The sequence below is a fragment of the Taudactylus pleione genome, unplaced genomic scaffold, assembly GCF_031769625.1.
Source record: "Taudactylus pleione unplaced genomic scaffold, aTauple2 ptg000762l, whole genome shotgun sequence".
Taxonomy (NCBI): Eukaryota; Metazoa; Chordata; class Amphibia; order Anura; family Myobatrachidae; genus Taudactylus; species Taudactylus pleione.
The window spans coordinates 68,156-133,146 of NW_028285164.1; the positions used below are offsets into that span (position 1 = coordinate 68,156).

The 64,991-nt window shown below is 47.1% G+C and overlaps 1 protein-coding gene across 1 annotated transcript; it reads left to right on the forward strand.

Annotated features, from left to right (window-relative positions):
- Positions 1-1,456: 1,456 nt before the first annotated feature.
- On the forward strand, positions 1,457-35,577 carry LOC148476865 (sulfotransferase 1C1-like). Its single transcript, XM_088457505.1, has 8 exons — positions 1,457-1,652; positions 15,717-15,886; positions 24,200-24,325; positions 25,485-25,582; positions 28,771-28,897; positions 29,557-29,651; positions 29,743-29,923; positions 32,347-35,577. The coding sequence occupies exons 2-8, from the start codon at positions 15,718-15,720 to the stop codon at positions 32,466-32,468; spliced, it is 918 nt and encodes a 305-aa protein (XP_088313631.1). The 5' UTR covers positions 1,457-1,652; position 15,717; the 3' UTR covers positions 32,469-35,577.
- The last annotated feature ends 29,414 nt before the right edge of the window (positions 35,578-64,991 follow it).

The following is a 64,991-nucleotide window of genomic DNA, read 5'->3' on the forward strand; positions in this document are numbered from 1 at the left end:
AGTGGTTTGTGTGTCATAATTCCAGCATATACAGGACCAGTGATCACAGTAACCCATTATATGTGTTATACATAGTGTATTGTGTGTCATAATTCCAGCATATACAGGACCAGCGATCACAGTAACCCATTATATGCGTCATACATAGTGTATTGTGTGTAATAATTCCAGCATATACAGGACCAGTGATCACAGTAACCCATTATATGTGTCATACATAGTGTATTGTGTGTCATAATTCCAGCATATACAGGACCAGTGATCACAGTAACCCATTATATGTGTCATACATAGTGTATTGTGTGTCATAATTCCAGCATATACAGGACCAGTGATCACAGTAACCCATTATATGTGTCATACATAGTGTATTGTGTGTCATAATTACAGCATATACAGGACCAGTGATCATAGTAACCAATTATATGTGTCATACATAGTGTATTGTGTGTCATAATTCCAGCATATACAGGACCAGCGATCACAGTAACCCATTATATGTGTCATACATAGTGTATTGTGTGTCATAATTCCAGCATATACAGGACCAGTGATCATAGTAACCCATTATATGCGTCATACATAGTGTATTGTGTGTCATAATTCCAGCATATACAGGACCAGCGATCACAGTAACCCATTATATGTGTCATACATAGTGTATTGTGTGTCATAATTCCAGCATATACAGGACCAGTGATCAGGGTAAGCCACTAATTGCGGCAGTAGGTCCATCCTGCCTGAGCTGAATGTAGCAAGTCCGGGAGTCTGGAGGAGCAGCAGAAGAATCTAGCACTGCCCTGGACATATATGTACATATTGGTCTCCTTATGCAGTGGATAGAGTATTATTATACAGTATTAATAATTAACCCTATTGATGGTGTATATTAGTGCATCCCTAACTGCATGTTTTCCAGATCTTTTAGGTGGTGCACAGGTGTATTTATTACTGACTGACTCATGATCCACAGGTGGTGCTAATTTATTTCATTTGTGATACTGAGAAGAATAAGCAGCACTAGTAACATTCTATTATATTACTATTTCTATTGTGGTCATGGTGTGGGCTGGGGAGGAGGGTGGTTCCAGCCAACCAGAAACCCCCCCCTGTGTTTGCCTATGACCCCCTGGTTTTGAGGTAACCAGCACTAGGATACTGCAAATGCCTGGACTGCATTTGTAGATGATTGTGAGTAATAACATTGTTGCAGTGTATTTCTTCCCATCAGCCTCTTACCAGTCACTGTTATTCTTTGCAGTATAAAATTACAACTCTGTCATTTCATTCTGCATCCGGAATCGCTGTCTCCTAGCAACTAATAATATTTGTGGTAGAAGTTTGCAGAATAGCTTTGTGCCAAGACCCTGGTCAGCTCTGTGCTAATAGGCTGTAAGCAGGAGTGGAGGGAGGGGAGGCTCATCGCACCCTTCCCACTTCCACCAGTGACCTCGACAACTCGAGGGAAGTGAGTGAGCATGTTCTGGGCGTGGGGAGTAAGGGAAAAGGAGGCGTCATGGTAGTGATATGAGGAATTTACAGATGTGGAAACAATAAGATTATACATGCAGGGGAATTGGGTGAAAGGAGAAGGTTACAGGACAGTGACAGCGAAGACGAGAGACAGAAGGGAAGACAGGACACTCTCTCAGGTAAATACACATCGTGTATGTGGGTAGTGTAACTACAGTAGCTGATACTACAGAGCTGCTGCTCTACTTGTTCTGAAAGATTAACAAACCTACATGTACTCAACTCCTTGTTTTATTTATTAAGCTAAAATTAGAGCAATGTGCGGTGTCTCCCTTACTGCAACTGCACAAGGATTTACAGGACTCTGATTCTTTAATTACATCTAAATGAGCAAATAAATATATATATTTCTTTGTGATTGATTATTACAGTGACCCGCTCCGGGTCACTGTAAGATCAGTGTATGCCCGCTGAGAAGGAGGAAAATGCTAAACTCTACCAACATGTAATGCCGGTCATTAGATTGGAGTTATGCGCAATCCCCCTGTCTGATATAACCTAGTGCTTCCTCTGCCCACTTTACATGTTTACATCTCGCATGACAGTAACTGGTTTATTCTGGGATATATTTATATTGATTACTATGTTCAGTTTTTCATTTAATGGTCATTTAACCTAATTTTCACTGGGGCTGAATAACCTCTAAAATGAATATAAAATAATAAAATATTTTTAAAATGGACTGCGAGCTGGACATAGTACAATGCCCTACTGAGAGAGGACTAGGAGCTGGGCATAGTACAAGGCCCTACTGGGAGAGGACTAGGAGCTGGGCATAGTACAAGGCCCTACTGGGAGAGGACTAGGAGCAGGGCATAGTACGATGCCCGGATGGGAGATAGGACTGGGAGCTGGGCATAGTACAAAGTCCTACTGGGAGAGGACTGGGAGCTGGGCATAGTACAAGACTCTGCTGGGAGAGAGAACTAGGAGCTGGGCATAGTACAAGGCCCTACTGGGAGAGGACTAGGAGCAGGGCATAGTACAATGCCCGGATGGGAGATAGGACTGGGAGCTGGGCATAGTACAAAGTCCTACTGGGAGAGGACTGGGAGCTGGGCATAGTACAAGACTCTGCTGGGAGAGAGAACTAGGAGCTGGGCATAGTACAAGGCCCTACTGGGAGAGGACTGGGAGCTGGGCATAGTACAAGACTCTGCTGGGAGAGAGAACTAGGAGCTGGGCATAGTACAAGGCCCTACTGGAAGAGGACTGGGAGCTGGGCATAGTACAAAGCCCTACTGGGAGAGGACTGGGAGCTGGGCATAGTACAAGGCCCTACTGGGAGAGGACTGGGAGCTGGGCATAGTACAAGGCCCTACTGGGAGAGGACTGGGAGCTGGGCATAGTACAAGGCCCTACTGGGAGAGGACTGAGAGCTGAGCATAGTACAAGGGCCTTCTGGTAGAGGACTGGGAGCTGGGTTTAGTACAAGGCCTGACTGGTAGCTGCCCATAATACAAGGCTCTACTGGGAGAGAGGACAAGGAGCTGGGCATAGAGCAAGGCCCTCCTGGAAGAAAGGACTGGGAGCTGGGCATAGTACAAGATTCTGCTTGGAGAGAGGACTTGGAGGAGTACATATTACAAAGCCCTATTGACAGGTGGGTATAGTACAAGGCTCTACTGGGAGAGAGGCCTTGGAGATGGGTATAGTACAAGGCTCTAATGGGAGAGAGGACAGGGAGGAGGGCATAGTACAAGGTTCTAATGGGAGAGAGAACAGAGGTGGGCATAGTACAAGGCTCTAATGGGAGAGAGGTTGGCATAGTATAAGGCTCTAATGGGGAGAGGACTGGGAGGTGAGCATAGTGCAAGGCCCTGCTGGGAGAGAGGACTAGGAGCTGCCCATAATACAAGGCTCAGCTGGGAGAAAGGACTGGGAGCTGGACATAGTACAAGGCCTGCTGGAAGAGAGGACTGGGAGCTGGGCAAGGCCCTGCTGGGAGATCGGACTGGGAGTTGGACATAGTACAAGGCCCTGCTGGGAGAGAGGACTAGGAGATGGGCATTGTACAAGGTCCTGCTGGGAGAGAGTACTGGGAGCTGGACATATTACAAGACTCTGCTGGGAGAAAGGACTGGGAGGAGGGTATAGTACAAAGTTCTATTGGGCGAGAGGACAGGTGGGCACAGTACAAGGCTCTACTGGGGGAGAGGCCTGGAAGATGGGCATAGTACAAGGCTCTAATGGGAGAGAGGACAGAGAGGAGAGCATAATACTAGGCTCTAATGGGAGAGAGGACAGGGAGGTGGGCATAGTACAGGGCTCTAATGGGAGAGAGGACAGGGAGGTGGGCATAGTGCAAGGCACTAATGGGAGAGAGGACAGGGATGTGGGCATAGTACAAGGCTCTAAAGGGAGAGAGGACAGAAAAGTGGGTATAGCCCAAGGCTCTAAAGGGAGAGAGGACAGAGAAGTGGGCATAGTACAAGGCTCTCCTGGAAGAAAGGACTGGGAGCTGGGCATAGTACAAGATTCTGCTTGGAGAGAGGACTTGGAGGAGTGCATAATACAAAGCTCTATTGACAGGTGGGTATAGTACAAGGCTCTAATGGGAGAGAGGACAGGAAGGAGGGCATAGTAAAAGGCTCTATTGGGAGAAAAGACATGGAGGTGGGCAAAATACAAGGCTCAAGAGGTAGAGAGAGAACAGAGAGGTGGGCATAGTACAAGGCTCTAATGGGAGAGAGAACAGGTGGGCATAGTAGAAGGCTCTAATGGGAGAGAGGACAGGTTGGCATAGTACAAGGTTCTAATGGGGGAGAGGACTGGGAGGTGGGCATAGTACAAGGCCTGCTGGGAGAGATGACTTGGAGCTGGGCAAGGCCCTGCTGAGAGAGCAGACTGGGAGCTGGGCATAGTACAAGGCCCTGCTGGGAGAGCATACTGGGAGATGGACATAGTACAAGGCCCTGCTGGGAGAGAGAACTGGGAGGAGGGCATAGTACAAAGTGTATTGGGTGAGAGGACAAATGGGCATAGTACAAGACTCTACTGGGAGAGAGGCCTGGGAGATGGGCATAGTACAAGGCTCTAATGGGAGAGAGGACAGATAGGAGGGCATAACACAAGGCTCTAATGGGAGAGAAGACAGGGAGGTGGGCATAGAACAGGGCTCTAATGGGAGAGAGAACTGGGAGCTGGGCATAGTACAGGGCTCTAATGGGAGAGAGGACAGGGAGGAAGGCAGAGTATGATTTACTAAACCACACATTACTATGCTGCACAATCAACTGTTAATGAAACTCTGACTGCATCTCCCATCTAAATAGATAGAGATACAGCGCTATTGTAATAGGTCTGTTAATAGTTATAATTAACCAGATGAAGTGTGATTAATATGAAAAAAGTCAATTTTAATTATTAAATGAATAGAATAAAAATTGAAATTGAATAAGCATATATAAAACTACGTACATATAAAAACATGCAGGTCAATCTGTGGTACAACTACCCCTATATATATATGTGTGATACTATTATAGGATATAATGTCAGTAACTTGGAGCTCTAAGGCTCTTTTCAGGAACAAATGTGGTAAAGTACTTTAGCTTCCCAATATGGATTAGTCTCCACCAACTCACAATAGATAGGGATCCAGGTATTTCCAAGACATCATTGTGCCAGTAAAATGTCCCTTGGAGTGGTGAAACAGAAGAATGTCCAAAAGGTTTCTTTGGGAACAGCTGTAGAGTCCGTCCGGCACTTGATAATTGTCCAGATAAAAGACTTGTATAGTCCACAAAGTATATTCCAAAGTGATGACTGACAACAGAAAGATGGAATCCAAAATGTATCTTCTTATGAAGTGGGGTGTTGAATCTCCTGACGCGTTTTGCTGGGTAACCCCCAGCTTTATCAGCTTTATCAGTCATCACTTTGGAATATACTTTATGGACTATACAAGTCTTTTATCTGGACAATTATCAAGTGCCGGACGGACTCTACAGCTGTTCCCAAAGAAACCTTTTGGACATTCTTCTGTTTCACCACTCCAAGGGACATTTTACTGGCACAATGATGTCTTGGAAATACCTGGATCCCTATCTATTGTGAGTTGGTGGAGACTAATCCATATTGGGAAGCTAAAGTACTTTACCACATTTGTTCCTGAAAAGAGCCTTAGAGCTCCAAGTTACTGACATTATATCCTATAATAGTATCACACATATATATATAGGGGTAGTTGTACCACAGATTGACCTGCATGTTTTTATATGTACGTAGTTTTATATATGCTTATTCAATTTAAATTTTTATTCTATTCATTTAATAATTAAAAGTGACTTTTTTCATATTAATCACACTTCATCTGGTTCATTATAACTATTAACAGACCTATTACAATAGCGCTGTATCTCTATCTATTTGTATTTTTCTCTTTGAGTGCAACTACACTCATTTATTGCAGCTGCTGTGGAAATCGTGCACACCTGAGCGCCTGTTGTGAGGTTCTCCTCACATTAGTTAATTCATTTGCATCTCCCATTTAACCTGACAGCCTGCTGCGGTGGGTTCAGAGAGTTTGGTGGACACATTTAGCGATTTATATACATTTCAGTTACTTCATGTAATTATTCAGCTTAGTGATATACAGCTTTGCTTTGTTTTGTGTGTGTGTGTGTCAGGCCTCTGTGAATCTTTGAAATCTAATAATACATGAAAAAAGGAGGGAGGCTCCAATATATCATATGCAATGCCTTTAAATTAATAAAAAAACATTGCAAATACACTTACAATTCAATATCATAACAAGGCATTCATTAGTGTCTGTTATCTTCAGTGACTGGTATGTAAGCCTAGCTGCTGTGACAATGTGACGCGTTTCAGGCATGAATATATTGCCCTTCCTCAGACATTGGAACACTTGAGGGCAATTTTATTGTCCTTAGCTAATTAGTATATGCACTGCCCAGCTCCCAGTTGTCATTGGAATTAAAAATGTAATTAAATTATAAATATCCTGAAAGGAAATAAATGTGCCATGTGAGTAATTAAAATCAAAGCACTAGATTTAGTGGTCAAGAATTATTATACTTAATTGAACGGTTGTCAGGAGAGATTTAATTGAGGTAAAATTCCTTGTCATATAATAGACAAAACAAAGTGCTGTGTGTTTTAATTTAAATTATTGTGAATGATGGAAAAATTGTGACTGTTCATTTAAAAATTAACTGTGATTACTAACATGCCTCCCAATGGTCCCATTTCACGGACCCCAAATGGGTCGGGATTATGAGGCAGTAGGAGGAGCATCGTTCATCAGTAATGAATGATCAAATCAGTCTGTTTCCAAGCATGCCCTGTGCTGGTTGGGGCTTATGTTGTCCCAATTTTACCTGGTTAAATGTTGGGAGGTATGCCATTAACATCATAAACTATTAATCATATATAGTATTCAACCACCTAAAATGTGTGTTACAAACTACGCTTACACAGATTGTTCCAGACATTATTTTCTATAGAGAACAAGTAGGCTCTTAAAGTAAATTTTACAAACCCATAATTCATTATTTGTCTTTAGATTTAGAAAAAAAACTAGCATAACTAATCAACCCCTGTGCTGTGGAAGCTCCAAGTTTACATAAACGAAAGATATTGCCCTTTGGCTTTAAATTAAATTTTACCTGTGAATCATTAATTAAGGCTAGCTTTTAGGGATAATGGACCTCATTCAGAATCGGTCGTTGCGGCCACACGGTCGTACGCCACCGATGTTTGCTGAACTGCGCATGCGTAAAATTTGCATTGCGCGTGCACATACTAGTTGTTACGATCGGAAATATCTCTCTCCTTCAACTTGGCCAGGTCGTTAGTTTGAGTGACAGGATGAGGCGTTTGTGGGTGGTAACAGGGGAAGGTGCTTGTGAACGGGGCAATGGAGATCCGAACGCAGGCGTGCCTGATTATGCAAACGGCGTTTTATGGGAGTGCATAATTAACAAAGTAGTGTCATAGCACACGTGACATGGGAGGATTTTACACTGACTAGATCGTAGTGCTTAAGAGAGGGTATGGTCAGCCTTAAGCTCTACGACCAGCTCCGATGGTTCCCGATGGTCTTGTTTAATCCTTATATGCCCGGAGATGACGTGTAATGCGTACGAGAAGGGGGCGTATTTTTTGTCTTACGGCCGCATCCTCCCCTTGGTCGGCCAGCTAACGATCCGATCTTAAGGACGCAACTTGCGAGTGCATCATTTGCATATCCGGCCCCTTTTCCCTTACGACACTGCGTCCGCAACGATCGACTCTGAATGAGGTCCAAAGACCCCCTAAAATTGGTCGTGCTGTGACTCTGATGGAAAGCTGTTAAAATGAAGGCAAAAGAGAAGTCTAAGAAAATGCAAGAGAAAGTTATAGGTGGGGTAAACATTAGGTGATATATTGGACGACTTGTCATATTGAGGATAATTGGAAAGACATATCGTCCACATCGCTCAGCGTGTCCGCTCAATAGCGCTTTCACGTGCGTCGTCAGCAACATTGTCCCATCTGATGTGACTACGTCGCCGGTGAATGCGGGATGATAGGGTATATCGTACGGTCGTACATTGGATCGTGCAGTGTGTACAGCCGCCCGATATATATCCGTCAGGTTGGCTGGGATACATTTCATTCTGAAGCCATAGACATGCAGAAGATAGGAAAAGGCTACACAATAACTCCCAAGGGCTGGGAAATCCCAGTGAGCACTGTTGGGTCAGTTGTGAGGTCATGGAAGCTGCATGATACCATCCAGGCTCTGCCCAGGCAAAGCTGTCCCTCAAATCTCAGTATCAGAGTAATGGGGACCATACGTCAGCAGTCACTTGGGCCAATTCTGCGTTCTGCAGATGATTTTGTACATAAAATTGGCAACTTCTTTAAGTAATATAGGGCCTGATTCAGAGCCGCTCGTAAGCGGCCACTCGTTCGCTCCGAGCGATGTTCGCACTTCTGCGCATGCCCCAACCAGTCAGTGTGGTCGGAAATCGTGTGCTCACAAAATAGCGAATGCCTGCTAATTTGAGTGACAGAATGAGGCGTTTGTGGGTGGTAACAGGGGAAGGTGCTTGAAAACGGGGAGTGGAGATCCAAACGCAGGCATGTCAAACGGTCAAAACGGGCGTTTTAAGGGTGTGCATAATTAACAAAGCAGCGTCATCGACCACGTCACTTGGTTGTCTTTTAGCCTGAACTGCTCGCATGATTGCGGTAGGAAAATGCTACTACAAGAATAGCGAGCAGTTCAGACGCCTTTCAATGTACTCGATTAATCAAATAAATAGCGGAGATGACGTATGATTCGAGCGGCCAATGGGCGTCTTTACAAAATAGCGAGCGCATGTTTCGGACGCTCGCTCAGACATAGAGGCGTCAACAGACCGCAAAGAGTGAGCGCTTAATTTAAATAGCCAGCCCCTTTTTCTGAACGAGCGTCCGCAAATAGCGTCCGGCTCTGAATGAGGTCCTTAGTTTCATATAACTACTACCGTTCAAATTATTTTACAACGCATGACCCATTTGCTTGAGAGAGCTATGAAATAATATACTTGTTTCTTGAGCGTTATATATACTTTCATCTCAGTTTGAGAGGACACAAAAAATTGGATGATAAAAATGTGTTTTGGGATTTGTATTTAACATTTGGGTTCCTTCCCTACCAGGGTGTGCCTAGTTATGGAGTCAACATTGTACTTGTGTGATTTTCATATATGAACACTCATAGTTATTAGTTACGATTCATGACTAGAACATAATTATAGGCTCTTTTCTGCTTGTGATCAGTGGTGGATTTAACCTAAGGGGCTGCCCCTCTCCCAGTAACCCCTCTCCCTCTCATTGGAAGCACTATCTCCTAATGGCACACAGGACAGGCAGACCCAGGGGCAGTGGTGATTTTACCTAAGGGGCTGCCCCCTCCTAGTAATCCAGTCAACCCCCCCCCCCCAACCTCCCATTGGAAGCACTATTTACTAATGGCACACAGGGCAGGCAGTCCCTGGGGGCAGTGGTGGATTTTACCTAAGGGGCTGCCCCTCTCCCAGTAACTCCTCCCCCCCAACCTCCCATTGGAAGCACTATCCACCAATAGCACACAGGGCAGCCAGTCCCAGGGGGAGGTGCTTTCTCTCACTGGGACTGCCAGTCTGGGCCACAGTTAACAAAGAAAGCACTTCCAAAGGGAACCCACTCCTCTGCCTATCTGACAGCCCTACGTGGCTTCTAGGGGTTACAGTCGGAACAGTTCCTAGAAGCCATTGCCTGTGCACATGCGCCATACTTATCGCTGCTTGTGTGCCTGTACCCGTTCTTCATTCTTGGTGCCTGCCAAATCCATTGCTCAGACCCCGGGACTGTCTCCAGACCGCAGCACAGGCAGCCCCCCTTACCCAAGAGGGCAGGAGCCGCGGCTGCTTCTGATTACTTATATTTTCATTGCTTATATTTTTTAGACTCTTATTAAATATTATATTTTAATACTATAGACCAGGGGTCTTCAACCTTGGCCCTCCAGCTGCTGTGGAACTACACATCCCAGCATGCACTGCCACCTTTTTGATATAACGGCATGCTAAAACTATGGCAGCACATGCTGGGATGTGTAGTTCCACAGCAGCTGGAGGGCCAAGGTTGAAGACCCCTGCTATAGACATTTAATTCAAGAGTGCCCCCAAAAAGGGGTTTTCCTTTCGTTCTCTTTGCTTCTTGGGCAAATGAACTTGGCTGGTATTGCAATTAATTATCCAGGGGAGCACCGCTAACTTATAATAACAAACTTACTCTTTTTGAGTTCTAGGAATTGTTGGCTAAATATCTACCATGCGCAGGATAAAACAAAAACCCCTGTACAGCAGGACGATGATCCCGAGCACAAGGCCAAAAGCAACACGTAGTGTGTTCTAGCTCCGAATGAGAATCTGAGGCACTATGTGAAAAGTGCAGGTCACAAGCGTCATCGAACTAACCTGGAGCCAATCTGCAGGGATGGGCAGAAATCACTTCTCAGTTATGGTGCATACACACAATCAGATTTTTCCTTCAGATATGAACGACTGAACGATTTTTAAATCGTTATCGTTCATGTCGTTCATATCTGAAGAAAAATCGTTCATATCTGAAGGAAAATCGTTCATATCTGACATGCCTGAACGATGGACGATCAACGATGCGCGTTCCCGTTTGTCAGATAACGATATCTGACATCTGATGGGTTTGCAGTCAGACTTGGACGATTCCATTCATTTTAATGTAGTCAAAAATCGTTCAATCGTTCAAATCGTTGAAAACTTTGGTAAAATCGTTCAAATCGTTTAATCGTTCAATCGTTCATCTGACAAATCTGACAAGTCTGACAAATCTGACCGTGTGTATGCTCCATTACTCCAACACACAGCTGCTATTGCAACAAAAGTCGCTTCTACCAAGTACTAGTCTGTGGGGGTTGATTCATACTTGCTAACTCTCCCTGTTTGTCAGGGAGACTCCCTGAAATAGTAGCAATCTCCCTGACTCCCTGAAGAGTCCAATCTACCTGATTGCACTTTACCCCCATTATGTAGCTGTTTTATACTTTGGGGGAAAAAAAGAAATCAGAGAGACATGCATTCAAATGGTATAATCAGTGCCAATTCCCTGCACTGCTTATAATGCACAATGATCCGAGTTGGGTACAGGATCCCGGTGGTTGACATGTCGGTGGTTACAATACCAACAGCTGCATCCTGACAGTCAGAATCCCGACACAACTAGGTAAGTACCTTAACCGCCCCCCCACAGCCTAACCCTAACCCTCCCCCTAGCAGCCTAAACCTAGCCCCCCACCACCACAGCCTAAGTCTAACCTTCCAACCCCCCACAGCCTAACCCTCCACATCCTAACCCTAACCCTCCACTCCCCACAGTCTATCCCTTCCCCTAGTGCCTAAACCTAACACTAATACTTACAGTAGGGATGCCGGCAGGCAGGATTCTGGTGCCGGGATTCCGACTGCTGTTGGGATTCCAGCGCCGGTCAAACCATAAAGCAGGTGTCCTGAGGCGAGCTCGGGGAGGACAGAAGCTTCCCATAGAGCAGAAGGGCAAAAGCTAATTACTGTAGATACCCAAAGATCCCTATGGCTACATGCCTTTTCATATAAGGTTTCTCTTGGCCACTAATATGGAACCCCTTGTGAAACACAATATATGAGAAAACCCTGAGAAGTATCAGTGTGTTGTCATCACCGAGTCGCTATTACTAACTGCTTTGGGGCTCATTTACATTTGGAAGTAAGGCCCTCATTCAGAGCCACTCGCAAGCGGCAGTACGCTCGTTCCGAGCGATGTTCGCACATCTGCGCATGTGTATGGTTTTTAGTACGCATGCGCGAACCAGTCAGTGCGGCCGAAAATCGTTGGTACGCAATATAGCGAGGGCCTGCTATTTTGAGTGACAGAATGAGGCGTATGTGGGTGGTAACAGGGGAAGGTGCTTGAAAACGGGGAGTGGAGATCCGAACGCAGGCGTGCTTAAAGGTCAAAACGGGCGTTTTAAGGGAGTGCATATTTAATACAGCAGCGTCATTGACCACGTCACTTGTTTTTTTTTAACTCAGAACTGCTCGCAAAATAGCGGTTGAAAACACCAACCACAAGAATAGCGAGCAGTTCATACGCTGTACGATGTACTCGATTAATCTAATAAATAGCGGACATGACGTATGGTGCGTGCGGCCAGGGGGCGTTTTTATCAAATAAACGAGCGTATGTTTTGCTCGCTTGTTCAGACTTAGAGGTGGGAACAGACTGCAATTTGCGAACGGATCATTTGAATAGCCACCCCTTGTTTTTGAACGAACGACCACAAATAGCGAACGGCTCTGAATCAGGCCCTAAATCAATTTTATGACACGAATAACAGATGTAGCATTACACGGCCACTTTACCGCCGTGCAGCGCGCTCATTGGTGTTGCTTTTACAATCGCCTTGAAATGTTTTTTTCAAATAAACGAAAGTATGGGTTGAATACTTTTGCAATAAAAAAATATTTTTCTTTAAAAATAAATAATTTTGCAAGCAAATAATTATGAGATTGGAAATGCACAGAGCCTACTGGTGTGCAATAAAAAAAACTGTCTGGAACCACCTGTGCGAGTGTCATTTGTAATTCTGTCACATCTGTTGACTATTTAGGAGGTTGAAATCAGTATTTACCCAAATAAAGCAAAGGCCATCCTGCAGGGACAATGCAGAATACAAGTAACATTATTTGGGTGGCGTTTCTCCTTCTGGTAGGAGGAGTAATTACTGTACGTGATCCCATAAGACCACTGTCCTTAAGCTGGGGGAGGGCTTTCCGCTGTCCGCTATGGAGCGATGGAGGAAATAGCTAACAGGTTTAGTGCTGGAGCATCGGAAACCAAAGAAACGAAAAAAAGTTTTATTTTTTTATGCTTTAAAATATGAACCATTATCCTGTTATCAAGATTAAATGATAACATTCAAGTTAACTATTATTTTTTTTTATTGCATTATATAATTACTATGTGTGAGAGTTCCCTGTTTCCTACATGTTTTCCCTGTACTGTACTTTGGGCCTCATCATAATGACTTAGCACATTGAAGATTGCACTGTCAGTAATTAGTATTACTCCACTGACCTTAACCACGAGACAGACCACTAGATTGTAAGCTCTTGAAGGCAGGGTCCTCTCTACCCTCTGTCTTATCTCTATATCGTCCTCATCAACCTCTCATGTCCTTGTTTTGAGTTAATGTAGGGTTACTTTTTTCTTATGGTTTATTATACCGACCACCTGGCGTTGTAGAGTTTTGTGGTGCTTTATAAATGTATGGTGATGACGATGATGAATGGAAATTTACATCAAGCTGTATCCAGGATCTATCTAACATTAGTACGGTGAGGACTGGTAGCTCGGTCCTCATTATAGACACTAGGGGGTAAATCTACTAAAGTGACAGTTTTTAGAAGTGAGTTTTAAACAGGGCCGGTGCTTGGCACCCTAGACATTTCTTCTGCCTTGCACCCCCCCACCCTCGGATAGCTACACAAGCCCCTTATACAGTGCCCCCAGTAGTGGCCCCCTATGCAGTGCTCCCAGTAGTGGTCCCCCTATGCAGTGCCCCTTATATAATGCCCCCAGTAGTAGTCCCACCTGCGCATTGCCCCAGGTAGTGGTGCCCCTATGCAGTGCCCCTTATATAATACCCCCAGTAGCAGGGCCGCCATCAGGGGGGGACTGCCGGGCCTGTTGTCCCGGGCAAGAGAGAGAGGGGGCCCGGTGGTCAGTATTAATGGAGAAGACGCTGACACTGGCAGCACTCCAAATAATTTTCTGCCGTGAATGGAATGGCAGTGGCCGCTCCTGATTGGCTGTCGGGCTGCGAGCTGTGATTGGCTCGCGGCCAGTGCCTTATTTGAAATGACACCGACGCTTTCTTGCTGGCTGCAGGTAAGTATGTAGCCAGCCTTTCACTGTGCGTCCGCCCCCCCCCAAGTCCAGACAGCCTCCCATGCCATGTGCCTCTCCCCTACTCCTAACAGCCCTCCCATGTGCCTCCCCCTTCTCCAGCCTTTCCTAACCTGCCCCCCCCCAATAAGGTTCAGCCTTCCCTGCCCTATGCTTTTCCCCAGGGGGGCCCTGAATATTTTATTAGTACCGGGCCCCACAATTTCTAGTGGCAGCCCTGCCCAGTAGTAGTCCCCCCCTGTGCAGTGCCCCTTATATAGTGCCCCCAGTACTAGTTCCCCCCTGTTCAGTGCCCCCAGTACTAGTGCAGTGCCCCCAGTAGTAGCCTCCCCCCCAACAATGCCCCCCAGGGCCGGATTATAGGTCTAACAAACGGGGCGGGTCCCCACACATTGCCCCTACCCGGCCCACTCTGCCACCTCCGTTGTGTGTCCAGCTTCCGGACATAGTAGACTCTACAACTGCAAAGTGGGCCCTCCCCCTACTCACCTTCCAGTCCAGTGTAACCCGGGTTGGAGAAGATGTGCTCCGCGGCGCTCTGCTCTCTTACCTGGCTCCCTGCTCTATTAACCCAGGCTGCTGCTGCTGCTCCCCTGTGATAGCCGGGCCAGTGACAGTACGGTAGTGTGTAGATTCCCTCTCAGCCCTCCGGCAAAAGGAAGATGTCAGCCAAGGGCATGATCTTCACCAATCGCAGCCGGTCCTGACCGGTATCGCACCATTGCCCGATCCTGGCATTCTCCGTGTGTGTGTGCACACGCTCTGCCCTCCCCTGCCCATTGCAGTGACAGCGGCTGTGATGAGAGGCTGCAGCCAGCAACCTGACAATGCTAAATGGCACCTGGCTGCCCAGAGAGCACCCTCCCTGGCGGCTCTACTGCCCCCAATGTTTCTTACAAATGCCACCTTTATGTGTCGGATTATCATGCAGGGGCATAGGTGTGGCAGACGGAGGTCAGTGTCAATTTGATTGGTTGGGGCCCCCACAACTTAGTTGCCCCGGGGCCCCCGCAAGTCTTAATCCGCCCCTGATCCCCCAGTAGTAAAGTGCCCCCAATAGTAGCCTCCCCCCAGCAGTGTCCCCAGTAGTAGTAGTGCGGTGTCCCCAGTAGTAGCCTCCCCCCAGTAGTGATCTCCTCCCCCCCAACAGTAATCCCAGCCAATTACACGCGTAAAAAATATAAAAAAAATTCTACTTACCTTAATCCCCGATCCGGCGTCCACTCCTCTGTCCCCCGGGCGGGCCCGCTCTTCATGATGGGAGAGACATTATGACGTCTCTCCCATCACCCACTACAGGAGACGAAAGGCAGAGCTCATGAGTGAGCTCCAGCCGGCTCCGGCAGTGGGCGCAGCAGCCGATGAGAGTCTGTCTCTCTCATCGGCTGCTGAAACAAACACACAGATGCCGGCGGCTGTGTGTTTGTTCCTAGTAGGTAGTGCGGTCCACACTACCGCCCTACAGGTCTGGCGCTCTTAGGCAAATGCTAAGTTTGCCAAGTGGTAGCGTCGGCCCTGGTTTTAAAAGAGATTTTGCCCATAGCAACCAATCAGATTCTAGCTATTATCTTCTAGAAGGGTACTAGTTAAATGTTAAGTAGAATCTGATTGGTTGCTATGGGCAACATCTCTTTTAAAACTCACTTCTAAAAACTGTCACTTTAGTAACTGTAACCCTAGTACTGCGTTCTACCCTCACAAGGCTCCATTATCTTTATATGCAGAATGGATTTCGAATTGTTGGCAGAACATGCGGAGACTTTTCACCTGAGGCAGAAATTGGGGCAGGTGGACGGGATCCCGCTTCCGCAGACCACCTGTGATATCTGGGACAGAATATATAACTTTCAGGCGCGGGAAGATGACGTCCTGATCGCTACGTTCCCTAAAGCTGGTGAGTGACGCCAAACTGGGCGACATTAACTCCTTGTACCCCAGAGAAATCTGCCCCCGCATATACCTTATACATGAGCTTATGCTTTCAATCTATCTGCACTGATGTAACTGCTATGGGGAATGTATAAGCTGTACGTACACCACAATCATTCCAGTTCAGCATGCCAGTCTGTAATATGCGGGTGCACAAAGCACCGGGGTATTAGGGGCAGAAAATTTTGCTATGCAGAAAAGTTACTGTAAACACTAAAGTGTGCGGCTGAGCCCAGGATATGATTAAGCATCAATTTTGCAACTGGTCATTTCGATCATTGGTGCACTTAACTTTTAATGACATTACTTCTGTGTTGTCATAAAATTGTATCTTTAGAAATATAGGTTTATTAATGCACAAATACAGATATTTATTATTTTTCTTTATTAGGTATCACAAATTAAAAATAAATATACAAAACGGGCTCTTCTATAAAGTGTTCTGCCCACCCAGCGTAACCTGTGCGCAGATTCTAACGCGGCAGCCGCTGGCATCAGACGCTGTATACTGTAGCTGCCACATCATTGACTGTGTGAGATGGGTTTGGGGACCCCTGTCGGGGCTTGTAGTATAAAGTATCTTGTTATATAGTCATTGCAGGGGTTTCTATCGGGTTGGGTATGGGATCCCGGCTGTTAGGAAGCTGGCTGTCAGCAAACCGACACTACAAGGTAAGTATCCTACTCAGGGGCGTATCTATAATGGGTGCAGGATGTGCAGGGAATACGGGCCCCTGGGTCCAGGGGGGCCCCGCACTGCACACCCTGCACCCATAATATTACTTACCTCTCCAGAGTCCCACGTCGGAGCGGGGGTTCGGCGCTGTAAAACGACTGGAAAATGGCTGCCGCGGCCATTTTCCCGGTGACCTGTGCGTTCATTATAGACTCTGGGCACACTCTAGTGTTCAGAGTCTTTAACTCCGGCGCTGGCCGCGCACAGCTCAGTGCACAGCCGGGTGGAGAGGAAGGGGCCCGTGTCGGAGACTGCACACGGGCCCCCTCCTCTCTAGAAACACCTCTGATCCTACTGCTAGCCCTCACCCTACCCCTAACCCTCCTTCCCCGGTGCCTAACCCCTGCATACAGAGGGGGGCGTGGCCGGACTATGATGGCATTTTGGGGGCGGGGCCACACGATCACTTCATCGTAGCCCCGCCCCCTCTTCACAATGCCGAAAATAAAGGCATTGTGAAGCAGGGGGCGGAGCCACGATGACGCGATTCAGTGAGAATCGCGTCATCGGGCCCCCCCGCTGCAGGGGTTTCTAGTAGTAGCCCGGGGGGGCAGGCGGCAGCCGGGAGGCTTGTCTGCCTTCCTTTCCGGGGGGGTTGGGAGGGGCACCTGATATTCGGGAGGCTCTTGACCAAGTCGGGAGGGTAGGCAAGCCTGCCTTAGTGCCTAACCCTAATCCTCCCCCTAGTGCCTAACCCTAAACCTAACCCCCGATACTTACCTTCGGGATGCCGGAGGTCGGTATACTGGAGCTGGGATCCCGACTGCTGTTGGGGATGTCGGCGTTGGTAATTAGACTGTCGGCATCCCGTAAGCCTGGGTGCTGACTACATCCTTTCCTAACTATTTTATGCACAAGCCCATTGTATGAGCGGCTGTAGACTAGCCCATTGTATGAGCGGCTGTAGACTAGCCCATTGTATGAGCGGCTGTAGACTAGCCCATTGTATGAGCGGCTGTAGACTAGCCCATTGTATGAGCGGCTGTAGACTAGCCCATTGTATGAGCGGCTGTAGACTAGCCCATTGTATGAGTGGCTGTAGACTAGCCTTTCAGGTCATTAAACTATGGGCAATATATTAAATGTATATCTGTTGGATACCCCTAATTGCTGAAGCTCTATGGGGCCAGGTCAATTACGGCCGATGCGCCGGCTTCGTACATTGTCGCACACATTCGTCCCTTACGCTACCTTCTACGCTGCTGGTTTTCCTGGATGCAGTGTGCTGTTCCAGAATGCCATCGCCACTAATTCAATTGGCCCCTGCAGCACGTATCCGAACAGATCCGGATTAAGGGCCTGATTCGCCCAATGCTGCCTTCTTATCTGCGTAAATATCGATAACATCAACGCACATCGAGCAGCCATCTTGCCCTTTGCGGCAGGTCTGATGAGCCCTGGACTTGGCATCTCTCCTGAAACGCAGAGGGCTCACATGCTGCATAGGAGATGGCACGGGCTAATATATGCACGCCCATGTAACAGCGTTTAAACGGTCAAACACGCCCTGCGTTTTTCTGAGCACAACCCTGTGACCACCCTAAACGCTGTACATCTGTCACTCACTTTGCGCTGGATTCCTATGATTCCCATCCGCAATCGCCATGTGATCAATGCGTATGTGCAAACAATCGCTCGATCTGCTTGAAAATCGTATTAGCGTCCATTTCTGAATAAGGCCCTAAGACCCCATGGGGCTACATGCAAGATACTGTTTTGGGCCCCTTCTTCCTCTTTTTAGGTCTATTTACTAAGCCTTGGATGGAGATAAAGTGAAGGGGGATAAAGAACCAGCCAATCAGCGCCTAACTGCCACATCACAGGCTGTGTTTGAAAAATGGCAGTTAAGAGCTGGTTGGCTGGTACTTTAACTCCGTCCACTTTCTCTCTATCCAAGGCTTAGTAAATAGACCGCCACTGGTGTTTACAAAATAAATAAAATATAAATATGGGCCTAGGGTAATCTGGAGCCTAGATGCCCCATCTGGATCTGTGTCCTATGATAGGGGAAGAGGGGTAAATATGAGCAAGAAGGGGGCAGAATGGATACAAGAGACCAGCCTGGATGGGGAATCAATAGATATTTCCCTATTAGCATCTTATTCCAAGTCCCTCTTAAGCTGACCGTCCACTAGACGATTAAATTGAGCGATTGAGCGATAATGATATCGTTCAATCATTTGCTAATCGTTTACACATCTATCATCGGGCAAATATGTTGTACAAGCTGACGATAACGTCAGGTTGAGCATGTTTGCAGATGATTGATGAGCCTGCACTGAACGACTGCTCGCTCGGTGCAGGCTCATCACAGACTGACAAACGACTGCACCATTACAATGTCCTAGTCGTACAGCCGTTTTCTTGTCTTTTGCAACCTTAACATCAACTGAACATTTCTTTAGGCCCCGCTGAATCCAAAGCACAGAATGGAATATATCTGCTTTTCATATCAATAGACAAAGAGAATAAATCTGCTTGGACAATATAACACACGGCAGGTAGAGTTCCCCTTTAGCCAAACATGATCCCGTGATAAGCAGCAGATTTCCCAGCAGTATTGGATGACTCTGGCTGAGCCTCTCAGGTGCCTGATATTTTATATTGGAATTATAGGACATGAATGGGACACAGAGGGATAGTATGAGAGATTGATATCTCATATTACACAACCCGGCACACCTGGCAGGATTGATGAAACTGGCTGTAATAAGGTCACACACTGCTGACGGGCTCCTACATCTTTATAAATCAGGTTTTATTTTATTGTACATTTCTGTAAATGATTAATAAATTATCACTAATATTATTTGGATATGCTCTTCTGTATAACAACCCACAAGTCATGTCCGTGGTGCTTAAATCTGCACTTCACTCTAGTAAAAAGTGGCAGCCTATTATGTATTTGCTTTTAGAGTAGAGATGAGCGGTTCGGATCTGGAAAACGGACTCTTATTGGCTATCTGGCTCTCACATGGTTTGGATAGCCAATAAGATAAATCTAATCCTATTGGCTATCCAAACCATGTGACAGCCAGATAGCCAATAAGAGTCCGTTTTTCAGTTCCGAACCGCTCATCTCTACTCTAAAAGCAAATACATAATAGGCTACCACATAGTATTAACTAAAATGCAACAAAATACCTATGCCTTAACCATTCTTATTTTCCTAATCCAAGTAAACATGGCTGTCTCTGGTTTAAGGACCAGAGAGGGTCAGGCACATCTTGAACAAACATTACAAATAAAATACAAAATTTACTGTATCTAACTTAGGTAGCTACTAATGAGATAGAGGGTAACATAAAACAATGAGGGAGTCTCAAAGCAGAGGGAGAAAAACAAAATAAATGGCAAAGTTATACTGGAAAAATATGTATAATGAAAATATCTCAACATAAAAGTGATGTATTCTAATAGGTCATATAGACACGATAGGCTATAACTGAAAATAATTACGGGAAAAAAACAAACAGACGTGTATCAAAGCCAAGAATATAATGGTAACATTGAAAAATACTATAAAGGTAATGTGAGCAATATCTATTATTGCAGGTAATAACTGGAAAACCTTTTAATGAGTAATTTCCAAATTCAAAATAATATAGAACTAACATAAGAAGGTTCAGAGTTGCCTAATAATAAACCTCCTTGTAGAAGTGAAAATATCAATCTATTTAAGTACCAGCACCTAGGGGCCCCAAAGTAACGGTGTTATAAGCACTGTACAGATGTGTTTAGGGATAGGGCTGCTAATGACATTTAAGTAACAGCACCTGGGGGACCTTGAAACGAAGCTGGTATAGACGTAGCAGGGGGTAACCCCAGTAGCTTCTTCCAAGGAAATAAACACAGACGCTTATCTGGAATATTAAAGGCAAGAATGCAGGAAAAATAGTGGTGTGACCGCCATCCACATGCCATTGAGGTGAAGAATGTGTAATGTGCATTAATGAAACTCCAATCCCACAATGTAAGTCCTGAGTTGCATAGAAGTGGGTAGTAGGGTTCCCCTCTAAATTAGGAAAAGCAACATATTGAGAAGGTGACCTGGTAGAATAGGTGACCGCATTCTCCAGATGAGGAATGGGCATAAAAGCAACAGGCTCAGAGTTGAGACTAATTGGGGCTGGCTCATTAATCTCAGAGCCACTCTGCAATTGGGTTAGAGTATCTGGGCCAGGAGTTTGTGCATGTAGAGGAATCGGGACAGGAGTTTGTGCATGTAGAGGAATCGGGACAGGGGTTTGTGCATGCAGAGGAATCGGGACAGGGGTTTGTGCATGCAGAGGAATCGGGACAGGGGTTTGTGCATGCAGAGGAATCGGGCATTCCTCCAATTGGAAAATCCTGTGAGCAAACATGATTCGAGAAACAGCGCACCTTGTTGAGAGATGAAAATCCAGGAAATCATAGTTGTGGAGCAAGATTATAAAACTATGGGGTTATCTAACACAGATATAAAGTTAAGATAACACTAGAAAATAAAGTTGCAAGTATCAAGTATATGAAATAAAGCACTGTAATAGCAGGTGTAATGTGAAAATATAACACCAGGTGGCAGTATTGTAACATAAAAGACTGAAGTATAGCTAATAAACCCGGACAGAATTCACAGAGCCCCGTAAAAACTGTGGGGCCTATTCATTAAACGTAAAACTTCTCTGGAGATAATTAGCTTTAGAACTCTCATGGAGTTCTAGCTAATTATAGGTGGAATTCATCATTCCACCTCTCCATAAGTATCTATTCCGGTATCTGTCATTTTTGCGATGACAGCTTTTCGGGAAATAGAAACTTTTCCTGCCTACACTACCTTATCGCGTCTGGAAACAGTGCTGCACATGCGCTGTTACATCTGTAAAACCAGCGCATGCGCAGCACTGCCTACAGATGCGTTAAGTTTCGTATCCCCCCCGACCCCCCCCCACCCCCCTCCCCCCTCCGCTCACCTTCCCCCCCCCCCCCCGACTTACCTGTCCGCGCAGCAGCCTCCGGCTCCGTCCTGCTGGTCTGTCATGTGGTTTCCCAGCAGACCACATGACAGATTAGAAAAAAAAAAACTTTTTTTTTTTTGTCTAAACTTTCTTTTGCTCTGCTGGGGAGCACACATGACAGACCAGCCTCCGGAGCCTGAGGTCGGAGCAGAGCGCCGGAGGGACTCGTCGGGGGACCTGCACACGTGGATACAGGTAAGTTTCACCTGCTATTCGCCACCTCACAGTGGCGAATAGTAACTGTATCAAATTCCGAAAATTGATAATTTTCGGAATTTGATGAATACCATAATTTCCACATCCCCATACTAATGTAATAATGTACTAATGTAATAATGTACTAATGTATGGGGAGTGTGGAAATTAACGCAGGGGAACTTAGCAAGGAGATATCTGTGATATCTCCTATGCTAAGTGGCTACATGAATACCAAAATAACATTATTTATGTACCAATGAAAAATATCCTCAATAACATGAAAATACACATTGAAACAAAACTATTTCTTAAATATATGTTATACAACAGATGCATCAATACCCTTAGCAATAGAAAACAATGTATCTCATTTATACCCAGAGAAAATTAGAGATAATATCAGTCAGCCAACAATATGGAAAATTTCAATAGAGAGCTCACAGTTCCCAAAAGTAAATCTGTCCAGCGGGCTATTTGACAGGCTAATATGGGCAGCAGCAATGTTCATATCTGGAGTTAAAGCTGAAATAAGAGCCGCCAGTGTCCAGAGTCAGGACTTTGAAATAACCTCAGTATAATAAAAGTAAAGGGGATGAGAAATCAGGTCTGGGAAATACACTATATGAGGAAAAATGGTAGAGGACGGGTAAGATAAGGCAAACAGGGGAGAGATCCAGCTACTGAGCCAAGGTGATGGCTGGGCAGCTATGGGGGACCACCAGATGAAAGTGAACTTCAGTGATTCCAGACAGGAGACTTCTGTGGCACCTGGACAGTCAGAAAGGAGCAGCTTAAGCCGTGAGAAGCAGTCACTCTGGAAACCCCAGCAGAGTATTCAGCATCGGGTTACCTCAGCAACCCCTGGAGCTTCAGGCAATTGAGAACTACCAGCAGGATAGAGGAGCCATGATCTCCCAGGTCCCTGCCCACTCTCTGTGCAAGGTAAGGCAGAGTCCTGCAGGGACAATAAGCACCAGGAGAGACTGTCCAATGATGAGCCCCTCCCCTGGCAGTGGTATTAGACACCGGAGCTGCGGTATATACCCGAGGTGCGGGGATGGAGATCTTTTGCAGGGAGTACCACAGGTACCCCATTCCAGGACATGGACCGAACCTCAGACAGTCCAGCAGAGAGGCAAGCCAGAGACCACTGGAGGAGGAAGGTAGCGCGGTAAGTGAGAACTTTCTCCAGGAGATCCACAAGGGTGCTGCTCACATTTACTGGGACCACCGATCACAGCAGCCCCCAGCGTGAAGTATCGCAGTCACAGCAAGAGAGATTCTCGGTCAATCCCAGCTTTCGCGCCCAAAGATGGCCGAGGGCGGTCATATGCGCCTTACACTTTGTAGGCTTGACTCCGGGATGTAGAAGGTGACTCCAGACCTAAGATCAGGACCAAAGTATCAGTGCAGCTGTAACTCACAGCTAACAGTAAATCTCAGAGCAAAAACTAGGTTTTAAAGCAGTTGAAGCTAGGAAGGTCTGGAGTTCATTTAAAAAGCGGCCACATTTGGTGCCCCGCCCACCGGAAGTCGGAAAATGTCCTTTAAAACCGTTGTTTTAGTGTTGATGAATAGGCCCCGAAACCACCTATCACCACTACTGTATTTACCAACAAAATATGGCTGGAGCAGCCGCCAGGTGGTAAGTGTACACTTAAACGTACTTGCCAATTCTCCCGGAAGAGTCACGAATTTCAGGGGGGGTCTCCCGGCAGAGTTGGCCAGTCTCCTACTGCCGCTCACTTTTTGGGAAGTAGGCGGCAGTGGGAGACTGGCCAGCTCTGACCTGAGGTTGGATGATGCCATTCGGATTGAATTACATCATCTTTACCTCGCCCTCCACTCTATAATGCAGCAAATCACGGCTTGAACAGCAGAGTGGGGTCATGATGACGTTTAGCTCTGCCTCCTGCGGGAAAATGCACAATGACGCGAAAGTGGCACCACGTCTCCCTCCCATCACAGAGTGTTGCTCCCATCGAATTCGGTAAGTATGCTCCTAACATGGGACATAGAAGCCTTTGCCTCCTGGCATTGCAGTGTCTCAAATGTGCAAACTGATAAAGCATTTTTTTCTATAAACGATCTGCTGCTGTCTCTTCCTGAGATGACGATACTGATAAGAGGATTGGGCAGTACTTCTGCCATTGCCATGGCAGAGCCTTCACCAGACAATCCCAGTTTATAGTTTCCCTGTCTGGTTCTACCACACTAGAGGTAGCTGGCGGTAACTCTTTAATAGATAGGGAGAAGTCCTAAATAAATGCGTGTTATGTTCCTTTCATCGTAATAAAACCCACCAGAACTGATTTGACACTGACCAGGTCGTCTCATCTTATTCCAGGTACCACGTGGATGCAGGAGATTGTGGACCTGATTCTCCTAGAGGGGGATGTGGAGAGGAGCATGCGAGCCCCCTGCTTTGTCAAGGTGCCGTTCATAGACTTGTACCCAAAGCCTCTGCAGTCAGGTAACAGACATGTCCCTCCGGCACATAATACATATAGCAGAGAGACTTATCCTGGGAGCACAGAGACTGGGGGCGGAGGTGGGATGTCACCGCATGGGGCAATGGCAGGGGTTTTATACTCTTCAGATAACTGTCATTTATTCATAAAATAACCAAAGGCCAAAATAGATAATGGAGCTTCTCCCTCACAAATATAGAGTAATATTCCAATTCCATTACTAACAGATATATAAGAACTATACGTGTAATAGCAGTAATAATAGTCTTTAGATGCCCATTTTCCTTGCAAGGCTTCATTTCACTGGTGGTCAGAGATGACGGGACACTGGTCCTCAGAGATGACTGGACACTGGTGCTCAGAGATGACTGGACACTGGTGCTCAGAGATGACTGGACACTGGTGCTCAGAGATGACTGGACACTGGTGCTCAGAGATGACTGGACACTGGTGGGCAGAGATGACTGGACACTGGTGGCGAGAGATGACTGGACAATGGTGGCGAGAGATGACGGGACACTGGTGGCGAGGGTTGACGGGACACTGGTGGCGAGAGATGACGGGACACTGGTGGCGAGAGATAACGGGACACTGGTGGCGAGAGATGACGGGACACTGGTGGTGAGAGATGACTGGAAACTGGTGCTCAGAGATGACGGGACACTGGTGGTCAGAGATGACGGGACACTGGTGGTCAGAGATGACGGGACACTGGTGGTCAGAGATGACTGGACACTGGTGGTCAGGGATGACTGGACACTGGTGGTCAGGGATGACTGGACACTGGTGGTCAGGGATGACTGGACACTGGTGGTCAGGGATGACTGGACACTGGTGGCCAGAGATGACTGGACACTGGTGGTCAGGGATGACTGGACACTGGTGGCCAGAGATGACTGGACACTGGTGGCCAGAGATGACTGGACACTGGTGGCCAGAGATGACGGGACACTGGTGGCCAGAGATGACGGGACACTCCTGCTCAGAGATGACTGGACACTCTGAGTGAGCTCCGTCCCAGAGATACCCATGTGCCCTGTCACTCCTCCCCAGATGTGCACAGACAGATAAGCAGGTGGGTGTGAATGTTAGTTACAATGACACTGATACAGTGTTAGAGGGAACTCTGGGTTAATGTCTGAGTCCTTCTGTATATTTAAGGAGTGGATGCCGCCAACGCAATGGAGTCTCCTCGTCTCCTCAAGACTCATCTCCCAATACAGCTGATGCCACCATCTTTCTGGGACAAGGATGTGAAGGTGAGTTCCTTCCCCAAATTATTATTCATGTATTTATTATTCATATCCCCTATTTTATGAGAAGATCTGCAGACAATGACTTTCATTTGTCTGACAATGAGACCTTACACTGTCATACAGTATGAATGGATTTTCCTTCCCCAGCGCTCAGCATACACGCGGCCTCTTACACATAGGGAACCAGCTTTCCTGCTGTATTCCTTTTATATGGAAAATGGGACAGGTGTGTGGACGTGTAAATGATGGGTGACAGGTATGTGGAGGTGTAAATGATGTAGGACAGGTATGTGGAGGTGTAGATGATGTAGGACAGGTATGTGGAGATGTAAATTATGTAGGGCAGGTATGTGGAGGTGTAAATGATGTAGGACAGGTATGTGGAGGTGTAAATGATGTAGGACAGGTATGTGGAGGTGTAAATGATGTGGGACAGGTATGTGGAGTTGTAAATGATGTGGGACAGGTATGTGGAGGTGTAATGATGTGGGACAAGTATGTGGAGGTGTAATGATGTGGGACAGGTATGTGGAGGTGTAATGATGTGAGACAGGTATGTAGAGGTGTAAATGATGTGGGACAGGTATGGTGAGGTGTAAATGATGTGGGACAGGTATGTGGAGGTGTAAATTATGTGAGACAGGTATCTGGAGGTGTAAATGATGTGGGACAGGTATCTGGAGGTGTAAATGATGTGGGACAGGTATGTGGAGGTGTAAATAATATAGGTCAGGTATGAGGAGGTGAAAATTATGTAGGGCAGGTATGTGGAGGTGTAAATGATGTGTGGAGATGTAAATGATGTAGGACAGGTATGTGGAGGTGTAAATGATGTGGGACAGGTATCTGGAGGTGACACAGAAGACACAGTGATGAAGGTAGGAGAATCAATGGACACTGAAGCTTAGTGTAGTGTTGGGAGAGTTACAGTGAGTAGGGGGTGAGACAGGCTCCCAGCACTCAGACCCATCTCCATGTGTGCCTCCCCAGCCATTGACATCACCACAAGTCACTTTATACATTGCCTATATAAAATCATCCTACCCTGTCAGAATCCTCACCTTTTGTAACATTACACCCTGGAAAATAAAATAAGTTAAATCAAACTTGTTACATCTTTATTTACACATTATAACTAGAGATGTGCGGGTTCGGTTTTACTCAGTTCTTTTCGCCACATTAGCGCAAGTTCGGATTTGTCTTATTGGATATTCAAAACACGTGAGAGCTGGATAGCCAATAAGATAAATCCGAAGTAATCTGAACTTGCGCTAATGTGGCGAAAAGAACTGAGTAAAACCAAACCCGCACATCTCTATTTGTAATCCTCAACATGACAGTGAATATAAAATGTGCACAAATATCTTAACGATTTACATAATTTAACTACTTGAGTACCTGGTTTGGATAAGTTCTCTTACCCCTAAGTTACCTCTAGACTAGAGTCATCGTTATAAACTTGCTCTTGTACAACCAATGACCTTCCAGATCACACAACGGCTAAATGACCACCAAACTGACAATTGTAGTGGTTTTGACGACTTCAGAATAAAACCGGCTACTCCTTGAGGACCACACTACTAGCAGTGCACGGTAATGCACAGAACTCACCGTGGTTGGAAAGGTGCGGTCCCAAGGGCTCCGGGATAAAGCTATGGAAAGGCACAAGTTAGGAGAAGGATTCAACAAGATTTCAAGTACTCTTCAAAGCAGTATTAAGAGGTGGAAAGCTTATGGCACTGCCAACACCTTGCCTAGATCATGCTGTTCTTCCAAGCTGGATGATAGAGCCAGGAGGATCTTGAGCAGAGAAGCTACCATCTCTGAAGGGCTTACAAGTCTTCGTGGCTGAGATTGGTCGTCTGTGCATCTGACAGCTATCTGACAAGAAGGGCCAATGGCTAGAAGGGCCGGTCCGGCGTCAAGCCCGGGCCAAGCAGCTAAGCCTTCCAGCATTCTGCTCGACTGGGATACTGAAAGATGGGACGTGCCGCGAGGCCAGGACCCCTTGACTCACGGCATGCCCCTGTGAGGTGAGGCCACACCCCTTTTGCTGGCCTGTTTGACAGTGGGACAAGGGTGAAGCCTCTGCTGAAAAAGTGCCATACTAAGTCTTGTATGCACTTTGCAAAAATACACTTGGAATGTGGCAAAAGGTCTTATGGTGAGATAAGACCAAGACAGAGCTTTTTGGACTGAGGGCCTGATTCAGAGCCGGACGCTATTTGCGGACGGTCGTTCTGAAAAGGGGCCGGATATTTAAATAGAGCGCTCGCTCTTTGCGGTCTGTTGACGCCTCTATGTCTGAACAAGCGAACGAAACATGCGCTCGCTATTTTGTAAAGACGCCCCCTGGCCGCTCGCATCATACGTCATCTCCGCTATTTATTAGATTAATCGAGTACATCGAAAGGCGTCTGAACTGCTCGCTATTCTTGTGGTAGCATTTTCCTACTGCAATCATGCGAGCAGTTCAGGCTAAAAGACAACCAAGTGACGTGGTTGATGACGCTGCTTTGTTAATTATGCACACCCTTAAAACACCCGTTTTGACCGTTAAGCACGCCTGCGTTCGGATCTCCACTCCCCGTTTTCAAGCACCTTCCCCTGTTACCACCCACAAACGCCTCATCCTGTCACTCAAATTAGCAGGCATTCGCTATTTTGCGAGCACACGATTTCCGACCGCACTGACTGGTTGGCGCATGCGCATTACAACCCATACGCATGCGCAGATGTGCGAACATCGCTCGGAGCGAACGAGCGTCCGCTTACGAGCGGCTCTGAATCAGGCCCTGAGCTCCAAGCGTTATGTTTGTCGAAAAAACAATCACAGCACCCCACCCAAAGCACTTCATACTTATAACACATGATGGTGGCACCATTGTGTTGGGGGGGGTGTTTCTCTACAGCAGGGACTGGGCAATTAGTGAGGAGTGAAGGGAAGATGGATGCTTCCAAATGCACCAAAATTATTGAGGGAAACCAGCTAAATTCGGTACAACCGAACCCCCATAGGATCTGCACCGAGGCCTCTCTGAGCAGCCTTGGCAAATAATAAATCGCTGAGACAACTTTTCTCCTAACTACTTTGTTCATCACATCAGCGTAAGGCTTTGTGTGTAATGTGTAATAATGGTCGCACCAATCATCGTATTATTTTTATGTGTGTTTTTTCCTCTCCCCGGTAGGTTGTATATGTTGCTAGGAATGCAAAGGATTGCATGGTGTCATACTATCACTTCCAGAAGATGAATAAGGGCTTGCCGGAGCCTGGCACCTGGGATGAATACTTCTCGGAGTTCTTGGCAGGAGATGGTGAGGCAAAGGGATAAACACATCTTGTAGGTGTGACCCCCTCACAGTAAGGAGGGATTATCAAGTAAATGTTCTCAAAATAAATGTATCTACCAATGGAACTGAACCTAACATTGTAGAATGTGAAGCTCTCCTAGACAGCTCACAAGGGGCACTACGTCCTTCAGCATTGGTAGGTCTGGTCTCAGAGAGGACAGCCATTGAGTTCCAGCAGGATGGTCTAGAAGGAAGTAGAACACAGGACATCAGACACTTTTATTACTATGTAATAGTGGAGATGAGGCTTCAGGTCGTGCTCCCTAGATTACCTATACATTATAGGGGAAGCATCACTAAGGTTCCCAGACAGGTAACACATAAGCTCCATCACTAAGAAGAACTTGTCCTGGCCCCTGAAGGATGATAATTGCAAGAGGCAAGTAGCGATTATGGTTGATATTTTCTCATCTGCACATCAACTGCAATAAAAATACTGTATGTGATAAATATGCCCCTAAATGAGAAAACCAATCCACAGCACTCTATTTTTAACAGTTTTCCTGAAGATTAAAAACCCTACTGTTCCTTATTCATCACGCAATGAGTCCCCAGCGCCGCCACGTACAGAATATGCCAAGGTCGGCTACAATTGTTTAAAAAAAAGTCTCTTTTTTTTTCAGTGGGTTGGGGGAGTTGGTTTGACCATGTAATCGGCTGGTGGAACGAAAAAGACAAACATCGGATTCTGTACGTCTTATATGAGGATTTGGTGGAGGTGAGAAGAACTGATGTGGCACAGAGTATATACTGTATGTTCTCAGATAGTTCAGGTACTCATATTGTTACCAAAACTCTGTTGCTGACAGGACCCAAAGCGAGAGTTCAAAAAGATAATGAAGTTCCTAGGGAAGGACCTGTCCGATGAGGTTCTGGAGAAGATTCAGCATCACACGTCATTCAAGGCAATGAAGGAGAACCCGATGACCAACTTCAGCACCATACCATCCTTTGTATTTGACCAAGCCGTCTCTCCCTTCCTAAGGAAAGGTAGAGTTCTGTTGTTTCTAGAAAACATTGATGGTTTAGAACCTACTACTGAACTACTGAGTTTGAAAAAGTGTTTTGTTTCCAGCAACAGTTTGTCAATCTGTGAATTGCCGTGTATGTCATATTGTGCTAATATCTGTATAATAATCACCGTATAAAAAAAATACTTTCCCATCCTGATGATTTTTTTATGTTGAAGAAATCAGTCAACAGATGTAAGTAACACTACAAAAAAAAAAGAAAAAATATTCCTTCCAGCACACTGCAAAAAAAACCCAGCAAAAACACTTGAATACTACATAATAATAGAAATTCAGAGATCTTTGTTGCATACAGTATATTTGCAAATACACGGTTAAGCATGGTGCTTAACCATGTATTTGCAAATATATGCAACAAAGATCTCTGAATTTCTATTATCATGTAGTTTTCATGTCTCTTTGCTGGTTTTTTTTTTGCAGTGTGCTGGAAGGAATATTTTTGTTTTTTTTGTTTTTTCTACTTCCAAGCACCTGTGAAAGACTATTAAGTTGATCATGAGCAAGCACTATTTTGTATTGCTGTTCTGAGAGGCATGGATGGGACCAGCATTGTAAGGGTGTGCTGGTTCCTGTTGTGCTATTTGGAGGTCTCTGGGGTACCGTCATGTGAGTTGGCTGTCAACGTAAATATATTTATGTATGTGCTGTTATCATGTGGCATACACAATGCAATTATATGACCCAGGGTGTGCTATTCTCATGTAGCGTTAGCGACGCCGGTACAGGGGAGCCTTGACGCGGCCCGGTGCTCAACTATGTATTGCAAATACATTTAATCAATTTGGAGACAAAACTTGCCCAAAAATCACCAGAATTTACCCTGACTTTTTTAAGCTGAGTGGGTTGGCGCTAATGTGCCCAAAGGATATTCAACCGGGACAAATTTATTTGGTACTGAAATTTAAAGTAATTATTACACATAAACGTAATCAGCATAAAATTACATAAAAATATATATAAATGTGGGCCTCTCTCAGCTCTCACGCAGTCTCTCACAATAAATGGGGGCTGATTTGGGCTAATTCCAACAAAGCAAAAGGGTCCCGGCCACCGTAGAAAGCGTGGAAGTCCAGAACGACTGTAGATCAGAGTCCTCATTGCAGCACGTAGTATGTGTTTTCAACGTATTTTGGATTATACCAAATCCATCTTCATACACGTATCTGAAGACTTATTAGGTCATTTTATTTTTATGCGTAATTACACTGTTGTTAATAAATTTGTGCACCATTTAAATTTGTCCCGGTTATTCGTGTAATTCTTTTGGTCACCATTTGAATATCCTTTCGGGCATATTAGTACCAACCCGCTCCTCGGTCTACATATATTTTGTTAATGCTTTTGAATTTGCTGTACGCTTCTCTTATTGGAGGTGGGGCTGCTTTATTTCCATAGACCTGCACAATATCTTTCACCATTTTTTCTAAAATTCAAGTAGCTGCAAAACCCGTACCAATTGTGATCTGGGCTCAGAGGCCCTGATTCAGAGCCGGACGCTCTGATAGAGCGCTCGCTCTGAAGCAGGGCCGTCCTTCTTAATTTTTAGAGCGGTCTCCTGGCCAACCACAGCTATAGCGAGCGGTCAGGAAGATGGTCGCGATGGTCAAGACCATCGCGACCATCGGGCTTGCGACGAGACCCTTGTGGTAGGGTCTCGTTGCTGCAAGCCCTGGAGTGCTTTCGGCTCTATCAGAGCCGAGAGCACTCCCACTGACATCACTTGTGATGTCAGTGGGGCTGGCCCCAGATGGTAGGCGTTCCCATGGGAACGCCTCCGTCTGGGCAGCCACGCCCCCAGCACGCCCACCAAAGGGGTCGTGCTGTCACTCACCCTGGCCGCTCGCATAGCTGTGGGTGAGCACCCACAGCTATAGCAAGCAGCCAGAAAGATGGTCGCAATGGTCAAGACCATCGCGACCATCGGGCTTGCGATGAGACCCTTGTGGTAGGGTCTCGTTGCCGCAAGCCCCAGAGAGATTTCGGCTCTAATAGAGCCGAAATCTCTCCTACTGACATCACTTGTGATGTCAGTGGGGCCGGCCCCAAACGGAGGCGTTCACATGGGACCGCCTCCGTTTGAGCAGCCACTCCCCCGTCCCGTCACTCAACATCGACAGCACGCCCCCTTTGTAGCGAGACCCGGAGCGACGGCTTGCCCGTCGCTATCCAGGTCTTGCGCATGTGCACGACGGAGCCGGCTACCTCGTGCGCATGCACACTGGGCCAACATCGACCCGCTTGCGAGCGTTCAGCGCTCGCGAGCGGGTCTGAATCAGGCCCAGAGTCCATATAGGAGTAATTACTAAGCGTGGGCATTTTCCTTGTTCTACATGCTGTATCTGCGTGTTATTGACTCCATATTTTTGGATTCTTTTTTATCAGGGGAAGTCGGGGATTGGAAGACTCATTTTCTGGTGTCCCAGAATATTGTGTTCGATGAGGAATACGAGCGTAGAATGGCGAGAATGGAGGGGAGCGGTCTGAGCTTCCGCACCCAGTTATGAGGCCGCAGCTGCCCGCTCACACAATGTCACCAACTAACCACCTATTGTGCCAGGTGCATACAATAAGAGATAATTAGTGACCCCATCTTTACTCGGAGGGAGTAATCCGTCTATCTGGAAATGAACAGGGACTGTGTCTGCGCTGGATCTCCTGTGTTTGACTACGGATCTTTGTTCCAAACAACCGTATCATAATGTGTATAGGGAGCATAAAAGCCAGTAGGTGCTACTTTCAACAATTATAAGAATCAGAACTCTTAGAATGCCAGTTAGAAATCTCGGAGACTGTAGTAGATTATTTCTGCAATAACTGATGAGACACCATTAGTTGAAATGAACATTTGGAAAGCCCACAAGGCCATAGAGAGAGGAATAATGACCGGTCACGTTCTCACCACAGAGGTAACAAAACCACCGTATGGGATAAAAAATAGTCAAATTCAGTATGTCGCTTTGTAAAAGAAAAACTGATCTTAGTTTGAATTATACTCCGAATTGCTTTATAATTTCCATAACCGCGGTTTTACCGTGCATATCTACCCTCAAGCTGTCGTACTTCGGATTGAAAGCTCCCTGACCCCTGGATAACACTGAAGCAGGGCCGCTGAGAGATCAACGAGGCCCGGGTACTGAGGGGACGTGGCCAAATCACACCTCCTCAGAGAAAAACATTAATGTAATGTAGAGTGCACCGCAAAGCCAGCTGTCCTGGGCCCCTCCAACAGGCCCTGTTAGAACCCGCTACCCCACCTCCTGCACTGACGACAAAGGCCCTCATTCAGAGCCGTACGCTCTGAGCAGAGCGCACGCTCTGAATGAGGGCCGGGCTCCATTTTCATGGAGCGTCCTCCTGGACGCTCGTATAGCTGTGGGTCACCACCCACAGGCTATACGAGCGTGCTTTGTGATGGCCGCGATGGTCGAGACCATCGCGACCATCGAAATTGCGAGCCGGAGCCTGCGGTTGAGGTTTTCAACCGCAAGCTCCGGAGTGATTTTGGCTCTATCAGAGCCAAAATCACTCCCACTGACATCACTAGTGATGTCAGTGGGCCGGCTTCTGACGGGAGGCGTTCCCGTGGGAACGCCCCCGTCAGGGAGGCACGCCCCCAGCACTCCCACCAAAGGGGGCGTGCTGTCAATCAACATTGACAGCACGCCCCCTTTGATCGGACACAACGAGCGAAGGACTTTCCTTCGCTCGTCGCGTCTGGCGCATGCGCACGACGGAGCTCCCTCCGTCGTGCGCATGTTCAGTGCATAACATCGACCCACTTGCGAGCGGACAGCCGCTCGCGAGTGGGTCTGAATCAGGCCCAAAGTCAAGAACATCAGAAAAGTCACTAAAGCCTGCAAAGACTCTGGGATGGGATGGATTCTGTCTGTCTGTCTGTCTTACTACAAGTCTAAGGACCTCATTCAGAGTCAGTCGTTGCGGCTGCACGGTCGTACACCACCGATGTTCGCTAAACTGCGCATGCGTAATATTCGCAATGCGCGTGCGCAAACTAGCTGTTACGATCGGAACTTGGCCAGGTCGTTAGTTTGAGTGACAGGATGAGGCGTTTGTGGGTGGTAACAGGGGAAGGTGCTTGTGAACGGGGGAGTGGAGATCTGAATGCAGGCATGCCTGACGGTCAAAACGGGCGTTTTAAGGGTGTGCATAATTAACAAAGCAGCGTCATCGACCACGTCACTTGGTTGTCTTTTAGCCTGAACTGCTCGCATGATTGCAGTAGGAAAATGCTACCACAAGAATAGCGAGCAGTTCAGACGCCTTTCGATGTACTCGATTAATCTAATAAATAGCGGAGATGACGTATGATGCGAGCGGCCAGGGGGCGTCTTTACAAAATAGCGAGCGCATGTTTCGTTCGCTTGTTCAGACATAGAGGCGTCAACAGACCGCAAAGAGCGAGCGCTCTATTTAAATATCCGGCCCCTTTTCAGAACGACCGTCCGCAAATAGCGTCCGGCTCTGAATCAGGCCCTCAGTCCAAAAAGCTCTGTCTTGGTCTTATCTCACCATAAGACCTTTTGCCACATTCCAAGTGTATTTTTGCAAAGTGCATACAAGACTTAGTATGGCACTTTTTCAGCAGAGGCTTCACCCTTGTCCCACTGTCAAACAGGCCAGCAAAAGGGGTGTGGCCTCACCTCACAGGGGCGTTTTATGGGAGTGCATAATTAACAAAGTAGTGTCATAGCACACGTGACATGGGAGGATTTTACACTGACTTAAGAGAGGGTATGGTCAACCTTAAGCTCTACGACCAGCTCCGATGGTTCCTGATGGTCTCGATTAATCCTTATATGCCCAGAGATGACGTGTAATGCGAACGAGAAGGGGGCGTATTTTTAGTCTTACGGCCGCATCCTCCCCTTGGTTGTCCATCTAACGATCCCATCTTAACGACGCAACTTGCGAGTGCATCATTTGCATATCCTGCCCCTTTTCACTTACGACCGTGCGGCCGCAACAACCGACTCTGTATGAGGTCCTAATTCCCAATCTTGTGTGGACATTTAATAGGAGTCTGGAAGGCAAATACTCTCACCCAGGAGGCCAAAATGATAGTTATTCCTAAATCTGATAAGGAACCAGCCACCTGTGGGACTTACCGCCCCACTATCACTCTCACCTTAGCATTTTGGCAAATTGACTGACCCGACTCTCTGGCTCTAACTGATGACCCCTGATGAAGTGGGAGTCGTTCCTTCCTGACAGGCGCCGGATAACTGAAGACAAACCACTGGCGGTATCCGCCGTATCACGGCACATATTCTTCCATTCACTTCTTAAGACTATCAAGGTCCGCTGTCATTCTCACCTCTAATAGAACTAGACAGGATTGCCCTCGTCTTACCTGGTATTTGATTTTTCGAGCCCTTGGCATCAAAGATTAGCTGTAATCTTGAAATTTTCAGAATAAAGTTCACAAATCAACAATACAAAATACATTTTTTTGTTTTTTTTCGTTGACATCTTCCTTTGACCCTCATTGCACTCCGTACCCCCCTCCCTAACCCCTTCATAGAATTACACCTGACTCTGAATCCCTCTCAGGCTACAAAGTCAGTAACAGAGGCCTTCTCTCTCTCAGGCCACATGAAGACACCGGTCCTGATTATCTGTTAGGTGAGGGGTGGATTTATCAAAAACTTGGTGAGAGCAAACGAGCCGTATTCAATTAGAGCGGACCCGCAATACTTTTCCGCCTCCCGGACTTTTCGCCTACTTCGCCTGTTTTACGAAACTTAAACAAGCGGAAAGTCCTGTCAGATTTGGGGAAATCAGCCTGACACCCCCCAAAAGATGCTCTGACATGGGGGTTAGCTATGGCACCCCCCAATTTGGCTTCCTAGAGGTATTTGGTGTTTTTAATCGGGCTCAATAGCTGCTAAATAGCGTTTTTGTATAAGTGGTGCAGAATGGTGTTCAGGAGGTTTTTTTGCAGAAAATAACTTATCCCAGCAAAAATTTGGGGTACATGAAAAAGGGGGTCAGCATATTTTAAAGTTGCTAAAGTTTAGTTTTAAAAAATGTGAAAAATCCACCTGCCGCAAGCCCCTGCAATGAAAAAAATACCTGGGGCATACTTGGGGACCCCCTAGACTCTAGTTCGCTAGTTTTTAACTTTGTGCCCCAAAATGGAAGGGAATTTTTGGGGCGTTCTTAAGTGTTTTTTTTTTTTTTTTTAAACGCAGTTTCTCCTTGGGGGACCATCTGTAGGCTGCAGGGGGGTTCCCGCAATGTTGCACCCCGAAACCCCAATTGTGCACTTTTTTCCGCCTGCTATTCATAGGCGAAACTTTTCCATCTATTACATTGCATTGACTTTCCGCCTATTCGGAAAGTCTTTCAAATTGAATACGGCGATACTTTTCCGCCTGGCGAAATGACGTCATTGGCAAAACTTTTTTGCCGATTCCGGCTTCTCGCTCCAAATTGAATGCGGGCCAAAGTGGAGAAGTTGCTCATAGCAACCAATCAGCTTCTGTCATGCTGTCATGTATCTACCAAAGCCTGTAAAAGTGACAGTTAGGAGCTGATTAGTTAGTATTTTATCTCTCCAATATTTGATAAATCTCCCCCTAGGTGTCTCCATAACTGAGTCTTATCAACAGCTGTCTTTCCTCACATACTTAACGAAATCAGTCAGGATCTAGCAACCTGGAAGAAATATTATTTACTAGTAAAGTTACCTCACTGTGCCCCGCAATACTCTGCCCCGTCCCCTGCTACGCTGCCCCCACTCTGACCTCTGCTTATCCCAATCCCACCCCTGTTCCAGCGCCCCGGCTCCCACTGCACGTGCATACGAGTTTACCTCTTAGATTGTAAGCTCATATGGACATGGGCCATCTTTACTACGGTAATGTATATACTAATTGTCAGTCTCCATCACTGTGCCCCAATTCCCCAACGGCTCCCATTGCTGCAATGGACGGATGGGACAAGTTTGCCCCGAGGGAATAGCTGAGGTGAGCAGGGGTGAATGGGAAGATAGGAGGAACCCTACGATGCTGGTGACCACTACCTGGCTTCCCAACAAATGACAGGTCAAAAATGTGTACTTCAAGGATACAGATCAACAACCTGTCCTGATTACAGATCAACAACCTGTCCTGATTGCAGATCAACAACCTGTCCTGATTGCAGATCAACAACCTGTCCTGATTGCAGATCAACAACCTGTCCTGATTGCAGATCAACAACCTGTCCTGATTACAGATTAACAACCTGTCCTGCATGAATAAAGAAATACAAAATGAAACTTCACAGTTTTCAAAAAAACAAACATCACCATGTCTTTAATTGGGCTATAGGTTTTTTTTTTTTTATATTGTTATAAAGGATTCAGGGGGATGGGGTTGGTTGTGTAAGAATATTAAATGTTGCAGGGTTATATGGGATAATTTTTATTGTTTGAGAATAATAAAGTTCTGTTGAAAACAACAGTAAACCATATGGTTGGCAAGTGACAAATGATAATATGATAGCAATAATGTTTATAGTGGTACAGTACAGGGGAGACGTGGGATGACTTACTGATGTTGTTAGTGATACAGTAGAGGGGAAAGGTGGGGAGTATTAATAATGTTGATAATGGAGTAGTACAGTACAGTGGAAAGGTGGGGAGAATTATTAGTGTTGAGAGTAGACAGGGGATAGGTGGGGGGAGTATTATTAATATTGGTAGTGATACAGTACAGTACACGGGAAAGGTGGGGAGCATTACTAATGCTGGTAGTGCAGTGGTACAGGAAAAAGGTGGGGGGTATTACTCATGTTGGTAGTGGTACAGTACAGGAGAAAGGTGAGGAGTATTACTCATGTTGGTAGTTGTACAGTACAGGAGAAAGGTGAGGAGTATTACTAATGTTGGTAGTTGTACAGTACAGGAGAAAGGTGAGGAGTATTACTAATGTTGGTAGTGGTACAGTACAGGAGAAAGGTGAGGAGTATTACTAATGTTGGTAGTGGTACAGTACAGGAGAAAGGTGAGGAGTATTACTAATGTTGGTAGTGGTACAGTACAGGAGAAAGGTGAGGAGTATTACTAATGTTGGTAGTTGTACAGTACAGGAGAAAGGGGAGGAGTATTACTAATGTTGGTAGTTGTACAGTACAGGAGAAAGGTGAGGAGTATTACTAATGTTGGTAGTGGTACAGTACAGGAGAAAGGTGAGTATTACTCATGTTGGTAATGGTACAGCCCAGGGGAAAGGGGGGAGTATTATTATTTGTAGTGGAGGGGTACAGTACAGGGGAGAGGTGGGGAGTATTACTAATGTTGGTAGTGATACAGTACAGGGATAGGTTGGGAGTATTAGTAATGTTGGTAGTGGTACAGTACAGGGTAAAAGTAAGGAGTATTACTAATGTTGGTAGTGGTACAGCACAGATAGGTGAGGAGTATTACTAATGTTGGTACTATGTGGTACATTACAAGGGATACAGTAGTAGGTGGGAGTATTACTAATGTTGATAGTGGAATGGTACAGTACATGGGATAGGTGAGGAGTATTACTAAGGTTGGTAGTGGTACATTACAAGGGATAGGTGGGAGTATTACTAATGTTGATAGCGGAATAGTACAGTACATGGGATAGGTGAGAGTAGTACTATTGTTGGTAGTGGAATGGTACAGTACATGGGATGGGATGCAATCGGGAAACCGGCTCACATGGTCCCGACAGCCGGCTTCCCGACTGCTTTATCCCGGCGTGGGTTAAATGACAAACGCCTGTCATTTTCCCGACGCCGGGAGACAGGCGCCCGGCATCCCGATCGAAGGGATGCCGGGCGCCGCGAGCGGACAGCCGCGGGGGGGGGAGGGATAGGTTTAGCTCACCCTGGGGGGGACTTAGGGTTAGGCACCCCCCCCCGGGAGGGTTAAGGTTAGGCTGGAGGGAGGGTTAGGGTTAGGCACCCCCGGGGGACTTAGGTTTAGGCAGCGGGGAAGGGGGGGTTAGGGTTAGGCACTTACAGGGGGTATTAGGGTTAGGCACTTGGGAGGGAGGTTAGGGTTAGGCACCCCTAAGGAGGGTTAGGGGGTTAGGTTAGTGATTACTTACCTTAGAACGATCGGGATTTCCAGCGCTGTCGGGCTGCCGCTGCCAGGATCGAACCGCCGGCCGTGCGGCCGGTGGTATTTCATACCGATTCCCAACCGATAGGTGGGGAGTATTACTAATGTTGGTAGTGGTACAGTACAGAGGAAAGGTAGGGAGTATTAGGTACAGTACTGACCAAGGGATAGATGAGGAGTACAAATTATGTTAGTACAGCAAGGGTGAGGATTAGCAGCATTGTGCATTAGTTACTGCAGAATACATTGCAGTGAAATTATGTATTGCATTTATGTTTTGTTAAATACAATGGGGTAAATTTACTAAGAATCGAGTCTGGGAGAGTTTGCTTTTTTTCAACTCTATTAGCTTCACCTAAACTCGGGTGATTTGAAGCTCGTGAGACTCTCAAATTTACAAAGAAGGGAGTTTAACTGAGAGTGAGACGCCCGATGGTGAAGTGGAACGAGATTTCTCTGCCGAGTAGCAGGGTTTGCAGGAGATTTCTCCCCTGAGATCGCAGTGTCTTCTCTCTGCCTAACTCTCCCTAGCAAGCAGCCTGCACATATCAGTGAGATATATCAGTGAGATATGTGTAAGCTGCTTGTGTTGTACCTGTAAAAAAATGGGTTAAAGTAATTTAGAAACCAACACCAGGCTGCAGGGCCAGTCCTGATTTTAAATAAAGAGGGGAAAAAAATTGCGTAGGGTCCCCCCTAAATTTAAAGCCAGCACCAGACCCAAAACGGCCGGGATGTAATGCCACAGCCCGGAGACCCTTTCACCGGGGCTCCGGGGCCAAAGCATTATCAGCCCAAGCAGGTCAGGCCAAGCCGGGGATCTCAGGGGAGACGGGGACCCCCCCAAAAAGGGGTCCCCCCCTCTCCCTTATCCCCAGGCTTGGTCTGAAGCCTGGGGCTCTTCCCGGCACCCCTGGAGCGTTGGTTACGGGGGTAATAAAGTGGGGATTTTTAAGTAAACTATTGTATTTTACAGTGGGACTACAGGTGCCAGCATGCCTGCCCTTTGGCACCTGTGGAACTACAAGTGCCAGCAGATGGGCGGCACCTGTACCCCCACTGTAAAATAAATAGTTAAATAATGACAAAACACACACACAGTGGTTATTAAAACTGTATTACTGCCACCTACCCATTCACACATACTTACCTATACCAGATGTTCCTGTCCCCTTCTCCAGTAGAATCCGTGTTGACTGGCCATGCAAAAAAGATTTAAAACTCACCTATATCCTGTCGCTGGTCTCCGCAGTAATCCATGGACTTTGTAAAACAAAAAAACGAACCATGCATCGGTTACCAGTATGTGTGAAATGAATTTGTACAATGTTGGACAGTTAGTGTTTATCCTGTAGCACCAAAGTAATGTGGCAGTATGAACCTCCATTTTTACTTTTTTTTTTTTTTTTAGGTTTAAGATTGAGATTTATGCCCGCTGAGAGGACTGCATGGGCTTTGCATGTCCCTCAAGCCAATCAGCGGCCGCGCTGACTGTAGAGCGAACGCTGATTGGCTCCGGCTACTGACAGTACCCACGTGGGAGCTCTCTCTTTTCCAACCTTCTCTCGCCTCCCTCACTCCTCCCTCTCCCCCCCTTCTCCCCCCTCTCTCTCTTCCCCCTCTCTCTCTTCCCCCTCTCTTCCCCCCTCTCTCTCTTCCCGTCTCTCTCTCTTCCCCTCTCTTTCTCTTCCAGCCCTCTCTCATCCCTCTCTATCTCTACCCCCCTCTCTCTCCCCCTCTCTTTCTCTCTGCCCCCCTTTCTATCTTCCCCTATCTCTCTTCCCCCTTTCCTCTCTCTTCCCCCTTTCCTCTCTCTTCCCCCCTCTCTCTTCCCCCCCTCTTTCTCTTCCCCCCCCTCTCCCTCTCTCTCTCTCTCTCCCTCTCTCTCCCCCCCTCTCCCCCCCCTCTCCCCCCCCCCCTCTCCCCCCCCTCTCTCCCCCCCCCTCTCTCCCCCCCCCTCTCTCCCCCCCCTCTCTCCCCCTCTCTCTCTCCCCCTCTCTCTCTCCCCCTCTCTCTCACCCCTCTCTCTCTCCCCCTCTCTCTCCCCCTCTCTCTCTCTCTCCCCCTCTCTCTCTCCCCCTCTCTCTCTCCCCCTCTCTCTCTCTCCCCCTCTCTCTCTCTCCCCCCTCTCTCTCTCTCCCCCCTCTCTCTCTCCCTCACTCTCTCTCTCCCCTCCTCTCTCTCTCCCCCCCTCTCTCTCCCCCCCCCTCTCTCTCTCCCCCCTCTCTCTCTCTCTCTCTCTTGCCCCCTCTCTCTTGCCCCCTCTCTCTTCTCTTTCTCTTCCCCCCTCTCTCTTCTCTCTCTCTCTTGCCCCCCTCTCTTCTCTCTCTCTCCCCCCCTCTCTCTCTCCCCCCTCTCTCTCTCCCCCCCTCTCTCTCTCTCCACCCCTCTCCCCTCTCTCTCTCTCTCTCTTGCCCCCTCTCTCTTGCCCCCTCTCTCTTCTCTTTCTCTTCCCCCCTCTCTCTTCTCTCTCTCTCTTGCCCCCTCTCTTCTCTCTCTCTCCCCCCCTCTCTCTCTCTTCCCCTCTCTCTCTCTTCCCCTCTCTCTCTCTTTCCCCCTCTCTCTCTTCCCCCCTCTCTCTCTTCCCCCCTCTCTCTCTTCCCCTCTCTCTCTCTTCCCCTCTCTCTCTCTTCCCCTCTCTCTCTTCCCCCCCCTCTCTCTCTTCCCCCCCCTCTCTCTCTTCCCCCCTCCCCTCTCTCTCTTCCCCCCTCCCCTCTCTCTCTCCCCCCTTCTCTCCTCCCTCTCTCTTCCTCCCCCCCTCTCTCTCTTCCTCCCCCCCTCTCTCTCTCTTCCTCCCCCCCTCTCTCTCTCTTCCTCCCCCCCTCTCTCTCTCTTCCTCCCCCCCTCTCTCTCTTCCTCCCCCCCTCTCTCTCTTCCTCCCCCCTCTCTCTCTTCCTCCCCCCCTCTCTCTCTCCTCCCCCCCTCTCTCTCTCTTTCCCCCCCTCTCTCTCTTCCCCCCCCTCTCTCTCTTCCCCCCCCTCTCTCTCTTCCTCCCCCCCTCTCTCTCTCTTCCCCCCCCCTCTCTCTCTTCCCCCCCCCTCTCTCTCTCCCCCCCCCTCTCTCTCTTCCCCCCCCCCTCTCTCTCTTCCCCCCCCCTCTCTCTCTTCCCCCCCCCCTCTCTCTCTTCCCCCCCCCCTCTCTCTCTTCCCCCCCCCTCTCTCTCTCTTCCTCCCCCCCTCTCTCTCTCTCTCTCTCTCTCCCCCCCCTCTCTCTCTCTCTCTCCCCCCCCCCTCTCTCTCTCTTCTCCCTCTCTCTTCCCCCCCCCCTCCGTCTGGGCCAGATCCTATGGGGGCACAAGATGCAGTGTACATGGTTTGGCACTTTAGTGGGGACAAAAACAGAAATTGTAATGTCAGTAAACTAGATATGAGAGGAGGTACAGTACATTAACAAAGTCTATGAGGATAATAAACTGAAAATTACAATGAGTGTAATTGGGAACAGGAGGACATTGCAGGGGAACTGTGGGGGCTGAGCTGTGCAATAGGTCCACACAATAATAGGTAAACAACTGTGAGACTGCAAGTAGCCCTAGATATACATAAGATTAACATTACACTAACAGCTATATATGAGATGAGCGGGTTCGGTGTTCAGAGAACGAGATCCACCTGCGAACTTCGCAATCCGAGCTCGGATCCGAGTCCCGTTGAGGTTTTCCCGTCTGACTCGGATCCAAAAATGAGGCAAAATAATCAACTGACAGATTCTCGCGGGTTTTGGATTCTATAAAGGAACTGGGTATCGGCACCATTTTTACTCCGGCTGTAGAGAGTGTACAGAGCAGACGTGCTGTCTGTGCTGCTGTTGTTCAAGGGTGCAGTATTGGGCTGGGAGTCTGTGCTGCTGCTGTTCAAGGGTGTACTGCATACCTCCCAACATTTAGGTATCCTGAGGTGGGACAGTTCGCGTGCGTCCAAAAAGGGGGCGTGGCATCTTGAAAAGAGGTGGAGCATATGGAATTGGGTCGGAACCTCACGTCTTCCCCTGTTTACGTCACTATGGGGGCATGCCAAGCACTCTCCGAGATGCTGGGTGGCCCCCAGGCTCTCCGTACACAAGTAAATACATCAATAAAATTAAGTTAAAAGATACAGTATAACCACTGATGACTGACAAATATTAGTCGCTCTCTCTCTTATCTTCTGAGGAAACCGTTGTATGGTCTAAGGACCTCATTCAGAGGTGCTCGCAAAATGCGAGCGCTCGCTCTGAATGAGGGCGGCCGCATCTATTTTCCGACCCGACCTGGCCGCTCGCTAGGCTGTGGGTGACCACAATTGGTAATAAAAGTTATATTTTATTCTTATCTACTAGTGCGCCAACAAATAGGACATTCTTTTCTTTCGCTTTCTTGTTCAATAGATGTTATGGCGTCAGTGATCCAAGTGCAACTGGGTGACTGCTGTCATAACTAGCTCCTCCTTGCAAACGATTGTTTAAAAGTCAATTGTTTTTTAAAGTACTAATAGTAGTCTTCCTAGTCCCCTTCTGGGATGAAAATCCACTCCCAACAGCAGCAGGCAGAGCACTCAAGGTTTCTTCTGGGGCATGGACTCGGAATCAAAAAAAGATATTAAATTTACTACTAATCAAATCTTCCTTTCCCCACCTTCAACTACATACATTCTCCAACCCCCTCAGGCCTCTTGAATAATAAAAAACATTTGTTTCCTGATGTGCCATGTTGGAAGTTGAACTGCCATGTCTTTGTGCCGCCCACTGCTGCCGCTTAGCTTAGTCAGCCAGCTAGCTTTGTGCAAATTTTGGGCCTACACCGGATGAACACAATATTGTGTGGTGGTCAAAATTGACTGGAAATGAGTGGAAATTAATGTTATTGAGGTTAATAATACCGTAGGAACAAAAAAAGCCCAAATTTATGTGCTTTTTGCAATTTTCATCAATTTTTTGAAAAAAAAAATACAGATCCAAAACACGCAAGGGGCGGTTTTGGCAAGACCAAATCCAGATCCAAAACACGAAGGAGATACAGATCCAAAACCCAAACCAAAACACGGGTGTTGGCGCACATCCCTAATATATATATATATATATATATATATATATATATACAGGATTAGGGGCACAGGTACCATCTCCTGGGGTAGACAGTAGTTAACAGCAGCCGAGTGGTCACACAAGTACAAGGTTTCGGTACCCCAACTACCCTATTCCTCCCCTATCCCTCCCTTAGTGGTGCCTAACCCTAACCTCCCTGGGGGGTGCCTCAGTGGCAAATGCAGGATTTCCAGGGGTTTTTTCCAAATGTTTAAGTTTAGAGTGTGTGGCCAGTCAATGAACAGGGCAGGATTAGTACTTAACTAGCTTTAATAAGCGTCATACAAAGTGTATTGTGTGTAATAATTCCAGCATATACAGGACCAGTGATCACAGTAAGCCATTAGATGCGGCAGTAGGGCCATCCTGCTTGAGCTGAATGTATTTATTTTAGATGTGGGCACCATTCCAGACTATTGGAGCAAGTCCGGGAGCCTGGAGGAGCAGCAGAAGAACCTAGCACTGCCATGAACATATATGTACATATTGGGCTCTATAGCAGTGCATCTCTAACAGTGCATGTTTTCCAGATGATCTAGTTGGTGCACAGGTTATTTATTACTGGCTGATACATGTTAAAAGATCCACAGGTGGTGCTAATTATTTCATTTGTGATACTGAGAAGAACATGCAGCACTAGTAACAATCTACTATTTCTATTGTGGTCATGGTGTGGGCTGGGGAAGGGGGTTTCCAGGCAGATGGAAACCCCTCCTGTGTTTGCCTATGTGCCTATCCCTAACCTGCCCACGGTGGTGCCTAATCCTAACCCCCCTTCCCACACCCTAAACCTAACCCTCCCGGGTGGGTGCCTAACCCTAACCCCCCTTCCCCACCAGCCTAACCCTAACCCTCCCCGGGTGGTGCCTAACCCTAATTTTCCCAGTTGTCCCTAAACCTAAACCCCCCACCCCCGGGCTAACACCGATACTTACTCGGATCCTTCGCTTGGGATTCCGGTGGTCGGCATGTATGTGCCTTTATCAGGAGGCCTTACATTTGCCAAAATGTATATGTGCCTTTATCATGAGGCCTTATAATTGGTATATTTTACATTTGGGGTGAGCATTCGGGCGTAAGGCCCCCGGGGCTGGTCTGGCTGGGCCTCCTCAGGGCATCACCACTTAATACATATAGTTGCTTCTTACATCACATATTATGTTTGTATTTTTTTCATGTAATAATTCACATATATTTTAACCCCTTTTTCCAACACTCATTAATTAGTCTTACACACCTATACTTTACACTGCACTGTCACTCTTTTTCCATTTTTCGTGTGATGCCCTGGGGGGTCCTGGGCTGGACGTTTTTCGGGGTGCACTGCGCCCCAGATGTGAACCCCTTAGTGTTAGGGACTGCTAGTGGCAGAGAAGCCGTGACGTGGCCTAGCAGCTTCCCATGTATTTGCAAATGCATGCAACTAATATCTCTGATTTCTATGACCATATAGTTTTCATATATTGTTGCAGGTACTATTCAGTGTACTGAAGAACAATAGGGGGTTAAACCCCCCTCCTTTTTCTACTTAGTATGACCCCTCCCTTTCATGCACCTGATTAGTGCTGCTAGATTGATTGAGCAGCTGCCATTTTTTGTTTGTTTAAAGATATCCATGCCTGACCAAATGTGACTAATGGTGCATACACACGATCAGATTTTTTCTTCAGATATGGACGATAACGATTTAAAAATCGTTCAGTCGTTCATATCTGAAGGAAAATCGTTCATATCTGACATGCCTGAACGATGGACGATCAACGATGCGCGTTCCCGTTTGTCAGATAACGATATCTGACATCTGATGGGTTTGCAGTCAGACTTGGACGATTCCATTCATTTTAATGCAGTCAAAAATCGTTCAATCGTTCAAATCGTTCACATCGTTCAAAACTTTGGTCAAATCGTCCAAATCGTTCAAATCGTTTAATCGTTCAGTCGTTCATCTGACAAATCTGACAAGTCTGACAAATCTGACCGTGTGTACGCTCCAATAAAGCTGCATACACACAACGATTTTGTTACCAACGATTTTATGAACGATTTTTATGAATTATCTGTCAGATTTTTTTAAAGTGTAATGAACGATTTTTATGAACTACAAACGATTTTTGCATATTCCCTTAATGAAAATCATTGAGTTGACAAGTCTGACTGAACTACAAACTACAAACGTGAACGCGCATGAACGATAATCGTTCATCATTTGACTCAGAAAGTGAACGATTTTTTCAAACGATTATCATTAAACGATATCGTTTAACGATAATCGTTCAAAAAATCGTTGTGTGTGTATGCAGCTTTACTTAGTACCTCAGTTAATTTGATTTAACCATCTGTTGTTGAGCCATGGGTATCTCTAAAGGTGCATACACACTAGACAATATTTTGCACGATTTGGGCGATTTCGACGCATCAGAATGACAAATCGTGTAGTGTCCTCGAACGTTAACAATGCCGATGTGCGGTCCCGCGCCTCGTCATTCGTATCCTCAGATCTTCCGTACAGCAGGTAAGATCTGTTAATCTCGTACACAATTTTGTGCAGACCGTTAGTGTTTTGGTACTAACGATCTATCGTTCGATCACTTGATTGACATATCATTGGACACTCCCCAAATATACGAAGTACAGTAAGCAGATTCCTTGCCACATTTCTATATGTATAAGACCTAGAAATACAGCATTCCTCCACCATTACTACAACCAGGGCCGGTGCTAGACGTCTAGGCACCCTAGGCAAAACTTCTGCATGCGCCCCACCCTGTTCTCATTTAGCCCCTCGGGTGAAAACGACTTTGTACAGGTGGAGTGGGGGATAAGTTTTGAGTTAAAGATAAATAAATATATATATACAGTAGTGTAATTAATTCTAGACACTTTTAATAAAAAAATGTTTTATTTGATATTTATGCAGAAAATTCATAGTCTGCTATACCAAATCAATACTTTTAATATTTTTATTTTACTCTATGATGTTTCTACTTAATTTTTTAACATGATTTGTCAGAGAGAGAGAGAGAGAGAGAGAGAGAGAGGAAACAGAGTGAAGGGGATGGAGAGATAGAGGACCTCATTCAGAGTCGGTCGTAAATGGCCGCTCTGTCGTACGCATCCGATGTTTCCAAACCACGCATGCGCACGGTTAGTTGTGTGCATATGTGTACGAGGCCTTGCGATCCAAAATGCTGTTGAGCGTACGGCTTACGAGCAGGAAGTGGCTTCCGAGAGTTGATTGACATGAAAGGCCGTTTGTGGGTGTTGACGAGGGTGGTGGTCTAAAAACGCAGGCGTGCCTCAGCGTTTTAGGGGCGTACATAAATTACCTGCAACGACCGACATAGAAGGCTGGAAGTAGTAAAACTTCACTCTGCGAGCAGGTTCGAGGCCTGGCTGATCTTACAGCTTGAGGTTGGGTACATGCTCTCGCAAGCCCCAGAGTACAATCAACACTATCAAATGTTACTGATGTTAGGATTGATGTTTCTTTTCTGAGCCATACAATAAGCTAATAATCGTTTGTTGTAGCTAATAACACTGCTAATTGGCTTGTAATTGATTCAGTTGCGTTTGCATTAGGGGTGTGCACCGGCCACTTTTCGTGTTTTGGTTTTGGATCTGGATCTTTCTTCGTGTTTTGGATCTGGATTGGTTTTGCCAAAACCACCCTTCCGTGTTTTGGGTTCTGGGTTTTGGATCTGTATTTTTTTGAAAAAAAGCATAAAAACAGCTAAAATCACAGAATTTGTAGGTTTTTCTGCTCCTATGCTATTATTAACCTCAATAACCTTAATTTCCACTCATTTCCAGTCTATTCTGAACACCTCACACCTCACAATAGTGTTTTTATGTCCAAAAGGTTGCACCGAGGTAGCTGGATGACTATGCTAAGCGACACGAGTGGGCGGCACAAACACGTGACCCATCTAGGCGTGATACTGCAGTGGCAGACAGGATGGCAGTTTGAAAAACTAGGCCCCAAACTGTACATAATGCAAAGAAAAAAAAGAGGTGCAAGATGGAATTGTCCTTGGGCCCTCCCACCCACCCTTATGTTGTATAAACAGGACATGCACACTTTAACAAACCAATCATTTCAGCGCCAGGGTCTGCCACACAACTGTGGCTGAAATGATTGGTTCGTTTGGGCCCCCACAAAACAAGCTGGCAATTAATGTGTCCCTGCACAAACTGGCTCTACGGAGGCAAGATGTCATCCTCATCCTCCTCATCCACCGATTCCTCACCCTCTTCAGTGTGTACATCCTCATCCTCACAAAGTATTAACTCGTCCCCACTTGAATCCACCACCACAGGTCCCTCTGTACGTTCTGGAGGCTGGTCTCCCTGGAAGAGCTGATAATTCATTTTGATGAACAACATCTTCTCCACATTCTGTGGAAGCAACCTCCTACGCCTTTCGCTGACAAGGTTCCCGGCTGCACTAAACACTCTTTCGGAGTACACACTGGAGGGGGGGCAACTCAGGTAAAATAGAGCCAGTTTGTACAGGGGCCTCCAAATTGCCTCTTTTTCCTGCCAGTACAGGTATGGACTGTCTGACATGCCTACTTGGATGCTGTCACCGATGTAATCCTCCACCATTCTGTCAATGGTGACAGTATCATATGCAGTGACAGTAGACATGTCAGAAATTGTTGCCAGGTCCTTCAGTCCGGACCAGATGTCCAAACTTGGTCCTGCCTGCCCTGCATCACCACCAGCGGGTTGCTTAGGATACCTAAGTTTTTTCCTGGCAGCCCCAGTTGCGGGAGAAAATGAAGAAGGAGCTGTTGACGTGTCACGTTCCGCTTCAGCTGACTGTGTGTTCACCAGCAGGTCTTTGCACCTCTGCAGGCTTGTGTCGGCCGGAAAGAGAGACACCACATAGGCTTTAAACCTAGGATCGAGCACGGTGGCCAAAATGTAGTGGTCTGATTTCAACAGATTGACCACCCTGGAATCCTGGCAAAGCGAATGAAGGGCTTCATCCACAAGTCCCACATGCCGAGCGGAATCGCTCCGTCTTAGCTCCTCCTTCACTTTCTCCAGCTGCTTCTGCAAAAGCCTGATGAGGGGAATGACCTGACTCAAGCTGGCAGTGTCTGAACTGACTTCACGTGTGGCAAGTTCGAAGGGCTGGAGAACCTTACACAACACGGAAATCATTCTCCACTGCGCTTGAGTCAGGTGCATACCCCCTCCTTTGCCTATGTCATAGGTGGATGTATAGGCTTGAATGGCCTTTTGCTGCTCCTCCATCCTCTGAAGCATATAGAGGGTTGAGTTCCACCGCGTCACAACCTCTTGCTTCAGGTGATGGCGGGGCAGGTTCAAGAGTGTTTGCTGGTGCTCCAGTCTTCGGCACGCAGTCGCTGAATGGCGAAAGTGGCCAGAAATGTTTCGGGCCACCCAAAGCGTCTCCTGCACGCCCCTGTCGCTTTTCAGAAAATTCTGCACCACCAAGTTTATTGTGTGAGCAAAACATGGGACGTGCTGGAATTTGCCCAGATGTAATGCCCGCACAATATTGGTGGCGTTGTCAGATATCACAAATCCCCAGGAGAGTCTAAGTGGGGTAAGCCACTGGGCGATGATTTCCCTCAGTTTCTCTAAGAGGTTGTCGGCGGTGTGCCTCTTACTGAAACCGGTGATACACAGCGTAGCCTGCCTTGGAATGAGCTGGCGTTTCTGAGATGCTGCGACTGGTGACGCTGCTGCTGTTGCTGCGTAAGGTGATACATCTACCCAGTGGGCTGTCACAGTCATATAGTCCTTAGTCTGCCCTGTTCCACTTGTCCACATGTCCGTGGTTAAGTGGACATTGGGTACAACGGCATTTTTCAGGACACTGAGGACACTTTTTCTGACGTTTCTGTACAGTCTCGGTATCGCCTGCCTAGTGAAGTGGAATCTAGACTGGATTTGGAACCGGGGACACACTACCTCCAGCAATTGTCTAAATCCCACTGCACTAATGGCGGATACCGGACGCACGTCTAACACCAACATAGCAGTCAAGGCCTCAGTTATACGTTTTGCTTCAGGATGACTGCTGTCGTACTTCATCCTCCTCGCTAAGGACTGTTGGAGGGTCAATTGTTTAGTAAAAGTAGTGGTGTTCCTACTTCCTCTCTGGGATGATGAACGACTGCCAGCAGAAGCAACAGCAGCAGCGGCAGCAGGAGGCGTAGCAATGCAGGATCCTTCGGAGGAATCCCGGATAGGAGAGTCAGTCATGCCAGTGACATGGCCTGCAGGACTACTTCCGATCCTGACTAAGGAGGAAATTGACGAGGAGGGAGTTGACGGTGTGGTTTGCAGGCGCTTGGATACAACAGGACAACGGGATTTAGGTGTCCCTGGACTGCTTACGGTCTTAGCCAAAGTTTCTGAACTTGACAGTAACTTATTATGAACGCGCTGCAGGTGCCGTATAAGGGAGGATGTTCCTAGGTGGTTAACGTCCCTACCCCTACTTATTCCACCTTTACATAAGGTACATATGGCAAGACAGTTGTTGTCCGGATTTGGATAGAAATATTGCCAGACCAAAGAGGTGGAATGTTTGGTCTTCTGCCCTGGCATGACCGTGATGGGCTTTTTCATCCCACGGACAACAACTGTCTCCCCCGGAGCCTGATTTAAACAAACCACATCACCATCAGAATCCTCCTCGCCAACTTCCTCCTCAGCGCCAGCTACACCAGTATCCTCATCCTGTTGTACTTCAACAGTGACATCTTCAATTTGCATATCAGCAAGTGGACTGTCGGTGCTCCTTTCAGCACTTGCAGGGGGCGTGCAAATGGTGGAAAGAGCCACCTCTTCCCGTCCAGTGCTGGCAAGGTCAGGCATCGCAACCACCACCACACTTGGACTCTCCTTGGGGATTTGTGATATCTTCTTAGAAAGCACAGTTCTTCGCTGTGCTTTTGCCAGCTTAACTCTTTTGATTTTTTTAGTGGGAGGGGGCTTCCATCGTCATGTGAAGCTGAACCACTAGTCATGAACATACTAGGGATCGACCTTAGCCGTTCCTTGCCACTCCGTGTCGTAAATGGCATATTGGCAAGTTTACGTTTCTCTTCAGCTGATTTAAATGTTTTTTTCAAGGTCATTTTCCTGAACTTTGTCATTTGGGATTGTATGTGCCCTCTATTATGACATTGGGCATCGGCCTTGGCAGACGACGTTGATGGCATGTTATCGTCTATGTCATGACTAGTGGCAGCAGCTTCAGCACTAGGAGGAAGTGGTTCTTGATCTTTCTCTATTTTATTTTTATCGGAGAAAGTTTGGTCCTCCATTTATGTTATATCGATTTGATATATACGTGCGGCTAAACACAGAAAATATTTTTTTATTTTTGCTGGAGAGTAGTGCACTTTGTGGGTTACACCAGCCTTTAAGAAATGAGCCAGCCGGCTCTTTACTTATGGGACACAGGCGCACGCTTGGCGCTGCTCCTTTGTTGATGCACGTGTGGCTACTGCGCACACAATTCACAAACACAGAAAATAATTTTTTTTTTGGTTTGGACTGGAGTGTACTTTGGGGGTTACAGCACCCTTTAACGGTCAAGCCAGCCGGCCCTTTACTTATGACACAGGCGCACGCTTGGCACTACTTTGTTGATGCACGTGCGGCTACTGCGCACACAATTCACAAACACAGAAAATATATATTTTTTGGTTTGGAGTGTACTTTGGAGGTTACAGCACCCTTTAACGGTCAAGCCAGCTGGCCCTTTACCTATGACACAGGCGCACGCTTGGCACTACTTTGTTGATGCACGTGCGGCTACTGCGCACACAATTCACAAACACAGAAAATATTTTTTTTTTGGTTTGGAGTGTACTTTGGGGGTTACAGCACCCTTTAACAGTCAAACCAGCCGGCCCTTTACTTATGACACAGGCGCACGCTTGGCACTACTTTGTTGATGCACGTGCGGCTACTGCGCACACAATTCACAAACACAGAAAATATTTTTTTTTTGGTTTGGACTGGAGTGTACTTTGGGGGTTACAGCACCCTTTAACGGTCAAGCCAGCCGGCCCTTTACTTATGACACAGGCGCACGCTTGGCACTACTTTGTTGATGCACGTGCGGCTACTGCGCACACAATTCACAAACACAGAAAATATTTTTTTTTTGGTTTGGAGTGTACTTTTTGGGTTACAGCACCCTTTAACGGTCAAGCCAGCCGGCCCTTTACTTATGACACAGGCGCACGCTTGGCACTACTTTGTTGATGCACGTGCGGCTACTGCGCACACAATTCACAAACACAGAAAATATATTTTTTTTTGTTGGACTGGAGTGTACTTTGGGGGTTACAGCACCCTTTAACGGTCAAGCCAGCCGGTCCTTTACTTATGACACAGGCGCACGCTTGGCACTACTTTGTTGATGCACGTGCGGCTACTGCGCACACAATTCACAAACACAGAAAATATTTTTTTTTTGGTTTGGAGTGTACTTTGGGGGTTACAGCACCCTTTAACAGTCAAGCCAGCCGGCCCTTTACCTATGACACAGGCGCACGCTTGGCACTACTTTGTTGATGCACGTGCGGCTACTGCGCACACAATTCACAAACACAGAAAATAATTTTTTTTTTGGTTTGGACTGGAGTGTACTTTGGGGGTTACAACACCCTTTAACGCTCAAGCCAGCCGGCCCTTTACTTATGACACAGGCGCACGCTTGGCACTACTTTGTTGATGCACGTGCGGCTACTGCGCACACAATTCACAAACACAGAAAATATTTTTTTTCTGGTTTGGAGTGTACTTTGGGGGTTACAGCACCCTTTAACAGTCAAGCCAGCCGGCCCTTTACTTATGACACAGGCGCACGCTTGGCACTACTTTGTTGATGCACATGCGGCTACTGCGCACACAATTCACAAACACAGAAAATATTTTTTTTTTGGTTTGGACTGGAGTGTACTTTGGGGGTTACAGCACCCTTTAACGGTCAAGCCAGCCGGCCCTTTACTTATGACACAGGCGCACGCTTGGCACTACTTTGTTGATGCACGTGCGGCTACTGCGCACACAATTCACAAACACATAAAATATTTTTTTTTTGGTTTGGAGTGTACTTTTTGGGTTACAGCACCCTTTAACGGTCAAGCCAGCCGGCCCTTTACTTATGACACAGGCGCACGCTTGGCACTACTTTGTTGATGCACGTGCGGCTACTGCGCACACAATTCACAAACACAGAAAATATATTTTTTTTGGTTTGGACTGGAGTGTACTTTGGGGGTTACAGCACCCTTTAACGGTCAAGCCAGCCGGTCCTTTACTTATGACACAGGCGCACGCTTGGCACTACTTTGTTGATGCACGTGCGGCTACTGCGCACACAATTCACAAACACAGAAAATATATATTTTTTTGGTTTGGAGTGTACTTTGGGGGTTACAGCACCCTTTAACGGTCAAGCCAGCCGGCCCTTTACTTATGACACAGGCGCACGCTTGGCACTACTTTGTTGATGCACGTGCGGCTACTGCGCACACAATTCACAAACACACAAAAAATATTATTTTTTTAGCACTTGGGGGGAGCACCCCTGATGGACAGAGCACCCCCTGGACAACACTACAGCACCCCTTTAGGACTGGGACACTGCACAGGACTTTGGAGTGGACACAGCCCCTATGGAGAACTGACTGCACAACACAGTCCAGCCAGCCCCTATGGACTTTGAAGTAGTGGACACAGCCCCTATTAACAACAGCAGCACAGCACAACACAGCCAGCCCCTATGGACTTTGAAGTAGTGGACAACAGCAGCACAGCGCAGCATAGCACAGCACAACACTACTCTGCACTACACTACACTACACAGCCCAGCCAGCCCTAACTCCCACCCTCCCTCTTCACTGTCCACAGCCGAGTGAGAAAATGGCACCGACGCGGGTACCTTATATAGGATCCAAAACCCGCGAGACTCGGAAGGCGGGATGATGACGTTTTGCCTCGATTTCAGATCCGAGTCATGCGGGAAAAGTCGAGCCTGATTCGGATCGGCCTCGGATCGGGGGGGCTCGGGGGGGTTCGGATTTCAGAAATCCGAACCCGCTCACCCCTAATATATATATATATATATATATATATATATATATATACACACACACACAGGAAATGGATCATTCCCATAATTGAGATATATTCACACACATATAGGACCTCATTCAGAGTCTCTCGCAAGATGCGATCGGTCGTTTGCAAAAAGGGGCCGGGTATGCAAATCAAGCAAACACTTTTTGCGCTGTAAGGACGCCCTCTATGTCTTAGTGAGCGATGGCAGTTAGCGTACGCTGGACTATAAAACTTCCCAGCTGTCACTCGCAGCACACGTCATCTCCGTGAAGTCTGGTTAATCGTGAACATCGAGGGCCATCGGAGCTGCTCGCAATGCTTGGGGTTGACCTAACCTACCCCAAGCACTGCGAGCAGATCAGGCTAAAAATCAACCAAGTAACGTGTGCAATGACGCTACTTTGCTAATTATGCACACCCATTAAATGCTGTTCTGACGGTCAGACACGCCTGCATTCGCGCAACCACTCCCCCGTTCACAAGCACCTTCCCCTGTTATCACCCACAAACAGCGCTATCTGTCACTCAAAGCAGCGACCTGAAAGTGGCTTGCGAGCTAGCAAAAGGAGATTGCAATGAATGACTTGCACGACGAATTATACGCATGCGCAGATGTGCGATTATCACTCCCTGCGAGCGAGCGTGCAATAACGAGAGACTCTGAATGAGGTCCATAGTGCTATGGATTGTTTGAGGGAGGGGGCCGCAAACTAATATCTTGCCTCAGTGGCGTAACAAGGGCAGGGTGAGCAGGGTGCGTGCCCTGAACACCGTGGGACCGGCAGCGCGGGGGGGCGCCGCCAGACAAGGTCCGGCCTGCCCTAGTTAGTCACCAGTGTAGCGCCGACCGCAGTGAGTGCGGTCAGCGCTACAAATTTACACAGGACTGGCGCTAGGCTTCCAGCGCCGGTCCTGTGCTGCACACCTGAGCCCGTTCCCTCCCCCTGAGCGCTTGCCCAATAGCGCCAGGAGGCGGGCTCAGGCTGTGCATAACAGACGCATAACCGACAGCGCTGGTGGCGATGCGTGTGTTAAACAGCAGCCAATGAGAGTCAGATAGACTTCCATCCGGCTCCTGCAGTGGGTAATGGGACAGACGTCTCTCCCATAATGCTGAGCGCACCAGCCCGGGGGGACTGACGGGCGGCGGCGGGAGCGGTGTCGCGGTCCGGAGCAGCAGTGTGGATTCAGGTAAGTATATTTTTATATATTTTTTTTTAAATCCTGTCTGCACTACTGGGGGCACAACGGGGGAGGGGGGTGGCTACTACTGGGGGGACCTCTAGTGGGGGTGGGGGCACAATGGGGGGGTGGTGGCTACTACTGGGGGCACCATTATTGGGAGGACCTCTACTGGGGGGGCTACTACTGGGGGCACCATTATTGGGAGGATCTCTACTGGGGGGGGCTATTACTGGGGGCACTTAATCGGAAGGGGGAACCTCAACTGGGGACCACTACTTGGGGGGGAGAACTACTACTGGGGGCATTTTAAAAGGGGCCTACTACTAGGGGCACTGCACTGGGGGGACCACTACTGGGGGCAATAACAGGAAGGACCACTACAGGGACCACTGGATAGGGGGGGTCACTACTGGGGGCCTGCATCAGGGGGACCACTACTGGGGGCACTGCTTGGGAGGGGATGGACTACTGCTGGGGGCACTATATAAGGGGCTTACTGCTAGAGACACTGCACTGGGGGGACCACTACAGGGGGCACTGCATGGGAGGGGAGGGGGACTACTGCTGGGGGCACTATATAAGGGGCTTACTGCTAGGGGCACTGCGGGGACCACTACAGGGGGCACTAGATAGGGGGGATCACTACTGGGTGCCTGCATAAGGGGGACCACTACTGGGAAAACTGCATGGGGGGGACTACTGCTGGGGGCACTATATAAAGGGCACTGCATAAGGGGATACCACTACTGGGTGCACTGCATTGTGGGGACTGCTACTGGGGGCACTGCATAAGAGGTAACACTACATGGGGCACTGCATTTGGGGGGACCACTACTGGGGGCACTGAGTAAGGGGAACTAATTGGGGGCTGTATAAGGGGGACCACTACTGGGGATACTGAATAAGGGGCACTACTATGGGCCTGCATAAGAGGGACCACAACTGCATACTGGGGGTACTGTATAAGGGGCACTTCTGGGGTTAAGGTGCATATGGATAGGAATGTTCAGCGTGAAAATAAAGGGATGTGTCATGTTGACACGCCCCATTTTTAAGTGACAACGCCCATTTTTTTCCACACACGCGCCGAAGGCGCGTGCACATATCGGGGTTTTGGGAGGGGGGTGGGCTCCCTTTTCAAATTTGCCCTGGGCTCCAAATACCCTAGTTACGCCACTGTCTTGCCTAGGGCCCCATGAGGTCTAAATCCTGCTCTGTCTGGTTCAATCGATGCCTTGACGAATCGAAGCTGAGGATATGCAACAAAATATTAATTGTATGTATTGCTGAAATTGCATATTTTTTTCCCATAATAACAGCATACCTGTAAAACTGTGGTTTTACTGAATTTTTCACTGGAAATTTGACAAAGGACAGCTTAAAAGTAAATAGTAATGATTCTACTCACATATACTTCGATTGGAATATAAATTCTAAGTGATTATAATGTAAAAATAATGACTAAACGCAAAATGTAAAACATTTCCTAAAAGTGTCCAGAATTAATTCCACTAGTGTATATAAATAAAACACAAAACGTATCCGCTACTCCACCTGTGCAAAGTAATTTTCACCTGAGGGGCTAAATGGGTACGAAGAGGGGGGTGCAGGCATAAGTATGTATATATATAATTATATATATATATATATATATATATATTAGGGGTGAGCGGGTTCGGATTTCTGAAATCCGAACCCCCCCCCCGATCCGAGGCCAATCCGAGTCAGGCTCGACTTTTCCCGCCTGACTCGGATCTGAATCGAGGCAAAATGTCATCATCACGCTGTCGGATCTCGCGGGTTTTGGATTCTATATAAGGTACCCGCGTCTGCGCCATTTTCTCACTCAGCTGTGGACAATGAAGAGGGAGGGTAGGAGTTAGAAACAATGGTGGGAAACCAAGAATTCTGACCCATATAATGTCCAGCACAATATATACGTAATCAATGTCTATTCGTTCCAATTCCTTTGTAGTAGGGGAGGAGAATTGAAACTTGAATATCTTCTATGGAGCTTCAAACACACTGTAATTGGGTGGGTTTTCAGAGTCTCTTACGGCATGAATCCATGTACAGTATAAGGAAAACAAGAGACAAGAGAAATGCCACCATAGTGTATTACAGTTTTTAATATAAATAACAAATTCACAATTCGAATGCAATAAAAATCCATATACTGATTTAAAAATAAAGGCGTACCAGATGTAGTTGGTGTACTGCTGTAACACCTAAATGCACTTAATGGAAATCAACACCTCCTGGGCACAGGAATCTGCAATCCTCCAGACTCTGCATGCAGATGTTCTCAGTCCAGTACTCCCCTCTGCTTGTACCGCCTTATGGAATAGCACCAACGCGTTTCAACTCTGAAGAATTGAGTCTTTCTGCTTGTGCCGCCTTATGAAATAACACCAACGCGTTTCAACTCTGAAGAATTGAGTCTTTCTGCTTGTGCCGCCTTATGAAATAACACCAATGCGTTTCAACTCTGAAGAATTGAGTCTTTTTCAAGAAAAAGACAAAATTCTTCAGAGTTGAAACGCGTTGGTGTTATTTCATAAGGCGGCACAAGCAGAGGGGAGTACTGGACTGTGGACATCTGTATGCAGAATCTGGAGGACTGCAGATTCCTGTGCCCAGGAGGTGTTTATTTCCATTAAGTGCATTTAGGTGTTACAGCAGTACACCAACTACATCTGGTACGCCTTTATTTTTAAATCAGTATCCGGATTTTTATTGCATTCGAATTGTGAATTTGTTATTTATATTAAAAACTGTAATACACTACAGTGGCATTTCTCTTGTCTCTTGTTTCCCATATACATGGATTCATGCCTTAAGAGACTCTGAAAACCCACCCAATCACAGTGTGTTTGAAGCTCCATAGAAGATATTCAAGTTTCAATTCTCCTCCCCTACTACAAAGGAATTGGAACGAATAGACATTGATTACGTATATATTGTGGTGGACATTATATGGGTCAGAATTCTTGGTTTCCCACCATTGTTTCTTTTGGATCACAATTTATCTTGCGCTTTGGTGTCATTTTTAGTTGATTATTGTGTTCATTGAAGGTATTTTGGGGATTACCTTAGTACACCCTGAGCAGCATTTTAGGGCACCGCAGGTTTCTAGAAATTCTTTTTACAGGGTAGGAGTTAGGGCTGGCTGTGTAGTGTAGTGCAGTGTAGTGTTGTGCTGTGCTGTGTTGCGCTGTGCTGCTGTTGTCCATAGGGGCTGTGTCCACTCCTCCAAAGTCCATAGTGGCTGCCTGTGTTGTGCTGCTGTTGTCCATAGGGGCTGTGTCCACTCCTCCAAAGTCTATAGGGGCTGGCTGTGTTGTGCAGTGTCCCAGTCCTAAAGGGGCGCTGTAGTGTTGTCCAGGGGGTGCTCTGTCCATCAGGGGTGCTCCCCCCAAGTGCAAAAAAATATATTTTTTCTGTGTTTGTAAATTGTGTGCGCACGTGCATCAAAAAAGTAGGGCCAAGCGTGCGCCTGTGTCATAAGTAAAGGGCTGGCTGGTGCTATAACCCCCAAAGTGCACTCCAATCGGGAAGCCGACTGCCTAAATACTGGCATATACTCGCCTAAATATACTCGTATGTGTGTGTATATATATATATATATATATATATATATATATATAAACAGTTATATATAGGGAAGCAATCGGGAAGCCGACTGCCTATATACCGGCAGCCGGCTTCCCGACTGTCTTATCCCGGCAAGGTTGAAATGCCGGGCATCTAGATGTAGACGCCCACATTTCCTCGATGCCAGGAGACCGCCACCTGGCATCACGATCGTAGTGATGCCGGGCGCCGCGAGCAGACAGCCGCGGGTGGGGAGGGTTAGGTTTAAGGCTCCCGGGGGGGACTTAGGGTTAGGCACCCCCCCGGGAGGGTTAGGGTTAGGCTGGGGGTAGGGAGGGTTAGGGTTAGGCATCCCCTGGGGGGACTTAGGGTTAGGCACCCCCCCGGGGGACTTAGGTTTAGGCAGCGGGGAAGGGGGTGGTTAGGGTTAGGCACTTCGAGGGGGGGTTAGGGTTAGGCACTTGGGGGAAAAGTTAGGGTTAGGCACCCCTAAGGAGGGTTAGGGTTAGGGGGGGTTAGGTTAGAAGATACTTACCTTAGGGACGATCAGGATTTCCAGCGCTGTCGGGCTTCTGCTGCTTCGAACTCTGCTCCTGTCGGGCTGCCGCTGACGGGAATCGAACTGCCGGCCAAGCGGCTGGCGGTATTTCATACCCATTCCCTCCAAATAATATATATTTTTTCTGTTTGTTAATTGTGTGCACAGTAGCCGCACGTGCATCAACAGAGTAGCGCCAAGCGTGTGCCTGTGTCATAAGTAAAGGGCCAGCTGGCTCATCCATTAAAGGGTGGTGTAACCCCCAAAGTGCACTCCAACAAAAATAAAATAATCTTTTCTGTGTTTGTGTGTGAAATGTATGCGCAGTAGCCGCACCTGCATCCTCAAAGCAGCAGCAACAAGCGTGCGTCTGTCTGTTAAAGGGTGGTGTAACCCCCAAAGTGCGCTCCACAAAAAATAAAAAATTCTTCTTTTTTTTCTGTCTTTGTGAATTGTGTGCGCAGTAGCCGCACGTGCATCCACAAAGGAGCAGCGCCAAGCATGTGCCTGTGTCCCATAAGTAAAGGGCCGGCTGGCTCACCTCTTAAAGGGTGGTGTAACCCCCAAAGTGCACTCCAACAAAAATAAAAAATTATCTTCTGTGTTTGTGAATTGTGGGCCTGATTCAGAGCCGGACGCTATTTGCGGACGCTCGTTCAGAAAAAGGGACTCGTGTTGCTTAGCATAGTCATCCAGCTACCTCGGTGCAACCTTTTGGACATAAAAACACTATTGTGAGGTGTGAGGTGTTCAGAATAGACTGGAAATTAGTGGAAATTAAGGTTATTGAGGTTAATAATAGCATAGGAGCAGAAAAACCAACAAATTCTGTGATTTTAGCTGTTTTTATGCTTTTTTTCAAAAAGTGGGAGGCACATATAGAAACCGTTGTAATTCCTACACCGTTCACCTGATTTGGATGTAATTACCCTCAAATTAAATCTGAAAGTCTGCAGTTAAAGCACATCTTGTTTGTTCACCACCACAATGGCTTTGAAATGAAATAGAGGCCAAAATATGAAAATTCTGTCAATGTCCCAATATTTATGGACCTGACTGTATATATATGTATTTATATATATACACACTAGGGGTGTGCACCGGCCACTTTTCGTGTTTTGTGTTTTGGTTTTGGATCTGGATCTTTCTTCGTGTTTTGGATCTGGATTGGTTTTGCCAGAACCACCCTTCCGTGTTTTGGGTTCTGGGTTTTGTGTTTTGGATCTGTATTTTTTTGAAAAAAAGCATAAAAACAGCTAAAATCACAGAATTTGTAGGTTTTTCTGCTCCTATGCTATTATTAACCTCAATAACCTTAATTTCCACTCATTTCCAGTCTATTCTGAACACCTCACACCTCACAATAGTGTTTTTATGTCCAAAAGGTTGCACGGAGGTAGCTGGATGACTATGCTAAGCGACACGAGTGGGCGGCACAAACACGTGACCCATCTAGGCGTGAAACTGCAGTGGCAGACAGGATGGCAGTTTGAAAAACTAGGCCCCAAACTGTACATAATGCAAAGAAAAAAAAGAGGTGCAAGATGGAATTGTCCTTGGGCCCTCCCACCCACCCTTATGTTGTATAAACAGGACATGCACACTTTAACAAACCAATCATTTCAGCGCCAGGGTCTGCCACACAACTGTGGCTGAAATGATTGGTTTGTTTGGGCCCCCACAAAACAAGCTGGCAATTAATCTGTCCCTGCACAAACTGGCTCTACGGAGGCAAGATGTCATCCTCATCCTCCTCATCCACCGATTCCTCACCCTCTTCAGTGTGTACATCCTCATCCTCACAGAGTATTAATTCGTCCCTGCTGGAACCACAGGTCCCTCTGTACGTTCTGGAGGCTGGTCTCCCTGGAAGAGTTGATAATTCATTTTATGAACATCATCTTCTCCACATTTTGTGGAAGCAACCTCCTACGCCTTTCGCTGACAAGGTTCCCGGCTGCACTAAACACTCTTTCGGAGTACACACTGGAGGGGGGGCAACTCAGGTAAAATAGAGCCAGTTTGTACAGGGACCTCCAAATTGCTTCTTTTTCCTGCCAGTACAGGTACGGACTGTCTGACATGCCTACTTGGATGCTGTCACCGATGTAATCCTTTAACAGACAGACGCACGCTTGTCGCTGCTGCTTTGAGGATGCAAGTGCGGCTACAGCCCACACAATTCACAAAGACAGAAAAAAAAAAGAATATTTTTATTGTTTGTGGAGCACACTTTGAGGGTTACACCACCCTTTAACAGACAGACGCACGCTTGTCGCTGCTGCTTTGAGGATGCAAGTGCGGCTACATCGCACACAAGTCACAAACACATTAAAAAAATAGTTTTTTATTTTTTGGAGCACTTTGAGATTTACACCACCCTTTAACAGACAGACGCACGCTTGTCGCTGCTGCTTTAAGGATGCAGGTGCGGCTACAGCCCACACATTTCACAAAGACCGAAAAAAAAGAACAATATTTTAATTGTTTGTGTAGCACACTTTGAGGGTGTCACCACCCTTTAACAGACAGACGCACGCTTGTCGCTGCTGCTTTAAGGATGCAGGTGCGGCTACAGCCCACACATTTCACAAAGACAGAAAAAAAAAGAACAATATTTTAATTGTTTGTGTAGCACACTTTGAGGGTGTCACCACCCTTTAACAGACAGACGCACGCTTGTCGCTGCTGCTTTGAGGATGCAGGTGGAATCTAGACGTGATTTGGAACCGAGGACACACTACCTCCATCAATTGTCTAAATCCCACTGCACTAATGGCGGATACCGGATGCACGTCTAACACCAACATAGCAGTCAAGGCCTCAGTTATACGTTTTGCTTCAGGATGACTGCTGTCGTACTTCATCCTCATCGCTAGGGACTGTTGGAGGGTCAATTGTTTAGTAAAAGTAGTGATGTTCCTACTTCCTCTCTGGGATGATGAACAACTCCCAGCAGCAGCAACAGCACTAGGAGGAAGTGGTTCTTGATCTTTCCCTATTTTATTTTTATCGGAGAAAGTTTGGTCCTCCATTTATGTTATATTGATATATACGTGCGGCTAAAGCGCACACAAACACAGAAAATATTTTTTTATTTTTGCTGGAGAGTAGTGCACTTTCTGGGTTACACCACCCTTTAAGAAATGAGCCAGCCGGCTCTTAACTTATGGGACACAGGCACACGCTTGGCGCTGCTCCTTTGTTGATGCACGTGCAGCCACAGTGCACACAAGTCACAAACACAGAAAATATATATTTTTTTGGTTTGGAGTGTACTTTGGGGGTTACAGAACCCTTTAATGGTCAAGCCAGCCGGCCCTTTACTTATGACACAGGCGCACGCTTGGCACTACTTTGTTGATGCACGTGCGGCTACTGCGCACACAATTCACAAACACAGAAAATAATTTTTTTTTTGGTTTGGACTGGAGTGTACTTTTGGGGGTTACAGCACCCTTTAACGGTCAAGCCAGCCGGCCCTTTACTTATGACACAGGCGCACGCTTGGCACTACTTTGTTGATGCACGTGCGGCTACTGCGCACACAATTCACAAACACAGAAAATAATTTTTTTTTTGGTTTGGACTGGAGTGTACTTTCGGGGGTTACAGCACCCTTTAACGGTCAAGCCAGCCGGCCCTTTACTTATGACACAGGTGCACGCTTGGCAGTACTTTGTTGATGCACGTGCGGCTACTGCGCACACAATTCACAAACACAGAAAATAATTTTTTTTTTGGTTTGGACTGGAGTGTACTTTCGGGGGTTACAGCACCCTTTAACAGTCAAGCCAGCCGGCCCTTTACTTATGACACAGGCGCATGCTTGGCACTACTTTGTTGATGCACGTGCGGCTACTGCGCACACAATTCACAAACACAGAAAATATATTATTTTTTTAGCACTTGGGGGGAGCACCCCTGATGGACAGAGCACCCCCTGGACAACACTACAGCACCCCTTTAGGACTGGGACACTGCACAGGACTTTGGAGTGGACACAGCCCCTATGGAGAACTGACTGCACAACACAGTCCAGCCAGCCCCTATGGACTTTGAAGTAGTGGACACAGCCCCTATTAACAACAGCAGCACAGCACAACACAGCCAGCCCCTATGGACTTTGAAGTAGTGGACAACAGCAGCACTACACTACACTACACTACACAGCCCTAACTCCCACCCTCCCTCTTCACTGTCCACAGCCGAGTGAGAAAATGGCGCCGACGCGGGTACCTTATATAGGATCCAAAACCCGCGAGACTCGGAAGGCGGGATGATGACGTTTTGCCTCGATTTCAGATCCGAGTCAGGCGGGAAAAGTCGAGCCTGATTCGGATCGGACTCGGATCGGGGGGGCGCGGGGGGGTTCGGATTTCAGAAATCCGAACCCGCTCACCCCTAATACACATACACAGTATCAGGGGCGTAACTAGAACTTTTTGGGCCACATAGCAACATTTTTAAGGGGCCCCCCTTAACTTAGGTCTTACACAATGCCCACAGTAGTAGTTCCCCTAAAACATTAAATGCCCACTTGTAATGGTGCCCCTTATGCAATGCCCACTTAAATGGTGCCCCTTACACAGTGCCCCCAGCAGTAATAATTCCCCTAAAATTAATGCCCCCAGTAGTAATGCCCCTTGTAGTGCCCCCAGTAGAAATGCTCCCTGCAGTGCCCCAGTAGTAATGCCCCTCGAAGTTCCCCCCAGTAGTAAGGGCCCCTGTAGTGCCCCCAGTTGTAGTGCTCCCAATAGTGCCTCCAGTAGTAAGGCCCCTGTAGTGCCCCCAGTAGTAAGGCCTCTGTAGTGCCCCCAGTAGTAAGGCCCCAGTAGTATGGCCCTTATAGTGCCCCCAATAGTAAGGCCCCTCTAGTGCCCCCTGCAGTGCCCCCAGTAGTGCGGCCCCTGTAAGCCCCGCCACCTGCGCACACACATAAAAAAAACAACAACACTTACCTTAAACCCCGCTTCAGTGCCTGCTGATGTCCGTCCCCGGTGCCCTCTCCTTGGAATTATGGGAGTGACGTCATGATGTCACTCCCATAATGCACTGTGGGACCCAGAAGACGGAGCTCAGGAGCGCCGCAGGGTGGGGGGTAGAGTAGAGAAAGAGCTGGGTGCCCACTGGTAACACAATCTCAGCAGGGGGGTGATCAGAGGTCCAGGCGCCCTCTAGTGGCCGGCGCCCCTAGGGAGCTGCCTAAGCTTGCCTAGTGGAAGCGCCGGCCCTGACTACAACATATTGATTCCTAATAGCCGCTAGTCGCTATTTAGAGCTGCAAGTTGCTTAAGAAAGAGTTGCTTTCCAGTCCAATCGTGTGGTTCCAAAGCACAAAAAGTTATTTATGTAAAGAAAATGAAAGTAAAAAGCAATAATAAAGTACAGCTTGATACATACGCATGCGCACTGGTCCCAGTATAC

Excerpts from the sequence above, each read along its gene's own strand:
- LOC148476865 (XM_088457505.1), top strand. The coding sequence starts at position 15,718 with ATGGATTTCGAATTGTTGGCAGAACATGCGGAGACTTTTCACCTGAGG. Across the intron at positions 28,898-29,556 it reads GGAGTTCTTGGCAGGAGATG|TGGGTTGGGGGAGTTGGTTT; the intron begins GTGAGGCAAAGG and ends TTTTTTTTTCAG. Across the intron at positions 29,652-29,742 it reads TATATGAGGATTTGGTGGAG|GACCCAAAGCGAGAGTTCAA; the intron begins GTGAGAAGAACT and ends TGTTGCTGACAG.